Raw genomic sequence first — 72,089 nt, forward strand, 5'->3', positions numbered from 1 at the left:
GTTCCTCAATGTTTCCTCGCCAACCTTCAAGTCTCTCCTACCTTGGAAGACCAGATTCGCCAAGCTCAGCTTCTTGATGCTATGGTTAAAAAGGTGAAGATTGGGATTGCCAAGAGTCAGTCCAAGTACAAGTGCTACCGCCTTGATGACAAGGACACTCTCTTCTTCGAGGATCGTATTGTTGTACCCAAAGGTGACCTCCGTAAAGTGATCATGAACGAGGCTCACAATTCTCTCCTCTCCATCCACCCTGGGAGCACGAAGATGTATCAGGACCTTAAGCAGGCTTATTGGTGGACTCGAATGAAGCGCGAGATCGCTCAATTCGTGAATGAATGTGATGTCTGCAGAAGAGTGAAGGCAGAACACCAAAGGCCAGCTGGTCTCCTCCAACCTCTTGCCATTCCAGAATGGAAGTTTGACCACATTGAAATGGACTTCGTGACTAGGTTTCCAAAGTCCAAGCGTGGCAATGATGCTATATTCGTTGTCATCGATAAACTTACCAAAGTGGCTCACTTTCTACCTATCAAAGAGTCGATCACTGCAGCTCAATTGGCAGAATTCTATACCTCTCATATTGTCTCTCTGCATGGTATTCCACAAGTGATCTCTTCAGACCGTGGCAGCATCTTTACCTCGAAGTTTTGGGATTCTTTCCAGAAGGCCATGGGCACGAACATCCGCTTCAGCACAGCTTTCCATCCTCAAACTAGCGGTCAAGTCGAGCGTGTCAACCAGATTCTTGAAGATATGCTCAGGGCTTGTGTGATCTCTTTCGGCATGAAGTGGGAGGATTGTCTTCCTTATGCTGAATTCTCCTACAACAGCAGTTTTCAAGCAAGTTCGGGCAAGCCCCATTTGAAATTCTGTATGGCAGGAAGTGCCATACCCCTCTCAACTGGTTTGAAACCGGTGAACGTCAGCTTTTGGGTGATGACTTAATCACAGAAGCAGAGGAAATGTGCAAAGTCATTCGTGATAACCTCAAAGTAGCCCAATCCCGCCAAAAGAGCTACTATGATAGTAAGCACCGTGATTTGGCTTTCGAGATCGGAGATCATGTTTACCTCCGCGTCTCTCCTATGAAAGGTACTCGTCGCTTCGGTATCAAAGGGAAGCTTGCCCCTAGATACGTGAGACCTTTCAAGATTCTCAGCAAGAGAGGCGACCTCGCCTATCAACTCGAGCTTCCGTCAAACTTTGCAAATGTTCATGACGTGTTCCATGTCTCTCAGCTTTGAAAGTGCTTCAAGACTCCTGACCGCACTGTCAACTTCGAGGACATTGAGCTCCAAGAAGATCTCTCTTATCGTGAGCACCCAGTTGCTATTCTCGAAGAGACTGAACGCAAGACTCGCAACAAGTCAATCAAATTTCTCAAAGTCAAGTGGTCACACCATTCCGACCGTGAAGCTACCTGCGAATGCGAGGATCACCTCCGTTCTGAGTACCCGACATTCTTTCAGTCCTAGATCTCGGGACAAGATCCTTTCGTAGTGGTGGAGTGTTGTAACACCATGGATGTAACTTTCCCTATTTGTACTCCAACTCTTGCCATTTCTGGCGTTAAGTTATATTTATTTCCTCGGGCTCGGTTTTTTGTCTCCGTGTGTTGTTATCGTTGTCATGCATCTCATATCATGTCATCATGTGCATTGCATTTGCATACGTGTTCGTCTCATGCATTCGAGCTTTTTCCCCGTTGTCCGTTTTGCATTCCGGCGCTTCGTTCTCCTCCCGTGGCCATTTCTAGCTTTCTTTCGTGTGTGGGGATTAAACATTTCCGGATTGGACCGGGACTAGCCAAGAGGCCTTGGTTTACTACCGGTAGACCGCCTGTCAAGTTTCGTATCATTTGGACTTTGTTTGATACTCCAACGGTTAACCGAGGGACCGAAAAGGTCTCGTGTGTGTTGAAGCCCAACACCCCTCCAATTTGGCCCAAAACCCACCTAACTCTGCTCCATCATCTAGAGCGTTCGATCACGATCGCGTGGCCGAAAACCGCACCTCATTTGGACTCTCCTAGCTCCCTCTATGCCTATTTAAGGAACCCTAGAAATCTCCCCGCCGCCGCGGGACAACGTCCGCGCCGAGTCGGACGTGTCCGACCTGCGCGCCGCTGCCGCCAGCCACTCGCCGCCCGCCAAGTCACCACCGCCACCCGCACGCCGCCGCGGCCCGGAGGGCCCGTCCCTGGCCCCCGAGGCCCAGTTTGCCGCGCCCCGCCGCCCGTTGGTCGTCCGCCGCCCGCGCCTGCCCTTCCCCGACACCGGCAGGTCCCGCCGCCGCCTTGTCCGACCAATGGCCGCCGCGGATCCACGCCGCCGGCCGCCGCCTTCCGGCCCGCGCCTCCACCCAGCTGAGGCACGCCACCGCCTCCGTCCTTGCTCCGCGCCGCCACCCGGGGAGAGCGCCGGCCGCCACGGTGCCTTCGCCGGCCTTCCCCCTCCACCGGCGAGCTGTTCCTCTCCGGCAAGTCTGGTCAACCTCGAAGGGCACGCCGGCCGATCTGGATTCGGTTTGCGATGAACAGTAAACCCTAGGAGGTGTTTTTTTACAAAGTCCCGAAATTCCAGGCCCATATGCACATGTTCGTCAGGCCCATATGCGCCATTGCCGGGGAGTCTGCGCAAAAGTCAACATACCAAGTACCCATCACAATCCCTATCTCCCGCATTACATTATTTGCCATTTGCCTCTCATTTTCCTCTCCCCCACTTCACCCATGCCATTTTATTCACCCTATCTCTCTCTATCCTCCCTCTCTTTCTCTATTTGCCTCTTTTGCCCGTTTGCTTTTTGTTTGCTTGTGTGTTGGATTGCTTGTTTGTCGCGATGGCTCAAGATAATACTAAATTGTGTGACTTCACCAATACCAACAATAATGATTTCCTTAGCACTCCGATTGCTCCTCTTACTGATGCTGAATCTTGTGAAATTAGTGCTGCTTTGCTGAATCTTGTCATGAAAGATCCGTTCTCCGGCCTTCCTAGTGAAGATGCTGCTACCCATCTTAATAGCTTCGTTGATTTGTGTGACATGCAAAAGAAGAAAGATGTCGATAATGATATTGTTAAATTGAAGCTATTTCCTTTTTCGCTTAGAGATCGTGCTAAAGCTTGGTTTTCATCTTTGCCTAAAAATAGTATTGATTCATGGAACAAGTGCAAAGATGCTTTTATCTCTAAGTATTTTCCTCCCACTAAGATCATCTCTCTTAGAAACGATATTATGAATTTTAAGCAACTTAATCTTGAACATGTTGCACAAGCTTGGGAGAGAATGAAATTAATGATACGTAATTGCCCTACTCATGGTTTGAATTTGTGGATGATTATACAATTTTTTTTATGCCGGATTGAATTTTGCTTCTAGAATTCTTTTAGATTCGGCCGCGGGAGGCACTTTTATAGAAATCACTTTAGGAGATGCTACTAAACTCCTAGATAATATTATGGTTAATTATTATCAATGGCATACTGAAAGATCTACTAATGGGCCACGTCACCACCGCCACCCACACGCCGCCGCGGCCCGGAGGGCCCGTCCCCGGCCCCCGAGGCCCACTTCGCCGCGCCCCGCCGCCCGTTGGTCATCCGCCGCCCGCCCCTGCCCTTCCCCGACGCCGGCAGGTCCCGCCGCCACCTCGTCTGACCAACGGCCGCTGCGCCGCCGCGGATCCACGCCGCCGGCCGCCGCCTTCCGGCCCGCGCCTCCACCCAGCTGAGGCACACCACCGCCTCCGTCCTTGCTCCGCGTCGCCACCCGGGGAGAGCGCCGGCCGCCGCGGTGCCTTTGCCGGCCTTCCCCCTCCACTGGCGAGCTGTTCCTCTCCGGCAAGTCCGGTCAACCTCGAAGGGCGCGCCGGCCGATCTGGATCCGGTTTGCGATGAACAGTAAACCCTAGGAGGTGTTTTTTTACAAAGTCCCGATCTGCTACTCCGTTTAGCACTTTTGTCTTTTTTGCCATGATTAATGTGTGCATGCTATGCCCTGATGCTCTACATGTGTTTTGCTAAGGGTTTTGTCATCTTTCCAGAGATGCAACCCATGTATTTTTGTGATGTGTGTGGTGACTTGTGCAAGCTTGCAAAGTGGGGCACTTGCTAATTCTGTTTTCAGGGACTTAGTAATTTCACCAAGTCATGGAGCTGTTTATCTCATGATGCCATATGTTTATGTTGTTTCCTAGTGATCCGTGCCTCTTTTGAGGATGATCAGTAAGGATGTTTTGTTAATATTGTAGTTCTCTATCCATCCATGTCTTTGTTTGCAATTATGGAGCAACCTATATTGAGTCAATTGACCTCTACTTTTGCTACTTTGTGAATCTGGGCAGATTGTCAACTTGTTTGCAATTTTGCCGGTGATGTTGTAGTTGATCCGTGCATGCTATGCCATTGTTCTTGCCATGTATAGCTTGTATTTTGTGCCTTCTTGAAGGATGTATGCTTGTCTTGCCATGACTTGCACCGTGGTGAGTGCATCGAGCTCGTAAACACGCCTTCGTGAGTTATATTTCAGCATGTGTCAGTTTTCACCAAGTCTGAAAACTGATTATGTTTTTTCTATGTTCACGTGCTTGCAATTGTATTTTAGGATCCCTTATGGCTCAAGGTCACTAAGGGACTTTTGTTAATATCTTTGAGTAGCTCCATGCCATGCTTTACTTTTCCATGTTCAGATCCTGTAGCATGTAGTTTTGTTGCTCCGAAGTGGGCTACCTGATCTGAAATTCCAGACAAGTGTTAATTTCACTAAGTCTGAGATCTGTTTGCCATATGCATTTTTGCCATGCTTGTTTGAACCTGTTAATGGATGAATTGGCCATAGCTCAGTGCTAGACTTTTGTTAAGCATCTTGTGTGCATCCCTGCCATGTATTTTGTTGTCATTTTTGGGTGCTGTAGCATGTTCGTTTCTTTGCATTTAGATGCCTACTTGCTGTAAATCGCAAACCGGTGTCATTTTTGAATCGCTTGCCATTTCCAAACCGTAACTCCGATTCCGGCGTTCTTTATATCGTTTTCAAGCGATTTCACCTCATCTTTCCAGTGGCACACTTGGATTGCCAAGTTGAGGCCAGGTTCATGCATTTCCTGTCATATCTTGCATTTTGCATCCCGCATCACATCCCGCATAGCATATCATCATTGCATCGTTTTGCTTGGTCTTGCACATGGTTGATTGTATCCTTGTTGCTTGTTTGTCTTGTGTAGGTAGAGCCGGGAGACGAGTTCGCTAACGAGGAGCCCGTTGAGTTTGCTTTTGAGGATCCAGTCAACTCTGACAACTGTGCAGGCAAGATGATCATACCCTCGAAATCACCACTATCTTTGCTATGCTAGTTTCCTCGCTCTTTTGCTATGCCATTGCTACGATGCCTACCATTTTCTTTCAAGCCTCCCAAATTGCCATGTCAAACCTTCTAGCCCACCATTGTCCTAGCAAACCGTCGATTGGCTATGTTACCGCTTTGCTCAGCCCCTCTTATAGCGTTGCTAGTTGTAGGTCAAGATTGGAGGCCGTTCCTCGTTGAAACATTTATTTACTTGTTGGGATATCATTATATTACTTTGTTATCTTAATGCATCTATATACTTGGTAAATGGTGGAAGGCTCGGCCTCTCGCCTAGTGTTTTGTTCCACTCTTGCCGCCCTAGTTTCCGTCATATCGGTGTTATGTTCCCGGATTTTGCGTTCCTTACGCGGTTGGGTTATAATGGGAACCCCTTGATATTTCGCCTTGATTAAAGCTTTTCTAGCAATGCCCAACCTTAGTATTACCATTTTCCACCTAGCCTTTTCTTTCCCTTGGGTTCTTCAGACTCAAGGGTCATCATTATTTTAACCTCCCCGGGCCAGTGCTCCTCTGAGTGTTGGTCCAAACTGTCAGCCGCCGGTGGCTGCCAGGGGCAACTCTGGGCTAGCCTACCAGAAGTTTAGACAATCTGAGTGTGCCCTGAGAAAGAGATATGTGCAGCTCCTATCGGGATTTGTCGGCACATTCGGGCGGTGTTGCTGGTCTTGTTTTAACCTGTCGAAGTGTCTTGAATTACCGAGATACCGTGTCTGATCGGAACGTCTTGGGAGGAGGTCTATTCCTTCGTTGACCGTGAGAGCTTGTCATGGGCTAAGTTGGGACTCCCCTGCAAGGATTTGAATTTTCGAAAGCCGTGCCCGCGGTTATGGGCAGATGGGAATTTGTTAATGTCCGGTTGTAGATAACTTGAACCTTAATTAATTAAAATGAATCAACTGAGTGTGTCACCGTGATGGCCTCTTCTCGGCGGAGTCCGGGTAGTGGACACGGTGTTGGAGTAATGTTTGCGTAGGTTGCTCGCTAGTTTCTCGCTCGAGCCTTGTCTCCTCTTCTCGCTCTCTTTTGCGAATAAGTTAGCCACCATACTTGCTAGTCGCTTGCTGCAGCTCCACTAATATTTTACCTTGCCTTACCTTTAAGCTTAAATAGTCTTGATCACGAGGGTGCGAGATTGCTGAGTCCTTGTGGCTCACAGATTACTATTACACCAGATGCAGGGCCTGATGATTCCGCTCCAGGTGACGCGTATGAGCTCAAGTGGGAGTTCGACGAAGACTCTCAGCGTTACTATGTCTCCTTTCCCGATGATCAGTAGTGGTGCCCAGTTGGGGGTGATAGGGACCGTGTCTCTTGTTGTGCTCTCTTTTATTTTGGCGCCGTAGTCGGGCCATGAGTGTTTGGATGATGTAATGTTATTTATGTACTTTATTGACGTGGCGAGTGTAAGCCAACTATGTTATCTCCCCTTTCATTATTATATTACATGGGATGTTGTGAAGATTGCCTAACTTGCGACATATGCATTCAATGCGATTATGTCTCTAAGTCATGCCTCGACACGTGGGAGCTATAGTCGCATCGAGGGTGTTACAGGTTATCAATGCAATTGCAAGGGTGAATGGACAATGGTGTCGTCGAGGTTACTGTCCTTGAAGATGGTGAGTGGCGGTGTTCTTGATGTAGATACCAAGATGATGGAGACTCGTCCCTAAGTAGCCGAAACACCTTAGGAAACAGTAAAAACCGCGAATTCAAAATCTCAAGGGCAAAAGTCAAATGATGGTAGAGGAGATGGTAATGTGGAAGTGGTGGTGATGGATGATGAAGAAGCAACCGTCCCTAAGTAGCCGAAACACCTTAGGAGACTCAACTCACCACTCAAACAACCACAAATGCTAAATGGAGCAAAATTGATTAGGTTGTGGAAGGCTATGGTGGTTTATGCGGATGATATGGTGGAAGGCCTAGGCAAAGATGCCAAAATGTCAAAATTTTGATGGAGTCAAATGGTGATGGAACCTATCTAGGTGGATGGGGGATGTCAATAGCTACTCAACGAGCTAAAGAACGCGAAAATCGGACTCCGGATGTGGAAGTTATGGGCAAAACGGTGAAGCACTCGTGGCTGTCCTGGGGGGTGTCGTGCGCACGGGGGTAGGAGCCCGTGGGCACGGGGTGTCCAGAGAGTTTTCGGGGGCCCGTGCGCACGGGGTCTGGGGTCCATGGGCACGAGGTCACCTGGGACACATGGGTTTGGCGGAAAATGGAGATTTCTTGGGCAAAAATGGGGAAATTTTGGGGGTGGATGGTGGGGAAAAGATGGGGGAAAGCTAGATCCACTTGAAACCAAGCAAATCCATGGATCAAATCCAACAAAACATCATCAAAACCAACAAATCACAAAAAAATGGGCTATTTTTGGTGGGGAATTTTCGAATTTAGGACGAAATCAACAAAACTAGGCTAGAAAACAAAGAGGGGGGCTCCAATTTCGTGAGAAACCATGGCTCATGATACCAAAATGATGTAGGATGACATCCTAGAGTTTGCCCTTTTCATTCTCCAAGTGTGAAAAGATCCCCCTCTAGGATTTCATCCTATATGATACCAAAATGATATAGGATGAAATCCTAGAGGGGGATCTTTTCACACTTGGTGGGGGAAAAGGGCAAACTCTCAAGAACACAAAGAGGAGATCACTCAAACAATTCCCCAATCACACATCCACTAGAATAGCGAAATAAGATCGACAAGTCACAAGCACAATCAAAGGAAAGATACAATGGCAAAGTTCTTCCCACTCCTAGGAGATGAGGTCTTGAAGATTGTCTTCTCCTAGAGGAGGTCTTGAAATCCACTAGGATTCTTCCCAAAGGGGTCTTGATTCCACAAATGGGAAGGTAGAAGGAGCAAAGCTCACAAATATCTCATCTCATACTTTGCCCATACTTTGCTAACCCTAAACATAGCCCTAGGTACGGTTTATATAGTGTTGGGGTCGAAAGAGATGAAGAGGGGCTCGGATTGGGGATCTCAGCCATCCATCCAGGGACGCCCGTGTGCACGGGGTAAGTTGGGCCCCTGCGCATGGGGTGCTCCAGCGCCAACTTCCTCGATAGCCCATGGGCACGGTGTCTCGGAGTCCCGTGCGCACGGGGTCACCTGGGACTTCTAGTTTTGATGCTGTTGCACTCCGTCTTGGTCCGTGTGGCCTTGGGGTGGTTCCTCTTCTCCTTGGGGTTGCTCCTGAGCCTCTTGGTGGTGTTCCTCTTCGTACCTAATGAGACATAGCGTATATTGGTGAGGTAGCAACAATGTCCCATTCGTATCCATATGCGAGTTAAGTAGGAAGGAGTTCACCTCGGTTTCCAAAGCACGTGTTCTCGCTCTTGTCATAGGTCCACGTGGGGCTTGATGTGTTGGTGTAGAGTCCGTGGGGATGATGGAAGGATGCTCCGCATCATCTCCCCCCCCCCTTGGGAGAGATCCGTCCACTGATCATGATCTTCATCAACATGGTACTTGGCCAAGTCTTTGACGTTGAATGTGTCGCTCACATTGTATTTGTCTCGTGGGATGCCGACCTTGTAGGCGTTGCCGTTGTAGCGTGCGAGTACCTTGAATGGGCCATCGGCTCTTGGAAGTAGCTTGGACTTGCGTTCCTTGGGGAAACGATCCTTTTGGAGATGTACCCAAACTAGGTCACCCAGTTGGAACACCATTGGGGACTTGTTGGCGTTGCGCTTGGTCGTGAGTCGTTGTACTTGGCGCTCTATGGTGTGCCTTGTATCTTCATGCATCTTCTTGAGGAGGTTCACTCAGTCGCTCGCGTCCATGTTGATGTGCTCTTGTAGCGGTAGAGGAAGAATGTCCAATGGGGACAATGGGTTGAAGCCATAGACGACTTTGAAAGGGGACTTGCCGGTAGTTGAATGTCTTGCACGGTTGTAGGAGAACTCGGCGATTGGTAGGCACTCCTCCCAGTCCTTGATGTTCTTCTTGATCAAGACACGTAGTAGAGTGGAGAGTGTACGGTTCGTCACCTCCGTTTGGCCGTCGGTTTGAGGATGGTACGCCGTGGAGAAGAGTAACTTGATTCCGAGATTGGCGCATAAGGTCTTCCAAAAGTAACTCAAGAACTTGACGTCGTGGTCCGAGACAATTGTCCTTGGCATTCCATGAAGACATAATATGTCCCTACAAAACAAGTGTGCAACATGTGAAGCATCGTCTATCTTGTTGCAAGGAATGAAATGAGCCATTTTGGAGAAACGGTCCACAACAACAAACACGGAGTACTTGCCATTTCGAGTTCTAGGCAAACCAAGTACAAAGTCCATGCTATTGTCTTCCCAAGGTTGGTATGGAATTGGTAAAGGCATATAGAGACCATGAGATTGAGATTTGGACTTAGCTTTGCGACATGTAGAACATCGGTTGGTGAAATGATTGACATCACGAACCATCTTTGGCAGAAAATAGTTCTTGGAGAGCATAGCGAGTGTCTTGTCATGTCCAAAGTGTCCCATTAAGCCTCCTCCATGGGATTCCTGAGCTTTGCGAGCTCGAGGAGGAACTTGATGATGCAAGCGAGCTTGAAATCTTTGTTCTTGAATTTCTTTGCGAAGTGCTTCATCTTGTTCACGGGTTTGACGGCTTCGGTCGGCAACGGCTTGACTCGAATCGCGTAGAGCTTGTTGCGCCGCAAGTGCTTGAGTGTCACGGAGTTGTTGTTCTTGACGTTGTGTCTCGGCATCTTGTGCATGTTGGTGTAGACGCGCACGTTCTTCCTCTTCATGTTGGCGTTGACGTTGCCGTTCTCGTGCTAGCGCAAAGGCTTCTTGGGTTTGATGTCGCCGATGCTCTTGCGAGTCGATGTCGCGTAAAGGATTGAGGTTTGCTTGACGGCCGGTGCGTGGGCTTGACGAAGAGTGTTCGATGTCGGTGTACTTGAGCCGGAGAGGGTGAAGTCGGAGTGGCGGCTTGAACAGCTCCTTCTTGAAGTGGAAGACGAGCGGTCGAGCAACAAAGCGCGAATTTCGTCCATCCTTGCGTCATTCTCTTGCTTGTGATCATCGAGCTTGTGGTCGAAATAGTCCCTTGTATGTTGCTCGGACAGTCGCAAGTCGGCGGCAAGGTTGTCGGTGCGATCACTCATAGCTTGTTGCTCTTGATGCAAAGCACGTTGTGCACCAAAGAGGTGACTCTTGGTGACAAAGGAGTTCATGTTGTCGTCTTGCTCCATGAAGAGTGGGTTGGTAGAAGTACTTGGCCTATCCATCATGAGCAAGTGGTGGTGAGTAGGAAAAATGAGAGAACAAAACCAAAGTTACCTTTTCCGAAGATTGTGGATGTAACAAGTACGATCACACGATGCTATAATAGGGGAATTGGTACCGGGAATTGTTTCTCACACCTACAAGTAAAAGGCTTATGGAGGAGCTCGGTTAGGATGGTGGCAAAAATTTCAAGCAAATGTTAGACAAGATATCGAAAAGGTTGAGAAGATTCACAAAAATGCAAGTAAAAACATATAGATCAAACCCAATGATATCACGAGGAACACACACACGGAAGATAGATGGGATCTGCACAACCAAGGGGTGAGCTGAAAATGTGCAACCACGGAAAATGCTCTTGTTGTGCGAATACTAGAGAGACGATAGCTTGATTGCTCAAATGGGCTAGATACGCATGTGCACCAACCTATAAGAGAAACGTGCCATCTTCGATCCCAACTATGCTACGTATGAGGTGTCGAAGATGATATGCAAAATGCCTCGATGCTATTGCTTACAAGCTCTTTGTTGCTCCTCTTTTGCTTAAAAGCTTTTCTTGATGTTTTTTAAGCTAGAGCCAAGTATGATATGAGACAAGTATGTAAGATATGCACGGGAGAGACTAATGGCACTAAGATGGTAACAAGATCACTACAGTGCACAATAGCGTGGCCCGGCAATTCTCAACTTGCTAGTCTCGATGGGTATGCGACGTGAAATGGCTCGGGTTATCAATGCAAAAGCAAGGGTGAGATGTTGTCGAGGTTACCGTCTCATCGTACGGTAAGAATGAAGTTGGTGAAGGCGATGTGGTGTCCGAGTCGATCATCGAGTGGCGGCAATGATGATGTCCAAATGCGCCTAAGTAGCCGAAACACCTTAGGACACAAGAGAAACCGCGGTCCGAAACTCAAACAACCACAAGAAATAGTGCGTAAGAACACGAGTGTTGGTATGGAAGCAAAATGGTGCAAACAAAAGATGGACGAAAGTTTCTGGATGGTTCGTGCACACGGGGTAAGTGAGGCCCGTGTGCACGGGGTCTCGAGGGCCCGTGTGCACGGGGTGTGCTGAGAGCGGATGAACAGCTCCGGATCCATGGGGATTTTCCAAGATAAGGACAATTTCGAGGATTTGGAAGGTGGGGAAGAAGGAAGATGGGTAGATCCACTTGCCAAACTCCAAATTCGTGGATCAAAACAACCAAATCTCACAAGATCCAACAAATTGCAAGAAAAAAAATTGGGCTATTTTTGTGGGGATTTTCGAATTTGGACGAAAAACAACAAAATCAAGCTAGCAAATGGGGGGATGGGACTCCAAGATGTGAATCAACCTTTCTCATGATACCAAAATGATATAGGATTAAATCCTAGAGGGGGATCTTTTCACACTTGGAGGGGGAAAAGGGCTAACTCTCAAGAACACAAAGAGGAAAACACTCAAACAATTCCCCAATCACACATCCACTAGGATAGCAACATAAGATCCACAAGTCACAAACACAATAAAAGGAAAGATACAATGGCAAAGTTCTTCCCACTCCTACCGAGATGAGGTCCTGAATATAGTCTTCTCCTAGAGGAGGTCTTGAAATCCACTAGGATTCTTCCCAAAGGGGTCTTGATTCCACAAATGGGAAGGTAGAAGGAGCAAAGCTCACAAATATCTCATCTCATACTTTGCTCATACTTTGCTAACCCTAAACACAGCCCTAGGTACGGTTTATATAGTCTTGGGGTCGAAAGAGATGAAGAGGGGCTCGGTTTGGGGATCTCAGTCGTCCATCCTGGGAGGCCCGTGCGCACGGGGTAAGTTGGGCCCGTGCGCACGGGTGTCCCGTGGGCACGGTACAGGCCCGTGCGCACGGGGTGCTCTAGTGCCAACTTTCTGGATAGCCCATGGACATGGGGTCTCGGGGGCCCGTGCGAACGGGGTCACCTGGGACTTCCAGTTTTGCTGGTGTTGCACTCCGTCTTGGTCCGCGTGACCTTGGGGTGGTTCCTCTTCTCCTTGGGTGCTCCTGAGCCTCTTGGTGGTGTTCCTCTTCGTACCTAATGAGACATAGCGTATCTTGGTGAGCTAGCAACAATGTTCCATTCGTATCCATATGCAAGTTAAGTAGGAAGGAGTTCACCTGGGTTTCCAAAGCACGTGTTCTCGCTCTTGTCATAGGTCCAGGTGGGGCTTGATGTGTCGGTGTAGAGTCGATGGGGATGATGGAAGGATGCTCCGCATCATCATGGGCCCACTTGGAGCTTGGATAGTTGAGGTGGCGTCCATGGGGATGGTCGTGGGATGCTCCGCATCACACATTATGCATACTAAGGTATCATGGCGAATCTAAGGAGCAAGGAGAAGAAGAAGAGAAAGATGGACGTGAAGACAGAGACGAAGAAGAAGAGCTTCTCAAAGTCTCCAAGCTCCGGACGACCGACGAACCCCTGACGTCCGATGACCTCCAGGCTCCGGACGCCCGGCCTCCTCCGGACGACCGACACTTCCACACCCGAGCCAAAACAGATGGACATCCGACGCCCCACGGACGCCCGATGCCCGGACATCCGACCCCGACCGGACGACCTACCGAAGACCACCCGAGCCGAATCTACGGACGTTCGACAGGCACCGGACGTCCGGACCCTCACGAGCCTCCGGACGACCGGTGACCTCCAGACGTCCGACGCCTGTGCGCTGTTTCATGTTGGGCCGCAGCCCATGTACCCCTTTGCTCCCCCCTCTTTTGCACTAAGACTATATATACTCCACCTCGTCGAACTTTCTAGGGTTAGCATTGGTTTAGCTCATTTGAGAGATAGAGCATTGCTCATCCACATCAGATCTACTCGTCGAGAGAGACCGCGGCCTCTTTGGAGAAGATCCCTTTGGATTCAAGACCTCCTTGCGGAGAAGATCATCAAGACCCCCTCTTGAGCGGCCCCATCAAGACGTCCTCACGGAGAAGACCATTACCTCTTGTATCGACTTTTGTTGACTTTGGATCTTGTATCTCTCTTTGTGTTTCGAGGATCTAGCACATGTGTGACTTAATCTTGTTGGTTTGAGTGTTCCTCTTTGTGCCCCTTTGTGATTTCCCCTCGTGTTCTTCGTGTTCATCGCGGGATCCGCTCCTTTCATGAAAGATCGGCCGTATAGGGTTCCACCCTACATCACAGCGCTGCTGCTTTCATTTGCTATTTAGCAGCACCGCTTGCTTCTAAAAGGTGCTACTGGTGAGCTTCTGTGTATAAGCATTTCCCTAGGAGTGATCAGCTAGTACTTGGACCGCGCCCAGTCTTGTCCATTGTCGGTGAGGAGGATTGCCGCACTGCCGACATGAAATATCTTGTTGTTCACCAACATCGGACGGTTTTGGCCCATGCAGGTGTTGAGGGTGATGGTCTTCGTGCTCACCACCATCGTGTACATGTTTCCGGTGCACCTGCAACACCATAGCAAATGAACGACATCACCTTTATTAGAGCGATTTGTTTTTCTCTAAGAAGATTGCTACTGTAACGCGTACTGATTTGATGAGATTTTATTTTCTGGATCGGAATTACTGTACACACGATGTTTGCGGGACGAAAATCACACGACAGTGTGATCAACGGCTGCAGCCCACAGATCTACATGGAATACATGGCTGCAAGTTTGTGTCGTGCAAATCATTTCTGCAATTCCAGATAGCCCATAATAAAGCACATACTCCTACACAAATGTGTCTTGCTGTTTGGGACTCAATCCCATCCAACCACGTCCCGAATAACGTGCTAATATTATTCCATGGAGTAATATTGAAGGCTATGTTAACTGATTGCCAAAGAATCTTTGCCAAAGGACAATCGAGAAAGAGGTGTTTGACTGTTTCATCCGTATCACAAAAACTACATCGAGAGGATCCACTCCATTTGCGTTTAATCAAGTTATCCTTAGTTCAAATGACTTGTTTGTGTACAAACCAGATAAATACTTTAACTCTCAAGGGAACTTTGACATGCCAAACATGTTTCGAGGTAGGAATAGAGCTTGAATTAATGACATCCAAATACATGGATTTAATCGTAAATTCTCCATTCCTACGCTGTACATGCAAAAGCACATACACTAATCTACAGCTACAATACTAGAGGAGATATTATCTACACTAGAGGCGTATGCGCGCTTTGCTGCGCCGAACCTAATAGTGTGAATGATCTTGCAACATTATCGTTTTTATTGTAATTACATAGCATTCAACTGGTTCATCATACATCCAGGGTAGTACAACTGGTTCATCGTTTTTACTATGATTATAAAGTATCAAAGATAACAATAGTGTACATCAGTGGACTACGACATGTTAAACCATAACATATGCATTTGAAACACCACAAAAAACTTAATCAGTTACAAAACTAACCAATTATCATGAGGCAAATAAGCAGGGAAGTAGTCAAGTAGACTTCATGAATTTTGTCGAAGACCGCATGAGCAAAATAGCTTGGATATCTAACATTACACCTCCAAGAGAAGTTTTTTTTAAATGCTCTACTCTAAAATGGACAAATAGATCATAGATGATTTTCATGCTTTATCAATGGCAACATCCATTGAGAATAGAAAAAATGAACAGTTTTTCAGTGTCAAGAATGTCAACAACGTTACACATTCATGTTCCTCCTTGGAGCTGACAAGTCGAGTAGGTGACTGAAGTAACTAAATAATGAACGGTGAAAGAATCAAATGCTGGGCTATTGGCAGAATTAAACCAAGAGAGAAGGTCCAGGGTAAACAGCAACCATCATTAGATGAGAACTGAAATATAGCACATAGAGGAAAGTCATCTTCGCAAAGAAGAGAAGCAGAGCCAAACCAGTAGAGTAACACATACATAACTGTTGTATTTATAAATATTGTATATATAGCGGGCATTCCATTAAGAAAATAATTAGCATATTTGAACATTCCCACTTTCTGATAATCTTTAAGTGAAACATGAATAAAGTTGCAACAACTTTGTTTTCAGAAACCAAGTACTCTAAGATTGTTACCATGTCTCATATGCTAAGCCCAAATGTGCTTAAATGTTTCTTATGCCATGTCGCCATCATATATTTTCTCGTCAATCACTTTTTTAAATAGAAGAACTATTCATGCTCATAATAGAAGAGAAATTACTATAATGTTCCTTTAATAAATTATATGCTGGATGACGACGAACTTGTAAGTACAATGCGTTCTACGATTGTTGAATACACTTATGAAACCAAAACCAAGATGTTCCATTTTCTTGTGTTTCTACCAACTGAATTTTACTTGCTTATATGAAGTGATTTTTTTAACCTGCTACAATTTGTAACTTTTAATTCTGGTTCCATTTATTTGAGAATGCAAGTGGTAGGGGCGGTTGTGAATTTCTCAATGGTAGCACACCCCAGATAATTAGACCAGCTAAGTGGGTAGACCAGTTTGCACTCCTTGCTGAAACACAACAACTTCAAACGGAACATGTTGGAAGAGAAGGAACACAAGTGGAGAAGAGAGGCGGCTAGATGCACCTTAATGGTGAGATTCTTCTAGTGACATTCCTGCCATTGGACATGTGGGTTGTGGGCGATGTGCTTCGTATGAGAACAAACCGAAGAGCAATCAAAGGGGTCAGCGAAAACCAGACCACTGTCTTTCATGGTTGCATCTGACTGAGCTGCACGAGTCCAAGAAGTAACATAGAAGGCTCAGATCGAAGGTTGAATGTGTGCTCTAGTTCCAGGCTGGTGATGCCCCATGGCTACCACACGGCGACCCAAGCAGTGTGTACTATTCATAGGGAGTACTGCTAACAAATGATAGCAAAAAAGGCCGCTTAACCTGCAATGGTGAGCTTAAACACATCACACACACAGATTAATTTCAGCGTTATTGTTTGGTGATTCCTCACCAACCACTTTCATAGCTGTTTAGAGGAAGTAATTACACATTAACAATCAATACATCCTTGAGAGCATAACAATTCAGACAGCACATGACAGATGAAGAACACTGGTATGCACTATATTTGAAACTAATTGATACAACAAACTATCTTTCATGGCTACGGGCTTGCTGTTTTTTTTTGACAGAAAAACTGTAAGGGAAACCCATATAGTATAATTGGTGCAACAAACCCAAATTGCAAGTACCATGCCTTAAACCTGGGTGGGTGGGAAGGCATCAGCCCCTTCCCACCACTAGGCTATGACTTAGTCTACTATTCCTGATTGCCTCCTTTTCACTGCAGGTCAAGAGAGAAACCAAACAAAGGAAGAGACATAGAGGAATCACAGATGGGGATTAAAAAACAGATGAAATCAACTGAGAGTGTGCCTAGAAAACGGAAACCTCGTCATCTCCTCCTGAAATAGAGCCGTCGTCACCTCACCAGAATAGAGCAGTTGTCGCTCACCGTTGGTGCCAGCGCACACCATCCATGAGTCGCCGTCATTAGCTCCCCTCCCACCGTAGTTAGAGAGAACGGGGAGATATGGGACACCTCCTAGGGATATAGGACAAGCATCATACACGTCCGCTGCCACCCATCCTGAGAAGTGAGAAGGATAGAGAGGATGGCGAAAGGAAAGAGAGGTAGAGGGGTGAGAGGGAACCACCAGCTTCACACGCGCTGCCACCGATGCGAACTCTCAGCCGTCGTCGTCGCCGCCATCGATGCGAACTCTCAGCTGCCGCTGCCGCCACCGCCGCCTTTTCTGTTCGATCGGGGATAAGCTACGATGGGATCAGGTGCGCTCATCACGCACAAAGGGATCAGGATTATGGGTTGGAGGGGGTCAAACCGACTAAAGCGATATCCACCCCCTTACAGGTGGGGCCATGGGCGTGGTGAAAACCCTCGATCAACCACAATGCTGTAATTCGTGGGAGCTTAGAAACTCGAGAGATACTAGAATAAGTCCATTATGCATGCACATACACTATACGTGGAAAGCATTGTACTATATTAGTTACCATGTATATATGCTTTGCTTTGACATGTATGTTTGCTTTCGCGCATACACAGTAATTATAGAAAGATTAGTATAGGGATTCTAGTCTATATTTAACAATCTTCGTGCTAAAATTTTTAATCGGAATCATAAAAATTCAGGATTGGTAAAAAAACTAAACTAAAATAAAAATTAAACAAAATATAAAAATATTTTTTTCTAAAGAAGAATTAATTAAAGGCATTGGTAATTCCTAATAAAAAAGGAAAATAAAAAAACAAAAGCAAAAACTTGCACACAATTTGCACATGAATTGCACTTTTTCATTGTAAGAAACGTAATAGTGCAATTTTTTACTCCAATATAATTTGCACACATATTACATAACACTTGCGTGTGTACGTCAGAGATTAATTATCTTACTCATGCCATTGGTATTACCTAAATGAATAAAAAACACAAGATTTGGTAATTAAAAATAAAAATTAAAGAAAACCAAAAAAATAAAAAACTGAAGTTCTGTATGGAAGAATGAAATAAAGTCATTGGTATTACCCTAATGAAAAATAAAAAAGGGACAAAACTTACACAGAAAATTGCACCTTTTAACAATATGCAAGGATAGTCATATAATAGTGCAGTTTTTGGACTCCGGTATAACTTGCACAAATATTATAGTACTTGTGTGTGTACGTTGGAGATAAATTTTCTTACCCATGTCGATGGTATTACCCTAAATGAACCACAAAATAAAAACATAGGATATGGTAATAAAAATTAAAACAATATTAAACTTTGAAAGTTTCTTGGGAAGAATGAATAAATGCATATCTATACCCCAAATGAAGAAAGAAATAAAAAATAAAAAATGATGACAACAATTTAAAGAGAAAATTGCACCTTTTTCACAATATGCAAGGATAATCATATAATAGTGCAATTTTTTGGACTCCGGTATATTTTGCACATATATTACATAGTACTTGGGTGTGTACTTTGGAGATAAATTGTCTTACTCATGCCGATGGTATCACCCTAAATGATGACAAAATAAAAACGTAGGATCTAGTAATAAAATTTAAAACAAAAATAAACTTTAAAGTTTTCTGAGGAAGAATGAATAAAGGCACTTCTATTAACCTAAACAAAGAAATAAAATAAAAATAAAAACGATGACAACACTTGAAGAGAAAATTGTACCTTTTGACAATATGCGAGAAGAAATAAATAACAGTGTGGTGTTTTGGACACCAATATAATTTGCACACATATTACATAGTACTTGTGTGTGTATGCCGGAGATTTATTCTCTTACTCATGCTAATGGTATTACCTAATTGAATCACAAAATTAAAACGCAGAATTTGGTAATAAAAACTATATATAAAACAAAAACTAAAATATAATTAAACTCTAAAGTTTTACTGGGAAGAATGAATCAAGACATTTATTTTACCCTAAATGAAGAAAGAAATAAAAAATAAAATGATGTCAACAACTTAAAAGAGAAAATTGCACCTTTTCACAATATGCAAGAAGAAACATATAACAATACAGTGTCTAAGACTCCAAAATAATTTGCACACATATTACATAGTTCTTGCGTGTGTACGTCGGAGATTCATTGTCTTACTCATGTCAATGGTATGGCCTTGGGACGTGCATATACAAGCACCTCACAATTGAATTGCATCTCATATTGATATCGCCTGTGCAACACGCGCACGTACAAACGAATAGTGGCACGAAGAGAGTAAAAGGACCGGCACATACAACTATACACAAGAATCACTTGGATGATTTTTTTGCGGACGCAGAAAAAAATAGCGACATACACAAAGAGGGAAAACGGCTGGTATATACTAAAGAAAAATAAAATACTCGGAGCACTTGGACCATGAAAACAAATCAAAACGAACACAAAACTCTAAAACGGCCATCACAATTGCTATAAAAGTGAAGAGGAATTTATCAAGAAAACAAGAGAAATGTTGACCTAAGCTACAACAAGCATCAACTAAATCACAAATGCACTACTACCTGGCTAATGCATAACCCACTAACCTAAAACTAATGGGCTGAGGCCCATTCCGTTGAACAAAATCCACTGAAAATGAAAGTTGCGTCAGTCAACTACAGCCCAAACACATCTCAAAAAAGAGAACTACAGCCCAAACACACCCCACGTACGAATCACGAAATATGGGAATGTTTGCTCAAAAAGAAAAAAAACGAACTATGGGAATGGCTGGTTGCAGATTCAACTGAGCGCATGAAAAGTTTCAGGTGCCTGTTATAGACCAACACCACACAATCAGTGTCCTCCACCCATGCTTACGGACCGGAAGCTGCTCTTTGACATCTTGGGCAACATGATTGTTCCGGCGACGGCGGAGGCGAAGGCGAACACAGAGGCGAGGGCGAACGCCGGGATGTTTCCCTTCCCGAACAGCTCGTCCCACGGCCCAGCGCCGATGGCGACGATCATCTGGGGCGTCACGATGGAGATGTTCAGGATCCCCGTGCACAGTCCTGCAGCACAAATATAATTATTGGAGTTGGACACTCTGTTCAAAGTTCACGATCAGTTGAGAGCAGCTAGCTCACCTTGTCCACCACCTTTGCTCGCGGCAAGCTGTGCTGTCACGGCGAACGGAACACTGCATAGAACCTGCAAGCATTGGGCGCGAAACTAGCCATCAGAGACAATAAGTTGATCGGAGCTGCTTTAAGTTTTAACGATGCCATTATCAATGTATGCTGCTTACTGCAAAGGGAAGGCCGAGGAAGACGAAAAGGATGAGGGCTGATATCTTCAGGCCCTTTTCCGTTGCCGCGGCGTCTTGCACATTGCCGCCGAAGTCGCCGAGCGACCATGCGCCGAGGATGGCCACCAGCGCCATTGCGATGCACACGAGGACCTGACTAGCGACCCACACGGTCCTTGCTCCAAGCTTCCGACACATGGGCTCGATCATGAAGGAGCTTATCCCGAGAAGCACAGAGTTGAGCAGCAGGCCGAAGGCGCCCTGCCGGACGCCCTCCTGGAAGGCGGCGATCTCCGTCGGGCTCCCGTCCGGCCTGCCATGGTATATCTCGCGGCCCATCCAGTCGGTGTCGAAGAGGATGAAGGGGAACCATGACAGCCACGTGAGGCCGGTCACGATGAGCACCTGTGGCATGCCGGCCGGCAGGTTCTTTAGGCCCTTGAATACAGCCAGCGGGCCCGTCGCCTCCCCCTCGCCCTGCTTCGCCACCTCAGGGTCCAACGGCGTCTCTTTTGCAAAGATCATTGTTACCGCCGTCGAAAAACCCAGGAATATCTGTAAATCAAGACGCGCGACATGCAAATGAGATTCGAATTATTATTAGGAACGCCTAATGAAATAGACATGCAGTTCCTTGAGGTTGCGAGCTTGATTAGCCGCTCCGTGCTCACCACTGCGACCAAGAAGGCGGCCTTGAGGTTCGCGCAAGCTTCGCAGCAAGCTCTTGTTTGGAGGGCGGGAAACCACCTGTGTAGGTACGCATCAAAACAACCATCAATTCGCCGCACCGCTGCTGGATCAAGGTATATGCACACGATGAGGCACTTACTCGTGCCATTTGTCGGTGGAGCCAGAGGAGTATCCCAGGATGTTTCCGATAGCCATCCAAGAGACGAAGATCGCGTTGGCTGCACTCGGGCCATGTTTACCTGCATACTCAAGTACTTAGTTTCAGAATTAAGGAACATGAATGATGTATTCCTTGTTGAGTTGTATGTAACGTGACATATGTACTGGTGTATTTTGTGTATGTACGCATGTGCTGTTGTAACAGTGAGAGCTAGTCTCAGGCCATTATCTCACCGCATCCCTGCATGTAGGGATCGGCTCCTGTACTTGTACCGCCAGTTGGCTTGTGGAATAGATGAGATCTCTTTCCATCATTCTTATTTCCTTAGGGAGCAACTATAAGTCAGGAAAGCAGTCGATTTTCCAGAACCATTAGGTCCAAATCCAACGGCTCCAGTTTCTTCTTCTTCCTCCAACCGCTATGTTTCTTCTTCCTCCTGGCTTCTGTAGAGCCATCAACCTGAGCCGGCCTAACTGCATGTTGTCGCCATCTGTGTGTTGCTTCGCCACCCAGCCTGGCCAAACCTCCCCCCACCCCACCCCCTGCCCTTCGACTAGCCTCCGCTGCCCTGACCATCCTTCTATAGCTCATCAGTGTCTTACACCGACGAACCCCCACATCCTGCAACCAAATCGTCAACATCTCGCCACTCTTTTGCAAGCGACGCAAAATATGTGCATCTTTCCCTCCACCAGCGAGGTCCTAGCAAGCCCTCATAGGACGCGCTCCCTACTACATTATTAGATTAGGCATAAGCTCCGCGTGGAGTGGCCATCTAACCAACGAGCACTACAAAAGCGACAGGTGTTGTTGTCCCCGAGGGTCCAGGTAGTGGATGCGCGAAAAAATTGTCGCACCTCAGGCTCGCAGGGGGTGCAGGTGGCGGCCAGGTCATGAGGTATATGTAGCATGAAGCCAAAGCCATCACGCTCGTAGGGAGATGCCAGTATGGTGGATACCGCGGATGCCTAATCCACCGAGCTCGATGGGGCAGCACACTCATGGCCAGCTCACAAGGCAGCTGCCAGAACTGACCTCCTTTTGCCCATGCCAAAGGAAATATCAAATAGCCTTAGTGACCAGCTTGAGGATCAGTGGACTAAGCGCCATGTATAGGAGGAGGTCAAGCGGCATGACACTGAGGACCTGGCGAACAAGAGCAATATGCTCGCTACGGGAGAGGAGGGAAGCTTGCCAGGTATTGAGCTTTTTGTAGATCTTGTTCACCAGCAGCATGAGGGCAGTTTGGTCCACTTTCAGGACAGAAAGTGGGAGTCCTAGATAGGTAATAGGGAATGGGGCTACGGGGCAGGAAAGTACGGTGCCCATTATTGTCACGGTCTTGTTGGTGCACTGGATTAGGCTAATGGAGCACTTTGGTAAACTTAGTGTGCAAGCCCGTGGCATGCCCGAAGACCTATAATAGATCTTGGATGGTCTTGAGCTCGGCTTGGTTAGGATGTCTGAAGACAACCTCATCATCCAAGAAAAAGGAGATGCTCGAGGCAGTCTACCTAGTGCTAAGGAGCTGAAGAATTATTTTGCTCAGCGCGTGGTGGAGAAGGGAGTTTAGAGTATCTATAACCAGGGCAAATAGCCTGGGGGGACAAGGGAACACCCTTGAGCAGTCTGCATCCATGGGGCTCCAGAGGTCCTGGATTGCCGTTGATCAAGATCCTCGTGGAAAGCCGAGGAGATGAGGATGCCATCCATGTATGCCATCGCGAAATAAAACCAAGGTGCTGAGGGTTTGCAAGAGGAATGACCATGAGGCAGAATCAAACACACACGCGATGTCGAGCTTGAGCAGGGCATGTGGGGATTTTTGCTGGTGGACCAACAGAAAATTGTCGTGCTCGAAACGCCCAACCACGAAGGTGCTCTGGTTGGTGGAAATGATCTCTCCGAGTCTTGGCACAAGGCATAGGGAGAGGACCTTGGCAAATAGCTTGGTGAAGAGGTTGATCAAGCTGATGTGGTGATACTCGAAGCGCGTGGATGCGTCCGGTTTCTTGGGCAAGAGCATGAGCAAGGCCTCGTTGAGATTTTGGAAACCCTGCCCATTGAAGTTGTATGTGTAGCTTTCCAATGGCCTCACAAAAACCAGTCTTGATGATATCCCAGCAAGATCACATGAATTCGACGGTGAAACCATCCAGGCATGGTGATTATACGCTGGGGATCTTCTTGATGGTGTCCCAACTATCAGACTCAGAGAAGGGCCGGCCAAGGTCGTGTAAGTCAAAGCTGTAGTCGTCGATGAGGCCGAGTTTGATTGTGAAATATCAAGTTTCCGATGAGGCAAATATGGAGGACAAGTGCCCAAAGGCGGCTTTTGGCATGGTCACGTTCGTCGGTGACGATGTGGTTGTCCACGTGGAGATCATGGATGCGGTTTTTATGTTGTCGATGTGCTGCATGGATTTTGAAGAAAGTAGTATTAGATTCGCCATCTTGGACCAAGTGCAGCGGGTGCATTATCATGCAATGGAGCACTCTAGGGTGCATTATGGTGCAATGGAGCTTCGGATGTAGCCATGACTCAATGGGCATGAGTGGGCACATGTCTTGGGAGTCATCAAGGTGTGGAATAATCTCGCGAGAAATTTGGAGATGCAACACAGTATTGCCTAAGTTGCGAGTGATCCAACCTTGAAGGTGCCATGCAGTCACGATCAACCTGGCAGAGATGCGGAGAAAGAGGTAGGGGTCGGCAGGGACCGAGTTCCAAGCCTCAGAGACAACCTGGGAGAATGCGTCAAGGTTTGGCCAGATTCTTTCAAAGTGAAAACGTCACAAGTTTTTGGAGAGCCGGGAGTAGTCGATGATGAGAGGACAGTGATCGGATCCTATAGAGGCAAGACCGTTGAGCATGTAGTTGAGGTAGATCATTTCCCAACTGATAGTACAGAGCACCTGGTCATTACGCATGAGAGTTGGGTTATTTTCTCGTTGGACCAATGTAGCGGGGGCCATGAAGATACAGATCTCAGAGCTCTATGTCAGCGACAAAATCACTGAAAATGGTGCATCATACACCGTTTAAGGTGGTTGTTATTTTTATACGGGACACTGCGAATCATGTTGAGGTCACCTCCTATCATCCAAGGGACGGACATGGTCATGTGTAGATATTGAAGCTCGGAAAGGAACTTGAGCTTACAAGAGTCATCTTGGGGCCCATAAACACTGGACAGCCAACAGTGCCCATCTCTAGATCATGGTGAGACCAAAGAGTTGATGTGATGATCGAGAATGGATGGATTAGATAAGAATATAATTATGCTCTGTCAGGCTATCAAGATCCCACCCCATGTGCCGTCGGTAGGAGGAAATGAGAATTCTGGAAGGCAGTGTCACGGGACTCACAGACAGTGGCAGGAGAGATCGAAGAATTTTTTTTACTGAACAGACAATACAAGGGGATGAAGTGGCAATCACGCTTCAGGTGGTGATATGTTTGGCCCAGTAGTTGAGGATTACGTTCCTAGGGAAGGAGGCTGGAGGAACATAAATCGCACCGCGACCAGCTGGGCAGAGCCCTTTATGTGGCGACCTAGTTGGCTAGGCTTTTTAGGTTGCTAGGTATTTTATACCCCATAAAAACAGCGAAGGCCTACACCACATCGCTCTCCAAAGGCCGCTCGATTTTTTTGCTTATTTCTCCATGATTGACTGGGAGATCGTCTAACATTGGAGCATGCGTTTGGCCTAGGTTTGCGACCCAAAACCCTTGTCAGCCTTGGCAACTCTACTACTATGGCGTGACATGAAATCAAGCGGGATAACATGTTTGCATTATGGGGCTGGAGTAGAAAGAATCAGCTCAACCACATTTTGCACATAAGCATGGTAGGTCTGTATGGCAGGCTGGATGCAAGGGTCTTGGCTCACGAGTGCGGACATAGGGCAGGGGGCGTTGCATGGGATCGTCCGTGGACACAACACGTGCCATTTGGGGGTTCGCGGGATCCATGGAAGGGACACACCGATACAGCAGTGCATTCAAGCATGGCTAGTAGGCTGGGTCCGGATTGGGCGCCTCACGATCCATCGAGTGGGAGGGAGTTGCCTAAGGGGTGCGGCCTATGTCCGGCACGTTGACGTCAATAGCTAGAGCATTGGTGGGGTGTAAGGGTTGGAGAATCTTCCCCAGGGGGCAATCGCGAATCACTGGAACCATGGTACACTAGTGAATGCTATGGAGGATTAGTGGTGGCCGACAGGGATGCAACAGCAAGAGCAGCCGCGTGTTAGACTGTATAGTTCCCGTATATGTGTATGTATGATGTAACGTTGTACCCCTTCATTATATATATGTGATAGGCCACCCCAAGAGGGTTGAGCCGGTTCCCCCAAACCTATTGTCTTACATGGTATGAGACTAGGTCAAATCGCTTCCGCCTAAACCCTACACACCGCCGCCATCGCCGTTCTTGCCGATCGTGCCGCCGCCGCCATGTTGGGCACCGCCGCATCCGGCTCCTCCACAGCCAGCTACCTGCCGGCCTCCCTCACGGCCCTTCTCTCCCATCCACTCGACTCCGCTGCGGCTGCGACGCTTCCGATCGGGATGAGGAGCGTCAGCTCCTTTTTCTCCTCGTCGTCTGGCCAAGCGCTGGTGGTTCACACCTCCAGAGTCACGACGGGTGCCTCGTCGCCCACATCCGTCGGCGATGCAGCGGTCGCCCTGCTGTCGGTGTCCTCGTCGGCCCCGATGGCTGGCCTCGCCGCATCGGGACCGGCTACCGCACCGTCCGTTCCCGCGGCTGCACCCGCGGCCTCTGCCCCTATGGCGTATACGCCTCCGGCAGCCTACTCCACGGGCTCTCTGCCACCGCCCCCGTTTCACTTCGGCAACCTCATCACCATCAAGTTGTCATCGGACAACTACATCTTCTGGCGTGCGCAGGTCCTCCCGCTCCTTGGGGGCCACTACTTGCTTGGCTACGTCGACAGTTCCCTTCCGTGTCCCCCTGCGCTGGTGGATAGCGTGCACGGCCCGGTCTACAATCCAGCGCACCATGTTTGGACAAAGCAGGACCAGGCGAACCTCTCCTCCATCCAGGGGTCGCTCCCTCCAGCTGTTGCCGGACTCGTTGTCTTCGCCAAGACATCTCATGAGGCATGGACCATCCTCGAGCGCTCGTTTGCGACGCAGTCGCAGGCCCGTGTCTATGCGCTCCGTCGTCAACTTGGGGAGTATGAAAAGCTTAACTCCACGGCCACTGAGTTCTACAACAAGGTCAAGGGCTTTGCCGACACGTTGGTCTCCAACGAACAGCTGCTCACCGACTCCGAGTTCAATTCCTTCATTGTCAATGGTCTTGACGTGGAGTATGAGCCTTGGTCGAGATCATCAACGAGCAGGGCAACTCAAACCCCATGATGGTGCACGAGGTCTTCTCCCACCTCCTCCTCACTGAGCAGCGGGTCAAGTCGCGCCGCTCCAAGAGCAGCGGGTCTCTCTCGGCCAACACCGCCACGAAGGGTGGCCGCCACCCTTCGTCATCCAAGTCTCCCTCGGGGCTGCCACCGTTGCTCGCCTCGGTCCCCCTGCTGCCGCGACCTTACCATGGCTCCGACAAGATCCACACAGCCAATGGAGCAGGTATGCATATATCGCATATTGGTTAGGCATCTCTTCTCACTAGGCATGCAAATAGGAGTCTTCAGCTTCGTAATGTTCTCAGAGTTCCCTCTGTGACACGTAATCATCTTTCAGTTCCTAAACTCACACGTGATAATAATGTGCTTTGTGAATTTCATCCTTTTGATCTTTTTATTAAGGATCGGGGCACGAGGGACATTCTTCTTAGGTTGTGGCAGGGCCTCTATCGTCTGGAGCATACTGGTGTTGCTCGCGTGTTCAGTGGAGTTCGGGTATCTCCGTCATAGTGGCATGCTCGTCTTGGTCACCCGGCCACACCTATCGTTCGTCATGTTTTGCATCGTCATGAGCTTCCTAGCATGTCTAGTAATAAAGATGTAGCAGTGTGTGATGCTTGTCAGTAGGGGAAGAGTCATCAACTTCCTTTTTTGGAGTCTAGTCGTGAGGTGAAACATCCTTTAGAACTTGTGTTTTCAGATGTATGGGGTCCTGATCAGACTTCTGTCAGTGGTCACAATTATTATATCAGTTTCGTTGATGCCTATAGTCGCTTTACCTAGATTTATCTTATTAAACGCAAATCTGATGTGTTTGATATTTTTGTTCAGTTTCAAAAACATGTTGAACGCCTTCTCAAGCACAAAATTGTTCATGTTCAGTCGGACTGGGGGGGGGGCGAGTACCGCAACCTCAACTCCTTCTTTCAGTCGCTTGGGATCGCTCACCGTTTAGCATGTACACATACACATCAACAGAATGGTTCTGTAGAACGTAAGCATCGTCACATTGTTGAAACTGGTCTTGCTCTTTTAGCCCATGCATCGGCTCTTTTCATTTTTGGAGTGATGCTTTCACCACTGCATGTTTTCTCATAAACCGTACTCCCACTCGTGTTTTGAACATGCAGACTCCCATTGAAGTTATCCTTAATGAACAACCTGATTACACCTTCTTCAAGGTCTTTAGGTGCGCTTGCTGGCCGCATCTCCGGGTGCGCAAGCTTGAGTTTCACTCCAAGAAGTGTGTTTTTCTTGGCTATAGCTCTCTTCATAAAGGTTACCAATGTCTTCATGTTCCCACCAATCGTGTCTATATATCTCGGGATGTCGTGTTTGATGAGCATGTTTTTCCCTTTGCCAAACTTCGTGTGTCCACCGCCGAACCACCATCTATGCATTCATCCTGTGTTACCTCTGACCAATTTGATGATGTTGCATATTCTCCTATATTGTTGCCTAACCATGGTGCAGGCACTGGACGTGGGGCTCGTTTGGAAATTTTGGAGGCGCCATCGCCTCCCTCGTCGGCCTCGCCAGCGGCTCATGACGATCAGGCTGCGCCCCTGCATGGCCTCGGTCATCATGCCCATGCACGTTCAACCAACCACCCAGCGACGCCATGCGTCTCGGCGCCTCAGGCCTCTGGGCCGGTGCTTCTGGTCTTTGGGCTGCCTATGTCGGCGCCTCTGGCGTCTGGGTTGTCCACTTTTCGGCGCCCTTGCCGTCCGGCTCGGCGCCCCTGGTGGCTCGGCCGCCCGTCTCGGCGCTCCTGGCCCCTGGGCCGGCCTCGCCAATTTGGGTTGTCATGCCGGCCTCGTTGCCCCCTCGGCCTGCCACACTGGTCTCACCTAGACCATGCTCGCCTGGGCCGAGCTCACCTGGCTCAGGCTCGCTCTCGTCCGTGCTGGCTGAGGCGTCTCCGTCGCTGGTCGAGGCTTCTCTATCGCCATCGCCATCGCCCAGTCCAGTATCGACTGAGACCTCCCCGGCTCCTGTGGCTCCCGCGGCTCCTCAACGACCACATACTCATAGTCACGGTGGTATTTTCAGCCCAAGCAGCATCATGATGGTACTGTTGCTTGGTTGGCTACTTGTCTGGCTCCTGCTCGTGCGGATCCGTCATCTGAGCCTCATATGTATCAAGCTGCTCTTAGTATACCTCACTGGAGAGAGGCCATGGAACAGGAGTACCATGCTCTTCTTCATAACAAGACATGGACTCTTGTTCCGCCACCACCTTGTGTTAATGTCATCGACTCTAAATGGGTTTTCAAGGTGAAGAAGCATTCTGATGGGTCTATTGAGCGCTACAAGGCGCGGTTGGTTGCCCGAGGCTTTCGGCAGTGTTATGGTCTTGACTATGAAGACACCTTCAGTCTAGTGGTTAAACCTACTACTATCAGGCTTCTTCTCTCTCTTGCAGTCACTCGGGGTTGGTCTCTTCGTCAGCTTGATGTGCAGAATGCCTTCCTCCATGGTGTACTGGAGGAGGAGGTCTACATGCGGCAGCCCCTGGCTTCTCTGATCCTGATCGTCCTGATTATTTGTGTTGTCTCACCAAAGCATTCTATGGTCTGAAGCAGGCTCCTCGTGCTTGGCATGCTCGTCTTGCGACAGCTCTTCGTGCTCATGGTTTTGCATCATCAGCTACTGATTCTTCATTATTTCTTCTACAAAGGCCTGAAGTTACAATGTATCTGCTGGTCTATGTGGATGATATTATACTTGTCAGTTCCTCTCTGTCGGCTGCTGCTGCTACTCTTGTTCGGTCTCTTGGTGCTGACTTTGCAGTTGAAGACCTTGGGAAGCTTCACTACTTCCTTGGCATGGAAGTTGCTTCCGGTTCTGATGGTCTTGTTATGATGCAGAAGAAGTACTCTTTGGATTTGTTGCAGCGGGCTAGGATGCTTAAGTGCAAACCGACTATTACACCTATGTCTACCACTGACAAGATCACTGATGTAGATGGTGAGCTTCTCACTTCTGCTGATGCGACACAGTATAGGAGTATTGTTGGTGGGCTTCAGTACATGACGATCACACGTCCAGATATTTCCTTTGCTGTCAACAGAGTATGTCAATATCTCCAGGCACCTCGTGACACTCATTGGTCTGCGGTTAAGCGCATTTTGCGCTATATTCGCTTCACGTTGTCCTATGGTTTGCACATTTGACCGAATCCCTCTGGGGTCATCTCGGCTTATTCTGATGCGGACTGGGCAGGCAGTCCGGATGACAGGCGATCCATGGTGGGCTATGATGTGTTCTTTGGTTCTACCTTGATCGCCTGTAGTGCTTGGAAACAAGCTACTATTTTGCGTAGCAGTACTGAAGCTGAGTATAAGGCTGTGGCTAATGCAATTGCAGAAATTATTTGGATACAGTCTTTGCTTCAGGAATTGGGTATACCACAATCACAGTCTCCTATTCTTTGGTGTGACAACATCGGTGCTACATACCTATCTGCAAATCCGGTATTTCATGCCCGAATGAAACACATTGAAGTTGACTATCCTTTTGTACGGGAACCTGTATCTCAGAAGAAACTACAGATCAAGTTCATCTCTTCTAAGGATCAACTTGCAGACATCTTCACCAAGCCATTGCCTCTACCACAGTTCGAGACCTGTGGGCGCAATCTTACCCTTCTAGATTCTTTAGGAAGTGTCTAAGATTGAGAGAAGGTGTTAGACTGTATAGTTCCCGTACATATGTACATATGATGTAACGTTGTAACCCTTTATTATATATATGTGATAGGCCACCCCTAGAGGATTGAGCCGGTTCCCCCAAACATATTGTCTTACACCACGATAGTGGGGCCTTGTCTGGTAGTTGTAAGCACATGAGTGGCATTGCCAGTTTGGCTGGTAGTAGAAGAGGTGGTGCAGGCCACACTAGTAGGCTGGCCACCTCCAAGGCTTCACATAGTCTCGGTCACGCTCAACAGGAGGGTGGCGTTGTGGGGCCGCAACTTCAGAGAGAGAGAGAGAGAGAGAGAGAGAGCTACGCTGGGAGGCACATCAAGTGGAGTTTGAATTGTAGGTTGGACCTAGTCAGCTTCCATGCCTGGCAGATCTTCATTGGTCATAGGAGCCTCACTCGACTTCTCCAAAGGAGAAAAGTGCCTCTGATGGCAGTTGGGCCGACAAAGCGGAGGGGCAGTGGGATATGGTCTCAAGACCCAATGCCATTTTCGACAAGGCGGGTGTCGGTGTCCACCACCTCTCCAGCCGCTATGGGGAGGGGAATCACTAGAGCGTGGCGGCGAGGCCACACGTCTAGGCTTGGTGGGGATCCTAGGCTTGGGGCCTCATCCAGGGGCAGTGTGACATGGATAGACACCCGGAAAGACATCGTGGGCAAGGTGAAACTATCGACGCAGTCTGGGGAGACATACAGGGGCACACCGTCGGGCACCTGAAGAAGTACTTCCAACAACTAGGGGATGCCATTGTGGTTCATCGTCCATGCCGATAGACGGAAGGCCTTCGCTTGTCTTGGGCGCGAGGCCTCGATCAGGTAGAATGGGGTAAGCAGCATATCAGCCGAGTACCAAAACCATGCATGGTCTCGCATGCCAGTGATCTTGATGAGCATACAGGCTCAACACCAATTGATGGACTCCAAGGGTGGAAAGAAGCTGGAAGTGTGCTGTGTGGAGGTTGATCATAGCGACCCTGGCGTGAGTCTTCACAAAGCCAAAGCGAAAGTGGAAGTCCTCGAGATAGTGACTATGAAGGGCGAACTTGTTTACAATTAGGCCATATCGCATCTGGAGGTCCTCCTCAACATCGGTGTGAACATCACAACTACGGTAGCTGGCCATGGTGTCTAGAAGCGCAGCAGCAGACCAACCTTGGCCACCTCCAGCTCAGCCAAGCGAGGGAGATAGAAGATCGAGCTCGCATGGTGGAGAGAGTGGTGTCCAAATAGGGCCACCACCTCCCGAGAGGATGAATCCGCCGACGATGTGGGGGGGGGGGGTTGGGAGAACATGGTAGCCACGGCGGGGAGTGGGGGTGCAGTCGGCACTAGGGGCGTCACACTGGAAGCCTAGGACCCTCGGGAGCTAGGATGCAGGCACTTCGCTGGCAGCATGGCGCTAGTGCGTAGGCATGGGAGGGAGGTAGCACACACACACACGTGAAATGTGGCCATAGAAGCCACAATACTTGCAGCGCTAGTCTCGAAGGCACTTTGAGGGGGGGTGGCCAGATTAGAGGCACCTAGAGCAGGTTCTCGCATCAGGAGACATGCTTGGACGAGGGAGCGAGCCGAGGCCTGGCGGCGATGGCGCCGCCTTCGTGGTTGGTGGTTGCACAAGGTCTCCCAGTTCTCTTGTTAGCCATAGGCTCCTCCACTGGCGAGACATAGTGGATCTCGGAACGAGGGCCATGGCGGGGGCGTTCACTGCAGTGACTCAGGGGATTTTGACCATGTCATCGCAGAGTGCCTACATAGGGCTGATGGAGGAAGAGGGGCTCGCGTCCAACCGACGTAGCGCTCGGGAGTGGCCAGCGTCGGCGGAGGAGGGATAATCCATGGAGACAAGGAGGGGCATCGGGGCGCGAGAAGGAAGTTGTTGGACGCGGGGACAGGAGTGACCACCAGAGAAAGGCTGCACGGGAAGCGGGTATGCACTCATCAAATCCAAACATGTTTTCCGCAAAAAAAACATGTTGATGATCGATCGCATAAATTTTTCTTAGATGTGTGGGAAGAACATAAGCTGGATGACCGAACCAAGCAGGGTGATGCTCGTTATATACCTGATAAATCGGCCATCAACGCGCGTGCTGGACCCTAGACAAAAGAAGACACAGATAAAAAGACGTCAAGGAGCATATTTATCATGGAACCGAGACCAAGTTTCAGTGGTTCACGCTTTCGTTCAAAGTTTATAAATTAGACAATGTACCCCACAAATTATTGCCGCAATTGGTTGTTTTATATTTGAGCAAGATGTAAAATATTTATGAGATATGAACATCGTAATATTTTTCACACGCATTGTTGCATGTGTAGTCAATCTTTTCCAGAGTAGCTATGATAGAAACAACAAATCTGTACCTACTAATAAAAGAAATAGGCATTCTTAGTCCGTCATGCTACTTTATAGAAAGCCCACTGGTTTTTTTGACATTAAACCCGTAGTAGATATCATATGTTTTTTAAAATACCCATATCTTCTAAACCGTAACTTCAAATTTAACATGTTATATATGAATTTTGATTAGAAAAATATGTAGAATCTTAATATGGTGTTATTTTACCTATTAGCAATTTAAACAAAATATTATATAGGGTGCAATCTTAATCAGTAATGCATTATCCGTCTTTCTATCATATTGGTAGTGATTCGGATTGGGGATGAACACCTCAGCAAAATCAGGATTAGATACGAAACTAAAGATAAATTAAAAATTGGATGCCCTCTATAAAAGAAATAAAAAAGAAAATGCATAGAAGATCCGATAAAGGTGAGATGTTGCACTATTCTACTATATATAAAAAGAAGAAAGACAGGACATGCATGGCAAAAAGTAAAAAGGAGGCATGCAAGACAAAAAAATAAAATAAAAGACAAGTTTGACAAGATATAAAAAAGATGAAACATGGACCAATACCTATGACATGTATGGCAATAAATAGTGATGAAATATGGACGCAAGTACCCGCGTCCACGGGAGACCATACAACAATGTTCTTTTTCAGACAAAAAAATATCTCTTTATGCTTAAAAAATTATGTATCTTTTTAACAACTCTTCATGTAAATATGCATGTGAAAAAAAGTTTTCAATAGTTACCCTAAGTTGGCGATGCTTATACTAAAAATTGCCCTTTATGCACATATGTCTCCGTAGTGTGCTGATGTGTCATCGTCTGTTTTTATCGTTTTCCTTTACCGGCCGGTAACAATACCCCATTTCACACATGACATGAATAAATACATGATCACTTGCCCATTTCTTTTGACGGATTAAATCCATATGCAAGCCGTGTTGAAATAAAATACATGTGGAATCTTGAACTGTGCTTTTGTAGGCTAAGACCATTTTTGTTTGGGCCGTAGCTACAAATTCTCAGATTATAGACCTTTTTTGTAAATTAAGAGTGTGTGGTATTTCTTTTCTCCCATTGCAACACAGAAGCCTTTTTGCTAGTCTATATAATGTGAAAAATTGACCACACATGCAACAATGCGTGTGAAAAATAACTCATAAATCATTGTACAATCCCAAACTCGAATGGATAGTGGAACATCACACCAATGTTATAAGGTAACCCAACCACGTGATTGTGAAAATATGCGTTTACGTGCTATCAACAAAAAAAACAATCATTTTAGCTCACCGCTGCATAAACATATATACTTAATTATTTATTTTTGTCCAAATCACACATAGTCGTATTTTTTTCAATCAGTCCATCAGATAATCTTATATTATGGGTGTATTATTCCAGTATTTTCCCTTGAGTTTTGAAAACTTTTACACTGCAGAAATCTCACAACATCTTAACTAGTTCTGTGTGATAAGCTCCGATAGAAAATCTTCCTCCTATGTGGTAAAATTGTATCTATATAAAATATAGATATGATTCAGTTGTGTTAGTTAATCCCTCGACGTCATGAATAAAATAAGTTAAATATTCTGCTTGCAGCTCAGTGGCTGATCTGAACCTTCTTTATATAAGCGAGAACATAAATTCTAAATCACATTACTATTTGCACCATGTATTTGTTCAAGGATGCACTCTTTTCAAGTCCCCCATTTGTGCTTGTTATTTCGAGTTTGGGATTGTACAATGATTTATTTTAGAATTGCCATGTAGGGTAAATGTTGAGGTGGAAGAGAGAAATCATAAAAAAAAATTCTTTTCTTAATTAAAGGATGATGTCTTAACACAATTTCTCTCACCACATATCTACTTACCTGAGATAAGACTAACATATTATTCACTATACATAACTGTTTATTGTCTTCTTGAGATTATGTAGCACACTTAAGATAAAATTGTCTAATCAACCACTCTACATGATCTAATATAACTCTAGCCAGAGGAGGATTCTTTTCGGAAGTGGGAAATTCCGTGACTTGCATATCTCAACTATTAAAGGGGAGTTGTATGTTGTATGTTCGCCTCCACCCATGCCCCTTCCTCATTTGATTTTCTTTGTCATGTATGTCGTCCCTCCCGTGTCATGTATTAACTCAACCAAACAAAATAAAATCTTGTCAACACCTGAACTAAGTAAAAAATCACTTTTTGTTTCCCTGCATGTACCTAAATTAAATTAAATCTTACCAAAACCTCAACTAAATTAAAAACATTCCATGCGTTCCCCTATCCATACTGAAATCAAATCAAATATTACCAAAATCCAAACTAAATCAAAACTTTCCTGCCTTCACCTACTCATACTCAAATACAATCAAATCTTATAAAATCTTTCTTTCAACTGCTCATACTCAAAGGAAACCAAATCTTACATATATTGTGTGTGTAAGGTATATTTCGGACACGATTGGCATCGAACCGCTGGAATATGTGTGGCTTCAATGCAACGCACAGGCAATTAGCTACTTAGTATGTGATTGAAATGTCCAGTTTTGTTTAGACAATCAAATCCAGCTGCGCATGATTCAATGAGCTACAATGAATGAAGGTAATACAAATCTTTTTAAACTGGAAGGTATTATAGACTTACAACTGCACCATTGTTGAGCACAATCACTACCGTTCAGATTCCAATCATTACCTGGGCGATAGACCACATACTTCCAAGGTTTCGGTCTGGCGATGAGGCCGAAAGGTCCGGCAAACACATGATGATGCAAAATAAAACCTTTATAAATTGATGCAAAATCCCTACCTATGTCATCGACAAAACTATGACACACTTGTTGATTACAAGGTGGCTGTGGTGAGTTTGTCAATCTCAACACGTGTCGTCTCAACTTCTCTTAGATGCTCACAGTAGGGTATGAGTGCTTGCCTTTATAGGGATGAGTGTGTGAGCATGTTATTAGCGTATGCATCCGTACTATATTTCTCATAAATAGGAGAAAATGGAAATTAGGAACTTTTCATGTTGTAGCTCGTGCTCGTACCCGACGTCAAACCCGACTAACAAAAGGTCAAGATTTTCCAAGACGGCGAACGGTTTAGCGCTCACGCTCGTACCGCCCAGTCGTACCAAAGGGCGGCAATAAGGACTGAACTTCTAGAGCAAACTATACCAGACTATACAACCAAGCGTGCTCGTATGAGGCAATAAATACCTCCAATTGAATTGTTTTCCACATCACATGTTGCTAATGTATTTTCTAACCGATCATTTGCTTTATAATTTGCATCAATTACCTCCGTAGCTCCTTAAAAATTAATCCCTTCGTATCAAAATATAAGAAGTTTTGGTTGGTCAACCTACCAAAATGTCTCATATTTTGATACAGAGGTAGTAATTCTCTGTAGAAAATATGTTTTCGTTTATTTACTTTCTTGATTTGATATATGAACTACATTCGTATATTGATTCGGTGATTTTCTCTATGTGTTATTTTCGCATGGGCTTGGACCTTATGTGTTGTCATATACAGTATGGTGCCAACTGTATAAAAGAACCGCACAATCTGATCTGTTTCTTCAATTTGAAGAACTTCAACCACAAGCGGTCGATAATGTTTTCAATACGAACCTCGTCTCACAAAAGTTTCTTAGTATCGAGTTTCTCACTTTAAGTGAGGATCTATGTTTTTATTAGGCACTTACGAGCTGCACAATCATGTTTGTTAACTTGTCTCACACATACTTCATGCAAATCTAGTGGTACATATTACTCCTAGACTTAGTTTATCCACTTACGCATGGTGCTTAGGTTAGTGAACTTAGTTGTCATGCTAATCCTCTGTACTATAAAAAATGAAAAACCCAAAAAAGCATAAAAAGCATAAAAATACCTTGTTTTTAGTCTTTCAAGTAGGTTCTATCGGGGGCAACCACTGGACCACAACTTGGAGATCCATTGAAGCAAGGTCCACATCTATTAAAGGAGAGGTTATATGTGGCCCGACGGTGGAAGTCTCTAACTCTTGCTTAATGTTAATCTTGGGGAGGTAACCACGTCAGACGCTTTCTTTTCATAACTGTATTTTCTTTTTTTACTTTCATAATTTTCCCTAGTTTTTATTTGCAAAGTTTTAAGTGTGGGGAAGTTACTTTTGCATGCATAGTGTTTCGTGCAATGCTCTTTATTATAAAGTTCTTGTGCAATCGTGTGTCCCCTTGTTTTGGCATACTTCTTTGCATTCATTTTAGTTAGCGCGAGGAAATCTGATTATTTTCTGGAAGACATTGCCATGTTTTTTTTATCAAAAATAATAAAGGATTCATTTAAATTCTTGCCATTCTCTCACCTAATTACATAAGTTGGGGACTCTAATTGTGGCTTGATTAGCGATCGAATGTTGTAGAGGGTTTTGCAGATGAACCCGGCGACTTTGGTTGATCTGGGATGTGCAACAATATCCCCCGCAAATCTACCCCCTTGCAGTACTTAGATTTTGATTCTTACGCAACATGATACAGTGATGCCCTTGTGTAGTGTTTGCCTTCTTTATGACTAAAGTGATTTCAAAGCCTTTACATTTATGTTCATATTTTATTGCTAGCCTCTTCAATACCGAGCATTGCCCACTCTCACATTGAGACCTGGCGCATACTTCTCTAGTACATCCAAACCTATGGGAGAACTTTCTCTTGTTCTCCTACACATAAACCCTACATCGCCTCAAAACAGACAGCATACCTAGCTATCATGGCATTTTTATAGCCATTCCGAGTATACCGCCTTGCACTACCATCATATTACATTACATGACTAAAGACATATTATTTATTTCGATTTTCCTTGCATGACCGTAGTATGGCTAGCATGATATTTTTATGGCTTGTCCATTTTTTGATGTCTATGCTACGCCGAATCATTGCATATCCTGGCACACAACCTAAGTCATTCATACAGAGTTTCTCTCATGTTTTGATATTGAGTTATGATTACATTTAGTGTGTCACAGAGGTGCTACAAAAGTGTGTTGATCATCATTATAAGGTGTTGCTTCTACCAAAAAGAGAGAGACCAAATAAGAGATGCATCACAGAGGTGCTACAAAAAAGGGTGGTGATGAGAGAAGGAGCAACACCATTTCACTTTTTAGTATACACTTGTGCTTCAAAGTAGCACCACTTCATGCATTGTAGATTAGAAAGTTTCATAAGTTGCATGTCTTATTTCGATGACAAGCTTCCTCAAATGCTAAAGGTCTTTATGAGGAAGCAAGTTGGATGCACCTGCACTTAGTCCGTTGGGGAGATTTCACATATTCATAGCTCTGCTTGCATCCTAGTTGCACGGCCTACTCCTCGCATAGTCACATCAACAACGATCATAACGCATTCCTAATGGCTAGTTGTGTTAATGAAAGACTTCCTATGTTTTCGAATTCTTAAAACCCTAACAATTTTCTACTTTCCCATTAAGCACGAGGCATAGGCTTGCACAAATCTCTGCATAGGTAGTTGAGCGGTTGACTAATGCAGATGGATGATCTTCCAATTAGACCTGGTATTCCTTGGGTTGGTGCTTTTGAGGTGATTGATAATCCATAGTTTCTTTTGTCCATGATGGGCATTGCATTGTTCATAACATAATTTGACCTTCTCTCTAAACCTTTGGCTATGGGAATTTGGACTCTGTAGAAATATTCCATCTTTCTCGACCTCCATGGCAATGGAATTAAGGAGATATCATGTATCACTCCCTTGCTAGTTAATTTTTGCATGCTCGCACAATGAGCATGGGTTCACTCTTGGGGTTTGGTTTCAGCATAAGCTTTCGAGTTGGCAAATATTAGGTAGTCAACCCTCTTACTTGAGGACGAGCAAGATATAAGTATGGGGAGTTTGTTGGCTCTATATTTTATGATTTTTTGAGCTCCTTTGTTGCATGTGCTCTACATATATCATGTTCCATTGAACCAAATATATGTCCATTATGCATGATTACTACTTTTCACTCTTTTCATTGTGAGCATTGCATAGTTTTTTTCTTTAGTTTTTACTAGTTTCCTTTGTTTTGTTGTGTCTAAGGGTGTCTTAGAGCAACCTAGGACCAAGCACAATCAAAAGGCCAAAGATGGATTTAATACAGAGGATTACGAGCACCCGACTTAGGCCTTTCGAAAGGCCAAAAATGAGATTTTTTTTCCAAAGTGCTCCAAACTAAGATCTAATACCACAGATGCATCGGCGTTGTTCTTGCAATGAGGCCAATAACATTGAAAATAGAGTTTGGATGTAAAAGTTTCCGGATTCGACGACCTTTGGTATGATCAAACCTAGTCGCACCACTGCTCGTACCAGTCCTAGATAGCTCTGAATGATGCCTCTCTAGATAGGATTCTTCAACGATTTTGTCCCTATTGGTTATTACGTGATCCTTGGCTAATAAGGAAGGGTTTGGGAGACAATTGGGCTCATATAGAGCCCTTGGATCAAAGAAGAAAAGTGGAGGCTTTGGGAGAGCCCTTAAAATACTTCTCCAACCATAGCCACCACCATCATCCATCATTCATCCAAGATCAATCTCTATCACCTTCATTGTTGCACCAACAACACCTTCATGGAAGAATGGACAAGATCAATATAAGGAGGAAGAAGCTCGGCCACTGCATGCACTAGCCTTCGAGCTAGTGCCATCTCCACCACGCCGCCTCCACCGGCATTTCCTTCATCACCAACACCACCGGCACCATCAACATCACCATCAGCACTATCTTCACCAACACCGCCATGCCTTCTCGTTTCATTGGCTCAATGCCAGCTTGTAACTTGGCCCTCTCTTTTATGTGCTCCCTTCACATGTTTGAGTAGTCATACTTATTTTCGAGGATATGGATGAACTCTTTATGACTAGAATTAGATTCCTTCAAGTGATCCAATATCTTATGTTTATTATCGAGTTAGTAGCCTTCACGAATATTGAGAGGAGGCCTCTCTTGAATTATCGTTGTGATTGCTCGTGAAGCAAACTACTTTTGTTTGTTTAGGTTTTGATGTTTAGGTATTGTGAGAAAACAGTAAAAGCTTCTTTCTTGTCCTTCTGCAGTTGGTAGGGGAGTAAGAGGGAAACTCACATCTGGCTGCATCCATGGGGAAACCCTTAAGAACCGTAGTGATAACTGGCATGGGGCAACTTTGGTGGTGGCCTATGTGATATGAAGTCTACTTCGAGTAGAACATATATGTATCGGGAACCGCCCACTTCGATATATAAAGAGTGGCTTAGTGATATGATAGAGAGCTATGCTCCGCACTTCTTGCGTGGATCATATTAGTAGCGATGACTCTGGAGCCCTTGAGAACACCTTACTTTTTTACATTTCCATTCGTAGTTTACATAAACTCCTTTTCATTCCTTTTTCCTAGTAACTTATAGAGTAGTCTATTTCCAAAGTCTGGTTTGGGTGTGTATGGAACTACATTGGCAGTAACATAATTATGAGGTTAGTAGTGCCTTCCATTCTACTCTCTATGGATTCGACACTCAACTTATCGTGAAAGTGCTACAACTGCCTTTGCTCTTGTAGGACATCACAAATGATGCCCATGAAAAGGAGTAACAGAACAGTGTCCACAGAAGAAGGCAACAAGATGTCATGTCCTACAAGCCTCCACGTTTATGATACTACTCGTATCGCATGCCACCGTCTCCATGATGTGATGCATGACAACATCAATAAAGGGTCTCTAGGCTCATTTGCATCAGAGGCACTCTGAAACCCTATTCAGCCCATCTGCACTATAAAGGATAGGAAACCTTCACCAAATGAGAGCCACCAATAAGACGACTGACCATTCATTAGAGCTACCAACTCGTTCCGATCTACATTACCCACCACCACTCTATAGCCATCGCCATCGCCATCACCATAGCCTTTATCTCCACTAGTCATCATACTTGTAATCGAGTGTATAACGTGATCAACATTGTATGACTTACTCATTCATCCCTAAGTAGAAATCTTCATAATGTCTATTGTATGTGATTTATTTGTGTTGTGTGAGTAGTCCCCAAGGGCTAAGGGGTGTCATAGCCTCGTATCCCCATGTACAAGCGTTAAGGTATCATTGGTTTACTTTGAGTTAACATTATCTCTATGTGCTACACAATGGTTTTGTCCCCTCCTCGATCCTAGGGCTTACAGATACACAAGATACCGAAGATTTAACAAGGAGATGCTTAGGGTGGAGAAGAATGGAAGGCTATGACGAATGTCGGTGGCAATAATATTAGTATTCTAGCTGAAAGATAGTGTCTAGGGGGTAGATAAGGTGCAATCATTAAGTGCCCAATGTATTGCTCTACTTTTCCCTTAATAACTGAGCTAACCCCATGTGTTGGAAGGGCCTTTGTTGGACCATAGAACCATGATTCAGAGGTACTTGGTCGCGGGTTATTTGGATGCATCTCCCATAACAATACTTTGATAAGATATATGTAACAATGTTTACCAGTGCCATGTTGATTATCTGATAGGATCTCGAGTGCAAGTTCATAGCTGCAGGTGAAAACCTTTAGACCTAGCCTATTTTTTATTGTTTTCTTTTAGTCACCTATGCATTTTGATCTGGGGCCATTTACCAATCTAACAACTTAAACTCTACTCCTATTTGTGTCTTCTTACTTGGTGCAATGTCTCGTACTTGATGGCTCCCCAATCCTGGACAAGTCCTTCCCTCTAATGGGCAAGACAATGGACATAGTGGAAGAATACCCCCCTCACACATTTTATCATCAAAATGCTGAACTTGGACACAATATGTTCGTTTCCACTACAACACTTACTCCATATGAGCAGGAACACAAAGGTACAATGGGTCTTGATGATATGTTTATCCTCCTACTGGACTTGGACAATTTGCATGATAATAATGCTCATATATTTATGGCACGCCCCATTTTTACCTTCTGCGTGCTTTGATTTGCCACCTATTTGTGATGACAATATATGATATCAAGTAGTTGTGATAGCGTTCTACATGTGATATCTTACGTCAATCCCATATGTTATATCATGCTTGATAGTCCCATGAATTTGTCTTGTGCTATGCTTAAGGTTTCTGAAATCACATCTTCAAGATCTATCCTTAGCACCTATGCATATGAATTAAGTTGAATTTTATTTGTGCGAAGACATAGTTGAAATGTTTTAGCTTGTGGTATTTGCATATATTATTATGATATTACCATGTTATGTTTGCATAATTCTTATAATAAACTTCATATGCCTTGCCATGACCACCTTTGTATGGTAAATGTTCTTGGTAATGCCTCACATGTTGTAACAAACATGATGAATAGTTCTTCTTTATGTTGTTTTGATTTCAAGCATAATAGTGCTATATGTATAATTTGTGGTTAACATTTTCCCATCCATAAAATAAGAATGCTGTGTGTCATGTTAAGTTTGTTGACTAATTGTTCTTCCATACAACTTGACTGCATTTATACCCATGCTTTGCACATGTCATTCCATAATTTTTTTTCAAAACTCTACTTGCTTGCTTCAAACATATAGAGTTTGGAGTGTAACAATGTTTATTCTATTGCACATGAGAATGCCCCCACAGACTTCTCCCATATGATTGGAGATTTTTTTTGTACCATGTGCAACATGTTTTTTCCTTCCTTGCACAATATGCGTAGTGCCATGGATATAAACATTGATGCACATATTATTCATGCACTTTGAGTTTAACAGTGATGTACAAATGAACAAACACATCGTGATGGATGATCTCTTTATCTACCATGCACACATATAATTAGTTTTGTCTTTTGCATGTGTAGGACGTCACGACTACTTCTCAACTCATACTCAACATGAGGTTACAAAACGAGCTCTTTAGAGCAAACAAGGCGTAGGTCTCCATGGAGTATCATTCCTATCTTCTTCTTCATGACACGAATTCACGTACCTCTTCTAAATTGCACTCCAATGATTCTTTGGTATCTTCCACTACATATGTTTTGCCCATATTACCATATTCACAATGCATGGTTTAATCATTACTATTCCAATGACATGCCTTTGTGACCCATGCTCTGCATTATAAATGACCCATCACTGTGTTACTTTTATGTGTATTTACAAGCTTGGCAGAGTAACTTTCTTTTATCATTTTAGATCTTTCACCCATAACTTTCATGATGCTTGTTGTGTTGGGGGTGGCATGATGTCACATTTTTGTTTATGTAGGAGTTCTTGCCTACACAATGAAACTTTTGCCATGGTTTTGTTTTGCATATACCTTGTGTGTTGCATCACCCATGATGAATAATTGCTCTTTCCATACGGTTGATGGCAACCATTTCCATGCTTTTCACAGGCTTTGTTTTGAATATTGTCTAATAATTCCCATTGTTGCCACCATCATGTTGAATACTTGCTATATTATATGTGCTGAGTGTGACATTGCTTTATTCTTGCACGATAAGGCCCCCATAGATTTCTCATATATACTTACATATTTTTACATGTTACATGTGAAGCATGCTTGTTTTCCTTATTTACAGCATGCATGTCATTTCTATGACATATGCATAAATACACCATATATTTATCAACCGTATTACTTGCTAATGGTATGCGCAAGAGAAGAGATGGGTATTGATGGATGACACATTTTTTGTACCATGAACGCACATTATTTTCTTTGTTTTGTGCATGTGTAGGCCTTTAGTACATGATGATTGACAAGCTCCATTTTTGTGGTAACTCTGATCTATCCCTTCTCTATGGTGATGATGTTTTAAGTAGAGGGAGACTCCTCTTGAAGGGTGCGGAGAATGACATGAGAAATTGCATCCGACGATCATCAACATGGCTTTGTCTCCATCGCGAAGGGTCACATGCATCACATCTACTAACATGAATTCTGCCTTTTATGCATGTCTACTTGATTCTCTCATGGATGGTATAATACTTGATGCTCCTTCATTTGCACATATAAGTTGCCTAGTGACAATTGTGCAATGGAGGGGAGCATGCACAAGAAAGAGCTCACACCATTTGTAGTGGAAGATGGGGAGCGAAAGAAGAAACACCAAGACACTCACGTGGCGAAAGACGGGAAAGGATGGCCACATCCAAGTGGCCAATATAACAAGCTCATCCCGCCCGGTTACACTAGCAGGAACCCGAGAAAACCTGACATTTGTTCCTATTATACCACCCACTTACCCCGATGTAAACTGTTGGAGCATGCCACCTACCTCCAATGCCTGGCAAACACTCGCCTCACTAGTCGGTTATATCAGCGAGGAGGACCCCATATAACCACCACATGCGCGCAACTTTTAGGCGACTAGCCTATGTATCTTTTTGTCCTCATTTACCCCGTTGTGGGTGGACCTATATATACCCATCCCCCTCCTAGATGTTTAGCTAAGAAATGACAATACATTATAGCTTAGCTCATGTACCTGCCCTTGTGGGACCTCTCCTTGTTAAGATGACTCCTCATATAGTACAAGGCCACCCTTTGAAGTGAATACTCGTTTGGAGTTCAAGACCTCCACTTCTGGAGAAGGTTCGTTCCATGAAATTCAAGCCATCCATGTCTTATGACTTGGGGAAGAATCTTCCACCTTGTTGTTTGCTTCACCAATGAATTTTTAAGAAACAATGGGAACCATGTGGTGTGGATGTATGATTACAAGAGGGTGTCGCCTTGGAATCACTAGTTTTCCATGTGTTTTCCTTCATTTGTTTGTGATTCCTCATGATTTCCTCCATTTCCTTGTGTTGTTCCGCAAATACACCTAAAATTCATGAAGATCGGGCCACCCTTGTGATTCCAGCGCCGATCCAAGGCTCCACCGGTGTATGGTGGAGGCCACCATAGGATTTTGTCATCAGCGTGCGGCATGGTACTATGGTTCTCCAGCATATGACAGACATTTTACCCCACGCATGCACGGGCTTTGGTGTGCCACAATGCTCCATGGTGGAGGCCACCCTAGGATTTTGTGAAAATTTAGGGACTTGTTCATAAATTGCTAAGAAAATGGAAGTAGTTTGTTATAATGAGTTCCTTGGTTCTCCCCATAAAATAATTGTGCAAAAACACATATGCAGTTTGCCGCTCTCATGCCATGGAGCCTAGAACATAGGGGAAAAACAATTTAGAAAAACTTGTAGATCGCTTCGATGTGTCAGGATTCGCTACTATTCGAGAAGTCAACATCCTCATGTGGAAAATATTTCCGGTAGTTCACTTGTTGGCGCTGAAAATTTCACTTTGAGTTCACTAAACTATACTTAGCCGACTTCTATTAGCAAAGCTCAGTTCAGTTGCCCCTTTGATGCAGCTCACTTGTCAATTTGGACTGCGCCAAAACACGAATTCTAGTTTTTATTAACTGCTCTTAAACCATAAGGAACTAGGAAGATGACGTCTAGTTTTTTTCCTCTTCGATATGTTTTCAATAATATACCATCTACATCATTTTCGCATGCGATAAAAAGTCTAAAAAATACTATCGATGTCGCTCGATGGGAAAAACTCCGTTTTCAAAATTGCCATTAGAATGCAATGAAGCTTGAAAAGTGTGTCACATAAAAAAGGGGTCACCTAATCCATAGCTTTCCACTAATATACTTTACGCATGATTTTGACAAACAATTTGATAATTGACTCAACAGTTATACCAAAAGCCACGTCAAGTTTATAAGTTTTCACTATTTAAATTTTGTGGTTTCTCTATTGTAGTTCAAAGTGCTTGCCGAATAAGTGTTTGTCAATTAAATATGTGTTATGTTAGTGTACCCATGGAGATGCAATCTAGCTATTCACCCCACTCATGATCCTGGCAGCTAAACTAGTAGAAAATCCAGAGAGAGAGAGAGAGAGAGAAAACATGCACCTCACTGACAGGTGTGGGTCCATACTGCTCGCCTCTCCCCAGAGCATCCTTACATCAACCTACACTTTTTGTCACCCCCTCCTCACAATTCCACTGTCCTCCCAAAACATTGCTGCTCTCCTCTCCAGCCGACCTCACCTCCCCTCTCGCCCCTACCAACCAGATCCAACCACCACTCCCCCAAGCAGCTGATGACACCACCTCTCCCCTTGCCTCCACCACACCTCTTCCTGGAAGGAGATGTGCTCTGGAAACCAAAATCATGGGTGGAGGTAGAAGTGGCGCATGAACCCATGGAGAGGAGGAGGTTAGTGTGCTCCTTCTGTGGTCACAATGTGGTCCTCACCATGGGTGACGAGGAAGACACGAGGAGACAAGATCTAGACAAGAACCGTCAGAATTTGTCAAGCTCACTATGTCACATCATCGTCGTGCCTATCCCCATCCCAGGATGGCGAGAACAACAAAAACATATCCCCTACCCTCCTCACTATAGTAAATAATTGACACCAACTACCTCCCTCTAAGGTGGGATCTAGTGATGTGCATCTGTTCTAGGCACATGACACGTTGGCCGTGAGGTCTTCCCCCGCCATTGCTTGAATGTCGAGCAGGAGCCTCCTACTCCCCATCAGGATCTGGCTGGCAAAACACTGATTTGTTTGTGCGCTCTATGATGCAATGTGTCACCATCACTTGGGTCCTTCCCATGTCTGTCTTGCTTTCTCTTCACTAGATATGACCGGTGAGCTGAAGTTGGTTGACATCGCGGACGCCGACCGTCCACCTCCATCACCACGAGGGTCTCTGAATCAAGAAATTGGCGAGCTCCCCTCCTCCACATCCCCGTAGTAGAACTTTGACTGCACATTACGATGTATTTTCTCATGTTGTAACTTAGTGGTTGACCCATTACAACTTAATGATTGATCAAGTAGAACTTAACAACATATTGTATTTGTAGAGATCTTCGTGTGAATTGACAAGTAGTTTGTAATATTTGGCACTTCGTGTAAAATTTTAGGCACTTCGTAATCATTTGGCACTTTGTGTATGTGTGGCACTTCATAACAATTTGGCAATTTGTTGTAAGTGGACCTTGACATGTCTGGCCGTAAATAGCGATTTATTTCTCCCCATCCATGTTTTATTTTACTTTTTCATAGGCACTCGACGCAGGGATACAACCATTCCTAATTCTCCTCGGAACATTAGGTCGGTCGGAAAGAAAGCATGGTGTAGCTGGCATCAGCATCTCTTGTTAGGTTTGCATGCACAAGGGTGGTGGGTATGTCTCTTTATGTGTCCCGTGAGGCTTTGATCTTTCCATGTACAATTCCCCTTGTCATACCACCACTATTCCACACTCGCTATTTGTATTATATTGTATCATTACTTAGCCAACACCTACTTTTCTATTTATGTTCTTCGTTACCTTGCAAAGCTACATATTTATACCCATTTTGTAGTTTTATTTCTTCTTTCTAGATAAGAAAATGGTAAGTGCATGTTGGATTGCATTCATGGCAGATACAGCCTGAAGACATATAGATCTTACCATTAGCTCTTTGTGGGTTTGACACTCCATACTTACCACTTATTCCTTCTTTAGAAAGTACTACGACAGTTTCCTTGCACTGGGGATTATCAAGCTCTTTCCAGCGCCGTTGCCGGGAGCAATAGAGTAGGATGAAAATTATTTTGTATGTTTTTTTGCTTTTATCACTAAGTAGTTTCGTTATTCTTGTTCTTGTTTTCTTTCTTTAGTTGGGGGTAAAATTTTAAAATGCAAAGTTAATAAATTACTTGCACCTTTATACACTGCTTAACGCTTTAACGAAAGCGCTGCCACGGAGACAACACGGAAGTTTTAGAGAGTCTTATTCTTCTTTCGTGTGCTATTTTTTTCAAAAACAAAACAAAAATAAAGAAGGGAAACGAAAACCTTTTCTTAAAAAGATAAGTGGTTGAATAGTTGTGCATTGAAGAAGTGAGGGTCGACCTTGAACACTTTGCTCATGCTCATGGAAATAATGTAAAGATTCCCATGGAAGTTTCTCATAAAAATAACTATCCCCATGTATAAAACACTATACCATAAAAATGAAGTGCCAAGGTTTGCCCATAGGATGTTTAAATTGCATATTTGATGTGTGCTCGCCGGAAACAGAAAGTTTTGTTGTCGTAATTAAATTATTATATTTTCCTTGAACGTGCTAATTTTATGAATTTTTTAAACAATATTGTAATAATTTTTTTATTACTTCCTAATCTTTCACAATTTTTGGAGCTTTAGAAGTATATGTTTAGAATTAGTTACTATAGACTATTTGGTTTAGACAGATTGTGGTTATAGTTTTTTATCCGCTCATTCTGAATTTTCATGGCTTACATTGGGGGATATAAATTGTGAAAATGATAGTGTATAGTAGCTAATGTTTGAAAACAATTATGTAACTTGTCTTCACAGTACATGATTTGGTGATTTATATTTATGTATACTGGTCTATCTCACGAGTTCTATTGAATTTTCTATGGATGAAAATTTTAAAACTCACGGGAGATATCGATACGAGAGAAAGTTGGAGAGATGCAAGATCTGAAGATTGGGGATGCCCGAGGGATCCCCGAGAAATATTTTTAAGATATCTCAAACTCCAAGCCTCAGGATGCTCTGGCATCCCCTTCATCGTTTTCAACAACTAAAGGTATGTCTTGGTTGAGCCTATATTTTATTCACATGATATGTGCAAAGTATTAGAGCATCATTTTTCTTTTTCTTTTCAATAAATTTACACTATGCTGGTTGAGGATGATTTCTTAGTGTCCATGGTTAGTTTATAGAATAATCCATGCAGTTCACTTATAATATCTCTTGATTATGGCTTTATTTATCCGTCACTTAAATCTTTTGAGCTTGGCTTTATAGGATGCTTTGTGTGCTTCAATTATATCTTTTGAGCTTGGATATTGGTCTCTTTATACTAATGTTATTTGTAGAATGCTCCACGAACTTCACTTATATCTTTTCGAGTATGGATCAAATTATCATTGAAAGTGGCTTTGAAGAGGTCAACTTTAGATAGTATTGATGTCACTATTTAGGAGGTTGATGCAATTCAAGTGGATTACATTATTATTGAAAGTGGGATGGAAGAGGTCAAACTTTAGTCATTAGTATTGATCCCACTATCATGCGGAATCCCTCATTGAGTAAGTATGATCATTTACTCTTGTGCTTCACTTATATCTTTAGAGTAAAATTTAAGAATGAATTAAATGCCATGTGCTTCATTTATGATATGTATATTGAGAAGTAAACATGCATCCTCTGTTTACTTCATTAAAATAGAAGTGAATATGATAGTGCATATATTTAATCAAGCAAGAGAGTTATATTATAATGACAAAGAGCATTAGTTGCATTAAGTTGAACCTATTATGTTGTGGTGGTAAGTATCTCCCAATGAAGGACAGATGATTGGCTTGGCACATGCTTACACATGTTTGATAAATTCTAGTTTAGCCTTAGAGGTATTCAAGGTTTGAAGGTTATCATCGGGATTTTATTTCCTCAATAATGTTACTATTAGAGAATCAATGATTAATGTTTTTGTGCATGGTAAAGTCGTTGCCCACAGTCTTTTGCTAGCCTTTTCTAGTACTAAGCAGAATTACCGCTTGTGCATCCAATCCTTGAAACAAGTTTATGCCACAAAGTGTCCACTGTACCTGCATATACATGGTATTTCACCACCATTCCAAGTAAATTTGCAAGGCCACCTCTAAAACTTCAAATAAACTTATATTTTGTGTGCTCGTAAAACTCATGGAGCGGTGGGGGTAGTCACTATCTTCCGTACTAAATGTGCTTTACTTAGGATGTGAGTTTACTTTGCTTGTTAAGTTTATGATATAGCTTGTATAGGGATGCCCAATCCTAATAATATATTTTTGAAAAAGAAGTTGAAAGTTGGCAGGCACCCATGGATTCAGCTAGCCATGGTTTGTGTTGGTTATGCTGGAGGAGTGTTGATGCATGGCAACCGCTCTTAATGTGTTTAGAATGGAAGGAGATGGAAACCATTGTTGCTAAACCGTTGACAGGAAAAGTACACATCTCAAAAAAGTTATCTCTATTTTAAACAAATGAGTTCTGGTGCATGTTAATCTCTACTTCTCTCTGTGAAGGGCCTATATTTTTTACTTTTATTGTTGAGCCAATTCCATCTTCTTTTTCTTGCGGCACCAGGTATTGAGTATGGCCATCACTCTTAGCTTTGTATGCATTCTCATAGTAGTAATTTGTTGAGCATTGTATAAGTATGATGGTTATGTTCAAATTGCGGTACCTAGTCATCATCTATACTTCATTGGTTGCTTTATGTTTGTAATATAATCCTAAAATATTAACAAGATACTTCATGACCACTTTATTATATGTTGAACTTAATGGAATGATGTTACTTGTTTTTAGAATTATCATTGCCTATGTGATCAAAGGTTTTCTCTATCCTACAATTCACACTTCAAAAATTATTCTTGTTATCATCTACCTACTCGAGGACGAGCAGGGATTAAGCTTGGGGATGCTGATACGTTTCCAACATATCAAATTTATTTGAAGTACTCATGCTATATTAACATCAACTATATGCGGTGTTCAGGTTTTGCTGCAATTTTATATTATTTTTCTAGACTAACCTATTATCTAGTGCCTAGTGCAAGTTGTTTTCTGCATATTTTTTCTTTCGTGAAAAATCAATATTTAGGAAGTTCAAAATACCGCGGCAATTTACTCTGACTTTTTCTGGAATATATGTTATTTTTGAGCGAAGGAACAACGCAAGACAGTGCCTGAGGGCCCCACACGACCAGGTGGTGTGCCCACCCCTAGTTACGCCATGGGCTCATTTGGGGGCTGTGGATCAGTTAGAGCTCCTTTTTATCTGCAGGAAAGCTAATTTATGGAAAAAAAATCCCTCAAAATTTCCGTCCGGTCGGAGTTACGGACCTCTGACTATAAAAGAAACAGTGTTCGACTAGAAAATAGTGGCGAAAAACAAAGATATATGGAGAAGAGATCCAATATCAGAGGGGCTCTCGCCCCTATAGGAGCCATGATGGACAAGGATCAGAGGGGACAAACTCTCCCGTCAAGGGGCATGCCATGGAGGAAGAATTCGAAGCGGGGCTCTCAACCTCTGTCTCCCGGTGGTGCTGGAGTGTCGTTAGGGGAACCATCATCGTGGCGATTGTCTTGATGAACGTCACCGTCTTCAACAACATCTCCGTCACCTTCTTCACCTCTTTTCAGTAGTCCACTCTACCAGAACCCACTGGAATCCCCTACTTGACATGGTGTTTTGGTGCTATGAATTATTACCCAATTATTTGTGTCATCACTATTATGTTTGAGTAGATTCTTGTTGTCCTTTGGGTTAATTGGTAAATTTCCATGTTTGGTTGAGTTGCTTGTTGTTATGTTACTATCCTTTGGTGTCCATCATATGAGCTCGCATGCGGATCATGCCATAGGTTTAGTTGTAAGTTGGTTGGACTATGCATATGGGGGCAGGAGTGACAGAAACCTCGTCGGACCATATAAATTTATACATATAGGATTGAAGGGGGACCAATATATCTTGCTGCTATGGTCGGGCTTTACCTTAATGAACTTCTTAGTAGTTGCAGATCCTTGCTAATAGTTCCAATCAGAAGTGCATAAAATTATGAGTAAGGGATGGCATGCTAGCAGAGGCCTCTCCCACATATAAACTTGCGTCGATGATCGATTTAGTAACTTAGTTGATTGCCTAGGGACAATTCTGCACACCATACCACCACTATTCCACGCCCGCTATTTGTATTTAATTGTATCATTACTTAGGAAGCACCTACTTTTACGGTTATGGTCTTCGTTACCTTGCAAAGCTACCTCTTTGTACAAACTTTGTAGTTTTATTTCTTGTTTCTAGATAAAGCACACACTCGGTTTACATAGGGTTGTATCAGTGGTAGATAGGAGATGGGGGAATGTTGATCTTACCTTCAGCTACTTGTGTGTTCGACACTCCATACTCACCACTTCTATCTTTGGAAAGTGCTATGGAAATTCCTCACACTTGGGGATTATAGCGTACTTGTCGCAGTTTGTATTGACTTGGCACATTAGGTTTGTTGATGTTTTCCCACATTTATGTTATCACAATTATTAACCATAGATTAATTGAAAATATTTCATTATTGTCAGCAATGTCAAACAAATGTTAGTTAAATACAAACAATTTTCACATGAAGATAGAGAGGTACTCAATTTTGAATTATTCATGTGGGTAGAGGCATGATGTTGGGTGGATACATGACATGACGTGTGTACGGAGGAGAGTGGATATGATTTGACTCAATGTTTTATGAAAATGCAACAAATGGAACGTGTTGAAATTTCTTCACATATCTCAAGACTTAATGGATGGCTTACATAGAATCTCCCTGGTTAGTGCCTGACATGATTATTATTTTCTATACCTATGAAGAATTGCCATTTTATCTAATGATTCTTTTGCCCCGTGGATTTAACTAGTACTAAATCTTCATAACAATTTTTTTGACTGAAAGTAATAAATTTTTATAGTCTAGACTACCAAACTTAACTATGAAATATGTCGATATGCTCTTGACCAAGCATGCGCAGACTCACTTGCACTGTGTTATTGGAGAAGTCGAGCAGCCAAAAGCCCAAAATGAAGGCGGCAGCCGCACGGTACCGAGGCCCAGTGTAATCTCTGTACAAATCTCTCGTCAACTTAGTGTTAGATTTTCGTAAGATTCTTTACTTTGCTACTATATGCCTAAAATTAAAGATTTAGCTTACTTGCAATCATCCTTCGTGTCCCCAAGTGCGTACCCGATGTCCGAGGAGAACCCAACAATTATAACCTACGGGGTCACACATATGAGTGTGGCAACACATTAGTGACTGTTCATAATAGGTTGATGGTGTATGTCAGCAGAAGAGGTATGATTGCATGGTACTCACCGATATGGAGATGACGATGCATCCCGAGAGGATAAACGGTCTCCGCCTCCCTAGTGGCGAACCGCACTTGTCACTAGAGAGACCCACGCATGGTTGCACCTTCATGAACATACGATGCATGCATTAATTTGAAATATATGCTTCACAATAAACTCACGGGGAATACGCCAACTCCTGAATGAATCAGAAAAATCATGTGCTTTGCTCAAATGATGGATAAAAGTGATGTGCACTTTATATCACTTCTTATTCTTTTAATAAATATTCATGAAGTTGCACCATGAATTTATTGCTTTTATAGACCACGGTTCAAAGTATAACAAATAAAATAAGCAACAGGTGTGCAGGTTTTCCTCTCTTAAGTTGTTAGAGAGTTGTCTTATGGAAATCAAACAATAACTCCTTGTTCTACAAGATCCATTGTCATAGTTACTTACAATTAATCCAGCAATAGGACCACAGAGCCACATAACTGAAGTAAGAGCGTGAGGTATTCCCAATGTCTGTCGAAGCAATAGTAAACATATTAAACCATGTTAATGAATCCAAGCATGTATACGCTACAATGATTGTAACTATAAATCTAACATAGTTTCTTAGTATAACTTCAAAACAAACAATGTTTCGGCTATCTTCAATCAAAATTATATCACATATCACACACATGCGAAAATTATAGCATGTTCGATATCTTTCCACCTCCATAAAAGTTCCAAATTTGACTCATTCCTCTTAGATACGGCTCCACGTTCTAAAGCTTAGAATGAGGAACACATTCTCTCACATCTCTAGCTCCCTAATCTCACATCTCTTATTAATATCTGGCATCTTTATTAGGCCAATGATAAATGTGAGATAAGCTAATTTTTCCATGCAACAGACTCCATCCAGATCCGCATGAAATATAATTTCTAGCATAAATCAATTGGCATTCGTCCCGCACCACCATCCAAAGCATAAGTACGAACGATGCCATATAAAAGAACAATATTGTAATTAGCCTGTCAAAGCCCATGATAACTCACTCTTATCATCCCCCATTTACCATTGTTGCCCCCCAAGCACTGTTCACTTGAATTAACATGTGTATCACATCTTGTAACATTGTGTCTAAGGGAGGCCCCACCACCAAGCACAACCCCAGGAACAGGTATTACTGATCGACAGTGTCGACCCATTGACATAGTGATGCGGAGCATCCCATGGTCATCCCCATGGACCTACCATCGTCTCATCAAGTGCCTACCGGACCCATGACTCGATCACGTGCAAGAGCCCTTGGAACCGAGGTGACATCTCTCCTCTCACAATTCCACCTCGATGCGCATGAAGCATGGCTACTACCCCATATGGATACCTTGTGCATACTCAGGTACAATGGAGAAGATAAGGAGCAAGGACAAGAAGAAGAGGAAGATGGACGAGAAGACGGAGAAGAAGAAGGGATGCAGGAAAAGTCCCAGCCACCGGACGACCGACCAGGACCGGACGTCCGGCGCCTGAAGCCTCAGCCGAACCCCAGCGAGCGGACGTCCGACCCAGACCGGACGACCGGTGCCCCTACACCCGAAGCGAACGAGCGGACGTCTGATCCGGACCGGACGACCAGCGCACCAGCACCCGAGCCAACATCTGCGGAAGTCCGGAGCTACCGGACGTCCGGCACCCCCATCACAGAGCAGAACCAACGGACGACCGGAGGACACCGGACGTTCGGCGGCTCCTGAGACACCGGACGACCGGTCCCCAGCGGACGTCCGGTACCTGGCTGCGTCCATATTTGGGCCCGAGGCCCATGTACCCCTTCACTTCGCCCCATTTGCACTTAGACTATAAATAGACCTCTTCCACCTCCTAGCTAGGGTCAACGTTGGTTTAGCTCATACTTCGAGATAGAGCTCCGCTCATCCATCCCGATCTTCTCCTCGAGAGAGACTGCGGCCCCTCTTTGGAGAAGATCAACTTGGATTCAAGACCCCCTCTTGGGCGGCCCCATCAAGACCTCCTTCTAGGAGAAGAACCGGTTACTTGTATCATCCTTTGTTGACCTTGTATCATCGTGTATCTCTTTGTGTTTCGAGGATCTAGCACATGTGTAATCGAATCTTGTTGGTTTGAGTGATTCTCTCTTGTTTTCCCTCGTGAATCCCCTCATGTTCTTCATGTTTCTCTTTGGGATCCGCTCCTTTCGTGAAAGATCGGCCATCTAGGGTTTCACCCTACATCACATAGCTCACCTAAGCGCTCTTCTCCTGGGTGAGAGAGACATAATAGTGCATCAGTGGCCTTGGTGCCAAGCACGTTTCCTACATGGCCGCATCGAGGGAAACCATCTCAAGCTCCACAAGAACCATATGAGCAAGGTTGTGGGGAGGAATCAAAGAAGTGTGACTCGAAGGAAGTACTTTTGTTGAATGTATCAAAGTTCCAAAGAAAAAGTACTTGTGATAGCTCACCAATGAAGTATTAAACATCGCAATAAGGGCAAGTACGAAAGTGGTTTGAGGTGGGGAGAGTGACAGGTGCGGCTGGAGAGGAGGAGGGCATCATCATGGTCAGAGTGAGTTGAGAATAGCTAGAGTACGAGCAACTGGTGAGAACTGTGACCAGGACGGACAACTCGTGTCGATCATGCTAAAAATAAGTCATAGATGCAATCATCTGATGATTGTAACCCTATGTGTTTGTGATCTATTATCCAGTCATCCATGAATATTGTCTTTACTTCGAGCAATAAATATGTGATCCGTTGTGGGAGCTTCGAGTTGTATGAAAATGTTATAATGTCCCTAGTCATGGAGGATGTGGGGAAGGGGAGTATAACCATAGACTACTATGTCTATCAATAGATGGCTACACCCAGATGCAATATACATGGAAATGTCAATCTCATGGATGTAGCTTGAGTTGGGAACTCATAGCTAGGATTTACATTTTCAAGATGCGTTAAGTTGTTTATCATTTATTTGTTTCGAGCTCAATGTATGTGACATGTCCTCAGAGTAAAAATTGTCTCATTATCCTTTGGAAGACAATCGACTTGATTAGGGGTTGCCAAACACTACTCCTTTACAAGGTAGTTGTAAAGGTATCTTCCAGGCATGTAGTGAAGCATATTGCAAGGCATGGTTGATTAAGGCATGACCTTTCCCTTATGAATTGCTGAGATTTATTTGGGTCCTCTTGACATATCTGATCACGGATTGCATTACCATACCACTGAGGTTAAGAGTTACCCTCACCATGGATTAGTTCATAGGTCGACAAGAGAGGTTGCAGCCACCCAACAAAGATGACAATCTATTGCATTGTGTTCAACAAAAATATGTTGTGACTCAAGAATATTTCATATATGACATATTGAGAGGTTCATTGCAATGATTTCATGGAAATTAGGAACTAGCATGTCTTGCTTGAGGTCACGGCCAGTTATTACATGAGTTCTAGTTGGCCAGGTTCTAGTTTATAAACTTGGCACCAGAGATGCAACTGATTCATGTGAGTAAGGAGTTACTCAACTACCGGGTTGAGTAAGAGTTACTAGGGTCACTTCGAATGACCATGTTCTCAAGAAACCATGGGGTCACACACATAAGGATTCATAATCGATAGGTCAAATACATTACAAGAATTGTAGCCTGCGTGATCATATGGTTGATCCCTTTGGGGGAAGTCATATAAGGAGGATTGCATTAATTTAGGTCACAAGTGAAATAACCAGTTTCGGGATGCACTCAAGGTTTGGAAAAACCCTCCAACCTGCACAACAGTCTCCTTCCGATGCTTGCGACATGGAAATTATCGGTTCATCTTTGAGCCATTCATTTATAGGTGGATACACTTCATAGGCATTGCACCCATGATGGTCGAACAAGAATTCATCAACGGCTGAAGGTGAGAGGATGTATGGCTACAACTACATCAATGATCATTGTCAACTCTGCTTCCATCATGGGTCAATATATCAAGCGGTAATTTTGTGGGACCATACCTACATCATGATCATAGGTGGTGCGTGGTGGAATATTTTTTGCACCAGCGTAGCCCACCTCGTACCCCAATAGTGGTATCGGAGCAATGCTGGTTGATTCTAGACTCAGATTACGTGTAAATGTTATACTTGGCAGTGTTTAGATGGGGGGCCTATCGCTGAACCGATGGCATATCTGTGAGATTAATAGAGATGAGTTGACTCAGTGTGATTTTGATGAGATCTACTGCATGCTTTGGAGACCCATCACATCATTAAACACATGCAAGTCTTCCAATCATCTCTTCTTATTTTCTATATTTTCAGCAACAAATCAATCCATTAAAGTGTCCTACTAGGTCCCCTACGATTCATATATGGTAAGAATATGCAGAAGTATTATCTAGCATAACTAAATATGTGATCCCACTAACATATTTGTCTCAACATGCAATCGTCCCATCTCAACACGCAACAATGCATAGGAAAAGTCCCACCCCAGCATGCAACTATGCATGAAAAGTTGCTTAATTTTTTCCTTTTAATTATGTTAGTTATATTCGATGAATACTATGGACTATGCATATTAAAATATATTATCAATTTCATCTAACATATTATTAATCAGAAAATTTTATTTCGTGCAACCAAATCTTTACCTAATAATAAAGCAAATAGGGTTTCTTTCGTCCGTCATGGTATTTTTTAGAAAGGTCCCTCTATTTCAGAGAATTCAACCCGCGGTCCTGTTTTTAAGTTAAAACGAATTGTTATTTTCGTATTTTACACAAAAGTCCCTGTCTTTTCTTGAAATCAACCCGCCGTCCGGATTTAAGTCACACCGAACCGTTATTTTACATTTTTTGAAAACCCCCTGATGTTTTAGGTAATTCATCCGCATATCATATTTAAGTCAAACAAATGCTTTCTAAAATCATCCATATCTTTTAAACCGTAACTCCGATTTGAACATGTTATATATGAAATTTGATTAGGAAAATATGTAGAATATGAATATGAGATTATTTTTACCTGTTAAGTATTTTTTAATATTATTTGGAATATATTTGAGTCAAGCCAAATGATTTTCCAAATTTTCTGTATCTTTTAAACCGTAACTTCGATTTTAACATATTATATATGAAATTTTATTAGAAAAATGTGTGGAATCTAAAGGCTTATTCGGAATTCCACCAGCTCCACGAAATTCCAGGAGTTGTATAGTCAGGAAATAGCTGCTCCACAGTTTTTAACTACAACTCCACCAACCCCGGGAGTGGAGTTGTGAATTGGAGGCTTTCCGAATAGGGCTTAAATATGATGTTAATTTTACCTGTTAAATATTTTTAAAATATTGTTATGGAAGAAAACTTATAACTTATAGCGCAAGATCCGTTCTTTTCATATCGACGACGATCCAAATTGCAAATAAACACCCCACTATAACCATATAGGGAAAGAAAATATGGATAACTACCTGAAAAATGTCGCAGTGGAAAACAAAAGATTTCTCATCGCGAGCGTGAGACGTGAGAGAGAGAGAGGGAGGGAGGGAGGGGGGAGGGATGGAGTGAGGCCTTAGGATTAACCATATTCAACACACGTTTTTTGTTGTTTAGTGTGAACACCGAGGCCATCGCCAGCGAGGTTGAGAAGGAGGATAAGCGGCAACACCAATATGATGTCTCGCAAAAATAAAGGAGATGGACCTATTGTGGTCTTGAGTGATGGTTGTTGAGTTAAGAGCGTGTGTTATGTTTTCTCTCCCGTTGCAACGCACGGGCTCTTTTGCTAGTATTATTAAAATATATTGCAACTAATCCCCGTAGCCACGCACAGGGTATCACCTAGTTTCCTCTTAGTTTTCTCCCCTAAAAACTAAATAAGCAAAGTCAATGGTCGGAAAAAACAAACTCAACACTCTCAAATAGGAATGCACAATAACTAACATAGAAACCCTGGTAGAAAATATTTACATTTAAAATATTGCTTATTTTTAGAACAACAATACACACTTTTCGAGGAAAACATGCCCGTGTACACACACGTTTGCATACCTGGACGTAGGGGGTGAGGAGGGAGAGTTGCAGCGCCCAGCCGTACTGCACACCGCCGGCGACCATGCACGCAAGGAACAATCCCACAAGGCTGATCTGGGGTGTAGGCGGGGGCCTGCCGCCGCTCTCGATAGAGAGCTCCATGTGGTCGGCCATCCCGGTCGTTGTCTAACTAGCTAACCAAAAGAGAGAAGGGCCTGTAGAAATTCTAGATTTGAAGGAGATGCAGAGATAGGAAGGGGTGGTCGAGCTTTGTGGATGCATGTAAATGGGAAATATCATAGGAGTCTATGGACACACTTAAACCACGGGGCCATGTAGTGGGGGTGCGGCCATTGATAGCTGGGTAAATGGAGTTATGCTAGTGCGAGGTTGCAGGGGAAGCCACATATTTTTTTCACTACAACCTATTTATAGGAATAGGAGGCCTCACTAGCTAATTTTCCTGGCCTCTGGTGAAGCCACATCACCCTCAAATCGCCCCAAACAACATTCATTCATCTCCATGAAACGACAACATTCCAACCCTGCCTTACACTGCCATGCAAATGCAGAAGAAGATGCTAGATTCCAACGACAACCCGTAAAAACCTCCCGCATCCGTCCGCGGATAGGGGGACCAGTCAGCGGACACGGATGCAGGAGACATCCATCCAATGCTAGCCGCATACATTTTCACAACAACTCAAATCAACTAGATGAAATTCATGCAAACATGGCCGAATTTCATATAAATGATGGATTTCCTATAAGAAGCCAAATTTTCATATAAACATGATGCATTTCAGTACATTTGCATCAGTGGTGCTAGTCCAACTCTAAAGGTATAATTAATACCTAATCTAAATCGCCGCCCGCAGATCCCTTTGTCTTCCACATGTCCGATAGCCCGATCACTGGACTGCCGGGAGCCCTGGAGGTATATGCTTCAGCACAAAGGACGGCTCACTTTCCGACCACTCATCGGAGTGGACCCCCGACTGATACTTCAGCGGGAGGGGAAGGCGGCACCTCCGCTTCCATGAAATACATGTGGGATCGACGAAAGTCGTCGAAAGAGAAGAATTGGGCAAGACACTAGCTGTGTACGCTAGTGTCGCCTAGGCGGTGCCCTTCATGGGACCCAAGTGGCAACGGACTCCCGTGTTCTACTTCTCCTCGATGATGGTGGCAGATGCGGAGGCGCCGGCCACCGACTCGTTGCTCTTCGCGCACCCGGTTTCTGCCTCTGCCTGCATGGCGCGGTCGCAGGCAAGAGAGGCGCATCGCATGCACGAGAGGCATCATCACACACACACGGGAGGTGCAGTCATCAACGAAAGCGATGATGCCCGTGCCGCCGTGCTCCTTGTTGGGATGACATGGAGCAACACGCCACTCATCATCGAGTGGGCCTGGAGATGGCAAGTTGTTGAACCACGCAGCTGCTTGGGGCAGCAACTTGTTCCGTCGGGTGAGGCACGGGGGGGGGGGTTGGAGGAGCGAGCTTCCTCGCTCGTATCTGGTGGGCTTGGTGGGCCACCCAGCTAGCTTGTATGCCGGAGAACTGTTCTTCGGACGCCATCGGAAGAGTGGTGAAGGAGGAGATTGGGGGAGTGGCCGAGGGGTGTGGTTCTTGCCTGGCGTGTTCCCTCATTTAAATAGACGGCGGACAGCAGGAGCTTGGCCGCCCTTGCATTTAATGCCTACTCTCTCTGGACGGAAATGTGGCTGGAGTAGGTTTCTCAGCTTCCATGTGGGGTTAATGGAGGCGTATGAATGTGGCGAGGAGGCGTGTTCAGTAGGGCGTACAATGGGCGGCGCCCTCGGCCGACGGGCCGCTTCAATGGCGAAGGGAGTGAGAGGTCGCATCTACCTTGAGCCATCTTCAATGTGGAGTAGCGTACTCTATAGAGGCATTAATGTGCGTAGCCGGCACCGGGTGGGAGTGCGCGTGGGAGGGGGAGGGTTTTTTGTGGGCCAGGGCAGCCAAAAGCGTGCTTGGGAGCAGTCCGGACTCCCGCAAACCTCCCCCACTTTTGTCTCCGGTTTGCGGGAGAAATCGCGTCCGAACCACCCCGTAGACCGATACAGGTAGGTGTTGGATGGCTTCCGCGGGATAGAGCGGTCTGGATAGTTGTGGGATGTTTATGGGTCCGCCTTGAAGATGTCCTAACTGAGCAGCATGGAGGTGTAGTGCCTAGATAGACAAAAAATGAAAAGAAAAAACATAGACTACATCGTACGCGTCCGTCAGGCGGACATGCCGGCCCACCTGGAGATCCAGTTGTACACCCCAACAGTGGCTTCATGGCCATGCATGATGCGACACTCTCCATCTTGTGCCCCGCAGGAAAGTTCGGGCGGCCTACCAGTAGTCCAACATGGCAGCAGGGACGCGGCCAGGTGGATCCTCTCGGGTTGATGTATCGGGTATGCAGTGGTTCAATGATTGGATTGCAGACCATGGTGTTCAGGAGCTAGACACGGTAGGTGCAAGATTTACCTGGACAAATAGACAGGTTGCTCCCATCGTAAGTGTCTGATATCGGGTGTTCATGTCCCAGAGTGGGAACTCCGCTTTCCACATGCCACCCTGCAGGCCATCACGCGGATTGGCTTCGATCATGTTCCCCTCCTACTCTCATCGCAAGATGAGCGACCTAGGACACCGCCCCACTTCCGATTCTAAACCTTCTGGCTTTGCCAACCGGATTTTATTTCTACCGTGAAGGAGCATTGGGTGGCGGCCTGAGCCGAACCGCATCGTTGTATGCTAGTTATGGATGAATGGCACCACCTTGCCAAATGCTCCCGGCAATTCATGAAGGGTTAGGGCATGAATGCGGGCCACGACCTCAAGGTCTAGACGGGCATCCTCCTTTCGGAAATCCAGGCTCTGCACTTGCGTGCCGATGGCATTGGCCTCTCCCCGGATGAATGGGTGCTTAGGTATAGCCTCGAGGATGCTCGGATGGACATTTATACCAAGGTAGAGGCCTTACTAGCAACAACGGGGATCCATGAACTGTATACTCATTGGCAATTCCAACACGACCTACTTCCGGGCGATTGCTAATGGCCGCCGTAGGCGATGCACCACCCCCACTTGCAGGATGGTGATAGGATCCTCCAAGACCCGGATGAACTCCGGTGTCATGTGGACGGTATCTAGAGGGCGTTATTCACCAAACATCCTATGGGGGGCATTACCCTAGCAGATAATTTTTGGGATAGCCACCAATGGGTGTTCCCTGAAGAGAATAATTCCATTCTAGGTCCTTCCGAGGAAGCGGAGGTCAAGACCTTCATGAAATCAATGAACCTCGCTTTGGCTCCAGGCGCAGATGGTTTGTCGGTCCGCTTTTTGAAGTGTTCTCGCATACCATCAAAGGGGATTTCATGGCGCTCGAATTTATGGGAGGCACATTGGACATATCATGCCTGAACTACAGGTTTATCTCCCTAATCCCAAATGTATAGGGCCTAGAGACATTCGACAATTCTAACCAATCACGGTTATCAATGTGATCTTTCGGATTCTTGCCAATGGTACGCCACTAGGGACGCCCTGCTTGGTCCTTGGATATTGCACCCTAACCAGACAAGGTTTATTAAGGGCCAATTTATCTTGGATGGGATACTTGTACTCCATGAGGTCATCTGTGAAGTGAAGAGGAAATACCTTCATGCGGTTTTCTTTAAGATTGACTTCCATAAAGCATATGACATAGTAAATTGGTCATTCCCCCGAGAAGTGTTGGCGAAGCGGGGCATCGACCACCACTAGATCGTGCATGTCATGCAATTCGTCTCTAGCTGACGCATGATGATTAACATTAATGGAGAGGTGGGCCCATACTTCCACACATCACAAGGGGTGCGACAGGGGACCCCTTGTCCTTGTTTTTATTTAACCTTGTGGTTGATGCTCTTGACGCCATTTTAGACTTAGCTAAATGGGCTGGACACATTTGGGGTGTCTGTCCCCATCTCATTTCGGATGGGGGACTCACCCACCTTTAGTATGCAGATGACTGACACTGATGGTGGAAGGCTCGGAAGAAGACATCCAACATCTGAAGTTCCTCCTCCTCTGTTTCTAGGAAATTTCGGGATTGACAATAAACTTCGCCAAGAGCAATGTGATGGTGCTTGGGTACTCCATGGGGGAGTCACACTACAGAGCTAACCGACTTAAATGTCGCCTTGGGTCATTTACGACCACCTATCTCGGTATGCCAATTAGTGACTCATGTATCCTAGAGAAGGACCTATGCCCCTTGGTGACCAAGGTTCAACATCGGGTCCAACCATGGAAAGGGCGCTGGCTCTCTAAGGTGGCTAGAGTGGTCTTGATCAACTCATCCATGATTAGCCTGCTAATGTACCTCATGGGATTCTATAGTCTTAATGAATCCCTCCATCAGTAAATTGCCATGTACCAATCCCAGTTCTTCTAGGATGGGAAGGGCGATAAGAAGAAATACCACATGGTTAAATGGTCGGAGATTTGTAATCCTAAAGACCAGGGGGCCTGGGGGTCATTTCGTCCAAGTGGATGAACATTGCCCTCCTTTCCAAGTGACTTTGTCGTATTGCCACCGGTCAAGGAGGGCTATGGCTCGATATTATTCGCACAAAATATTTGCGCGACCAGCCATTAGCCTTTACACCTACGGCGGGCGGCTCCCAATTTTGGCAAATGATCACACAATTGCTACCGGTCCTTAGGATAGGGTCATCGATTTGCGTTGGATCTGGCACCAATACCCTGTTCTGGCTGGACCGCTGGTCAGGTCCTATGTCATTCGCCGAGCATTTTTACTCGCTCCTCACTATTTGCATGTAGTCACTGCTCACTTTGGTGGTAGCCCTAGGGAACCTGGAGAGCATTGCTTTCCGGCGTACGTTTGGCCCCTTGAACTAGTCCAATGGGAGGAGTTGCTCGAATGCATCATCCTACACTCTGCCCTCACCTGAGCAGCATACTATATCCTGGCGGTTAGAGCCAAGTGGCAAGTTTTTGACAAAATCCTTATACCAAGCGGTCTCGGCCACACCTGGACCAATTAACTAAACATCTTTTGGGAGATCAAGCTGCCAATGAATATCTGTATCTTCCTTTGGCAATGGGTACGTGGCCGCCTACCTTTGGGTACGGAGGTGCTTAAACACAATGGCCCTAGTGATGGGTTATGCCCCTTATGCGGAGTACCAGAGGACTACAATCACATATTCTTCCTCTGCCTGATAGCTATTTTCCTCTGGAGCTATTTTCGGGGCATGATGGGAGGGAGCTAGTGACATAACAATCTTCCAGATATGTTTCAGGAGGTTATAGAATCCCCGTGCGTGACGCGCGTTTTACCCTCTAGTTGCGATGGGGGGCGCTAGCATGGCCCCTATGGAATGTGCACAATAAACTTGTGATCGAACTTGTGATTCCGCCCCGTGCGACCGATGCTATTTACAAAATGTGTGGATTCTTGCAGCTTTGGAATCTTCTTAGCAAGAGGTGCTGATGTAGGGTAGAACCCTAGTGGCCCAATCTTTCACGAAAGGAGCGAATCCTGCGATGAACACGAAGAACACGAGGAGGGAAATGAGGGGAAAATCACGAGGGGAACACAAGAGAACACTCAAACCAACAAGAACGATCACACATGCGCTAGATCCATGAACACAAAGGGAGATACACGATCCAAATCCAACAAGGGACGATACAAAGGGTAGCCGGTTCTTCTCCGTGAGGAGGTCTTGAATCCACAAGGGGATCTTCCCGTAAAGGGGTCTTGAATCCAAGATGGATCTTCTCTGAAGAGGGGCCGCAGTCTCTCTCAAGAAGTAGATCCTATATGGATGAGCGAAGCTCTATCTCACAAATGAGCTAACACAATGCTACCCTAGAAAGGAGGAGGGAGAGGTCTATTTATAGTCTTAGTGCAAATGGGGGGGGAGTGAAGGGGTACATGGGCCTCAGCCCGCAACTGGACACAGCCAGGTACCGGACGTCCGCTGGGGCCGGTCATCCGCTCGATCTGGCTCGGATGCTGGTGTAACGGATTTCCGGTCTGGACCGGTCGTCCGGTAGCGTTGGACATCCGCTCATTTGGCTCGGGTGCAGGGACATCGGTCCTCCGGTCTGGACCGGTCGTCCGGTGGATCTTCAGGCGTCGGACGTCTGGACCCGACCGGTCGTGTGGTGGCTAGAGCTTCTTCGGCAGCTCTTCTTCTTGCGTCTTCGTTTCCACGCTTCCCTCACAGATGGTGTAGGTGTTCCTTGGCGCTTGCACTCCTCCACGCCGTCCGCAGCGTTCTGACAATACCTATGCATGCACACGGGAGAAGTGTCAAGTAGTATACCATCCTCGAAAGGGTCAAGTGAGCACATGTAAATGATATGATTCACCTTTGTGTATGTGAAGTAGAGGTCACACGTGTCACTTGCCAAACGGACTCTTGACATGGTGATGTCCGTAGGATGCTCCGTATCATCTCCCCTCCCTTGGGAAAGATCCGACCTTGGATCGAAAACCAAATCACCATGGGAAAGAGATGGCTTCGCCATGTAGGAGTGGACATTCACCAAGTAGTCGTCATCTTAAAGCTTGAAGTGGGCACTCTCCAATGTTGCACCATCTTGGGATTCCTTCAAAATGAGCAAGGACAACAAACACTCGGAAAAATGAATTTGATTAGCGTTAGTGCAAAACCAAGCATTCAAGAGGCGATTCACCAAACAAGTATTGTCATCATGCAAAGCATATGGTGTGACAAAGGATTCTGACATGGCATATAAGCGCATAAATTGAGCACAAGCAAAGATATCATGGGGACAAGCATGTAAATGGATGTTATCAACCGCATGAAGTGAGCAAGTATGAATCATTGGTGATGCAACAAGGCAAGCAATGATAGGAATCAAGTCGTGCAAGCTAGTAGTGCAAAGATGAAACATACTAGAGGAAAGCATGGCAATCATGTCATGTGAGCAAATAATAGTCATAGGCAATGTACATGACATATCGCAAGCACGAACACAAAGCGAGATCATAGTATCATCATAGGCATGGGGCACAAAGCAAACATGGCAATAACAAGCAATGTCTCCACCAAGCTTGCAAATACACATACAAGTATGAGAATCAATCATCATGTGTAATGCAAATCATGGGTCACGAATGCATGGCAAAAACATAGTAATGAGCATATCATGCAAAGTGAACATGGCAAGATGGGCATAGAATATGTAATGGACAATAACCCATAGCCAAGTGAGGGTCATGTAGAAGAAATGCGTGAAGTCTTTGCGCGAAGGGAGATGTGGGAAAGACACTCCGTGGGATCCCAAGTCATCATTGCTCTCTAGAGCTCGTTTTGTCAACTCATGGGATTGTGAGGTTGACAAGTATTCGTGGGTACCTACACAAAAGAGGCACAAACGAAAGATATTGTGTGTGTGTGATAAATGTACACATCATCCATCATGATGTGTATGTGCACGTGAGAGTTAGTACAAGATAAGCATCGCTCAAAGAAATTTGATGCATGGTATAAGAACATGTCATCCATCATGAAAGAATAGTTTTTGTGTATAACACGATGGGGATGCAAATTGAGCATACAAGTATATGTCACATCAATAGCATGTTTATTCATGGGAAGCATATTGTGCACATAAGTATGAGGATCATGCAATGGATGGGAGTGATCAAAATCTCCTAAAATGTATGAGGAAACTTTGGGGGTCTCCTCATGAGCAATGTTGGAAACATCATATCGAGAAAATGGACAACATCCAAAACAATGCATATCCGAAGCTAGGTGGTTATGGCATGGCCTATGAGATAAATGATCCAAAGGTAGCATGTCAATATCATCACAAGAGAAACAAATGCAAATAACCATAGGCTTGTCATCTATGCCATATGTGCAAATTGGGTTTATTCTAATAGCATATGCATAGTCACTATGAAGAGATTGCAAATATGACATATGATTGATCTCATGCATAGCATATGACAAGTCAAGCGGATTGGCAAACATGATGTGACCTAAAGAATTGTCACAAGAAATCCTATGCAACATGGCATCACAACTAATAGAATCCACATGACAATCATCAAACTCATCATAAATGGGTAAATCATCGCATGGGGAAGTCACACTAGCATGAAGCATGGAAATAGGTTGATCAACATCGTGCAAGCAATTAACGTCAAGAATGTCCACTAGTGGGACTGGAGCATCACCTTCACCTATGTTTCCTTTGTCATTCCACTCAAGTGGTGTAGGTGAGGTGGTAAAGACCAAATGGTGGTCATCATCATCAACTTGATGGAACCATGTGGGGGTGCATCATATTCCACCATGCCCATCGTCTTGTCCAAAGGTAGGACGTAGTCGTCGTGAATTGGCGCGTCATCATATATGGGACCTAGCACCAAATGAGAAGACACAATAGAGGTAGAGGTCAAGTCGTTAGTGTTGAAAGTGGCCTCACATGACCTATCAATTATCCCACTCTCTCTATGTGGTGGTTCACTCACTCCCTCATGGTAGGTGCACTCAATGTCACATATGGTGGAGTCACTCATCTCACTCAAGTGGTGGTGGTTGTGGCTCTCCTCTCATGGGAATTGTGGCAACACATCACATATGGGGCTAGTGGTGAAGTCACTCTCACTCTCAATATGGTGGCTAAAGTCACTCAAATCATCACATGTCGCCGTGGTCGAAGGGAAAATCCCATGCTCAACCGTCTCGTTGTCGTCGCCTTAGATCAAGGCCGAAGATGGCACATCATCACTCTCGCCTCCTAAGATGGGAGCATCATCCTTGCTCGTCACCATGTCGCTCGCCTCCAAAGCTTGGTCCTTGATGGTGTCTGTAGTCGTAGTCGTCGCCGCACCATCTTGATAAAGAGTCGAAGTAGACTCGGTATCGTCAATGCCACAAAGAGGGATGGCGGTGAAGTCGAACTTGGGAGCATCGTCTTGGAGCTCGTCGGTCTTGGACATCTTAGTGATACTATCCTCATGCTCGCCTTCTTGGAGCTTGGTCTTCGAGAAGTGTGCTTGGAGTCGAGAAGCCTTGGCCTTCATGAGTTCTTGTTCCGCATTGAGAGCACCAATGTAGTTGTCGTCGAGGGACTTGTAGTTCTCGAGGAAGATCGTCTTGGAGATATCGTTGTGCAATCCCATCATGAAGTGGAACTTCATTGAAATGGGGTTGTCCACGCCGGCTCGTCGCAAGGCAATCTTCATCTCCTTGAAGTACGTGTCGATGGACTTGGATCCTTGGATGGTGTTCTCCAATTGGCGTTGAAGTTGTTCCGTGTAGGTTGGAGGCACAAACTCTCTCCACAAAGCTCTCTTCGTCTTGGGCCAACTCATGTCGTAGGTCTCCGAAGGTGCGTGAAGCCACCATGTGGACGCGTAGTCGTGGAAGTTCCTTGTGGTGCACTTCACTTGATCTTCGGGAGGAACTTGATGTAGCTTGAGGTAGTCGTCCATCAAACGCTCCCACTCGAGATACTCCGCGGGTTCTTGAGTCCCATAGAAAGGAATCGTGTGGTCGATGTCGAGGTCGTAGTAGCTCGTGGAAGTCACAGACTTGAGCTTGGGGAGCTTCTCTTGAGCGTAGTCTTGAGGTGCTTGTTGGCGAAGATGCCATATATCCAAAGGCGAAGATGCCTTGAAGTCTCTTGGCGAAGATGCCAACATGGTTGGTGTAGCCGTAGCTCCGTCTTGGTGGTGCTTGTCTCGTAGTCTTCTCTTGTGGTCATGAAGTTTGGACTTGGCGTGAAGTAGGGCTTGTTGCGACTTGTAGGTAGGCGCATCTCGAGGTTGTCGTGCTTGAGCTCGATGTAGATGTCGTTCGTCATTGTCGTGCACATGTTGCTTGGAGGTGACTTGCCCTTCATGACTGGGTGGACACAAACATGATGGTGGTCGCCATGGAGATGTGGACGAGGACGACTTGCGCTTGCATCGCTTGGGCGCTCCGAAGAGGATCGATGTGCTTGCCGCCGCCTTGAAGATGATGAAGGGGAAGTAGACTTGATCGAGGCCCGAATCTCCTCCATCCTTGCATCTTGCTACTCCTTTTGTGCGGAAAGCTTGTTGTCGATGTAGTCCCTTTTCCTCTCTTCGGAGTGACGAATGTCGATGGAGCGGTTCTCGATGCGCTCTCGCCGTCTTGATTGTGCGCCTTGCATTTGTCGTTGTAGATCGAAGATTGATGCTTTGGTGATGTAGTTGTTCACGCCGTCGTTATTGTGAAAGACCGGAGATGAAATGCCTTGCCTATCCATCACAAGATTCGAGCCAATATGAGTGGAGAAAGAGATGTAGGGTGGAACCTAGATGGCCGATCTTTCACGAAAGGAGCGGATCCAACCGATGAACACGAAGAACACTAGGGGGAAAACTAGGGGAAACACAAGAGAAACACTCAACCAACAAGAAATAGATCACACATGCGCTAGATCGATGAAACACAAAGAGATACATGATCCAAATCCAACAAAGGACGATACATAGGGTAACCAGTTCTTCTCCGTGAGGAGGTCTTGAATCCACAAGGGGATCTTCCCGTAAAGGGGTCTTGAATCCAAGGTGGATCTTCTCCGAAGAGGGGCCGCGGTCTCTCTCAAGGAGTAGATCCGATATGGATGAGCGGACATCTATCTCTCAAATGAGCTATCACAACGCTAACCCTAACTAGGAGGAGGGGTAGGAGTATATATAGTGCTAGTACAAGTTGGGGGCGAGTTGGAGGGGTACATGGGCCCTTGGCCCATTCACTGTGCGCAGACAGGCGCCGGATGTCCGGGGCTTCGCGAGATGCCGGATGTCCGGGGCTCGGGCCGGGTGTCCGGGTTGAAGTGCAAAACTTCTGTAGTCTCTGGTTAGGCGAGGCCGGATTTCCGGGCTGGGGGGCCGGATGTCCGGGGCTTCGTGGGAGGCCGGATGTCCGGGCTTGGGGGCCGGATGTCCGGGCCCTGTAGCCTTTCTGTGGCTGGTCTACTGCGGTGTTGGCATTTCTCCAGCGGCCGGATGCCGGGGCTGGGGGCCGGATGTCCGGGCCCTGGAGCTGTCTTCGTCTCCTTCCGGTGGTTCTCTTCACCCATGGACTTGGCGGCTTGTCCGTCTTCACGTGCATCTTCGGGAGGCTCCTCTTGACACCTGATCAGGCATAGCATATCGGACTTAGGTAGTAGCCATGTCTTACATGCGGAAAGGAGCGAGTTTACCTTAGGTCCAATGGCGTAGGCTCGAGTGCACATGGTGATGATCGTAGGATGCTCCGCATCATCTCCCCTCCCTTGGGAAAGATCCGACCTTGGATCGTGATCCTCATCACCATGGAAACGGTTGTTGTTGACGAACTTATAGTTGGACAGAGTTGAAGACATTGCGCAATCCAAGTACTCCAAGGTGTCGCAATGTTCAATGTCGTGGCATGAGTGGAGGTTCGAAGGTGCATCCAATAAGTCCGAGCGCTCCTCAATGTGAAGGTCCATAGAGCCAATCTTCAATGTCTCTCCTCCGTTCGCGAGATGTACTATGTAGACAACAAGAAGGAAACAACAATGAAAGAGTGACCCATCCAATATGCATATTTGAGGATGGCTCAAAGGGAAGGAGTTCACCTTTAGGAGATTCTCACAAATGTTGGTGTTGCACATCGTGTATGCCTTCACATGACCAAAATGTGTCATGACGGTATCGCCTTGTGAATCCTTCAAAATTGAAGAACAAAACAAACACTCGGAAAAACAAATGAGGTTAGTGGAAGTGCAAAACCTATCTTTCGTGTGGGAAGATACCCAACAAGTGTATGCATCATGCTCATCATAAAAAAGGACAAGGGAGCACTTCATAGTATGGAGGCATATGATGATGCGAGAACAACCAAATACAATAGGCTCAATCAAGCAAGCATGCATCACAAGTAAAGTGTCAAAGTCTCCACGATCAATAGATGCAACAATTGGAGGCAAGCGACAATTAACAAAATATATCATGTGAGAGGCATGAACATATACGTCATCCACCCAAGAAAGCAAGTAATAATGGAACATGGGTGATGCGACAAAGCAAGCAATCATAGCAAACATGTCATCTGTGCAAATAGTGTGCATGAATAATTCACATGACATAGCACAAGCATGAAAGGATGATATGAGCAAAATAGCATCAATAGCATGAGGCACATGATAAACATGGCAATAGCAACAAAGATCTCCACCAAGCTTGAAAATACACATAGGAGTAGCATAATTGTGAATCATGGGTAGATGCAAGCAAGGGTCACAAATTGCATGGAAAGTCATAGAAGCAAGCATAGCATGCAAAGTGAACACGGTAAAATGAGCATGAAGCAACAAGCGGTATATAGCCCATAGCCATGTGAGAGACAAGTAGAAAAGATGCGCGTAGTCGTTGCACGAAGAGAATGGTGGTAAGGATAGTCCAGGGGATCCCAAATCATCGTTGCTCTCAAGAGCTCGTTTCGTCAACTCGTGGGATTGAGAGGTTGACGAGTATACGTGAGTACCTACACAAAACAAAGACAAAGGGAAAATTGTGTGTGCGTGGTAGATGTACACATAATCCATCATGATGCATACGTGCTTGTCTTGGTTAGCACAAAATATCCAATGCTCGAATAAATGAGATGCGTGATATAGAAACATGTCATCCATCATGATAGTTTTGTTGTTATGTATAGCATAATGGGGGCTCAAATTGTGTAATGCATCACAAGAAATATGTAGAGCATTGTTATTCATGGAATGCATATGGTGCAAGCAATTATGAGAATCATGCAATGTATGGAATGCATCAAAATCTCCTAATATGTATGAGGAAACTATGGGGGTCTCCTCATGAGCATTAACGGAAACATCACACGGAGAAGATTGACAACATCCCAAACAATGCATATTTGGAACAATGTGATCATGGCATGGCATAGTAGATGAATTGCGCAAATCATGTAAAGGAAGCATGGCAATGTCATCGCAAGAGAAACAAAAGCCAATGACCATCATCTCGTCATCTATGGCATAAGTGTAAATGGGATTTATTGTAACGGGGCATGCATAGTTACTATGTTGAGATTGAAATGATGCAATATGGGATATCTCCCTCATAGCATATGACAAGGTTAATGGATTGTAAAACATGATGTGACCAAAAGAATTTTCACATGATATCCTATGGAGCATAGCATCACAACTAGGCAACTCGACATGCTCGTCATCATATTCATCATAAATAGGTAAGTCATGACATGAAGAAGTCGCACTAGCATGAAGCATGGGTATAGGTGTGTCAACATCATGCAAGCAATCATTCGTAAAATAGTCCACTAGTGGGACAAGAGAAGCACCATCACCTATGTTACCTTTGGAGCATCGCTCATGTGTTGTAGGTGAGGTGTCGAAGACCAAGTCGT

General features: G+C 45.0%; 1 protein-coding gene across 1 annotated transcript; it reads right to left on the minus strand.

Moving 5' to 3' along the window:
- Nucleotides 1-19,457: 19,457 nt before the first annotated feature.
- On the minus strand, nucleotides 19,458-58,796 carry LOC125523646 (sucrose transport protein SUT3-like). Its single transcript, XM_048688732.1, has 11 exons — nucleotides 58,641-58,796; nucleotides 53,051-53,116; nucleotides 52,614-52,712; nucleotides 52,449-52,513; nucleotides 52,275-52,359; nucleotides 32,350-32,383; nucleotides 21,167-21,266; nucleotides 21,009-21,084; nucleotides 20,338-20,892; nucleotides 20,177-20,240; nucleotides 19,458-20,101 (listed from the first exon to the last, which is right to left on the minus strand). Exons 1-11 carry the CDS (start codon nucleotides 58,794-58,796, stop codon nucleotides 19,884-19,886), a joined length of 1,518 nt encoding a protein of 505 aa, XP_048544689.1. The 3' UTR covers nucleotides 19,458-19,883.
- Between the last annotated feature and the right edge of the window lie 13,293 nt (nucleotides 58,797-72,089).

The sequence above is a fragment of the Triticum urartu genome, chromosome 1 (genome assembly GCF_003073215.2).
Source record: "Triticum urartu cultivar G1812 chromosome 1, Tu2.1, whole genome shotgun sequence".
NCBI classification, from domain to species: domain Eukaryota; kingdom Viridiplantae; phylum Streptophyta; class Magnoliopsida; order Poales; family Poaceae; genus Triticum; species Triticum urartu.

What these genes read in the sequence shown, in the direction of transcription:
- LOC125523646 (XM_048688732.1), bottom strand. Translation starts at nt 58,796, where the DNA reads ATGGCCGACCACATGGAGCTCTCTATCGAGAGCGGCGGCAGGCCCCCG. An exon ending in GTCCTATTGCTGGATTAATT is followed by an intron (nt 52,713 to 53,050) that starts GTAAGTAACTAT and finishes ATGTTCATGAAG; the next exon opens with GTGCAACCATGCGTGGGTCT. An exon ending in TCCTCGGCCTTCCCTTTGCA is followed by an intron (nt 20,241 to 20,337) that starts GTAAGCAGCATA and finishes CAATGCTTGCAG; the next exon opens with GTTCTATGCAGTGTTCCGTT.